Source organism: Perca fluviatilis, chromosome 7 (assembly GCF_010015445.1).
Source record: "Perca fluviatilis chromosome 7, GENO_Pfluv_1.0, whole genome shotgun sequence".
Lineage (NCBI taxonomy): Eukaryota > Metazoa > Chordata > Actinopteri > Perciformes > Percidae > Perca > Perca fluviatilis.
The window spans coordinates 22,128,878-22,199,436 of record NC_053118.1 but is presented as its reverse complement, the minus strand read 5'-3'; the positions used below and the strand labels follow the sequence as shown (position 1 = coordinate 22,199,436).

Here is a 70,559-nt window from a genome sequence, read left to right as displayed (position 1 = left end):
ACTGTCCCTACGGTGAACCAGAGGGCTGGCCTGTCTGTGTTTGCAGCCCCTCTCCCTGTCACGGTCTCTGTCCCTCTCCCGCTCCATGGAGGGCGAATGGGAGGAGTAAAAGAGGGCGTTGTAAACTGGGGAGTTGTCCCCGCTAAGGCTGTGCTGTGAGCCCAGGCAGGAGGAGAGCGGGGTGCTGGTGGGATACAGGGCGTTGGGGATGGGTGGGGGCAGAGGCTGGGCTCCAGAGGATGACAGGGGCAACTTGGGGAGCGATGCTGGAGGCAAGTTGGGCGTGGCAGGGGACGGGGACGGGGTGCTGCCATTTAAACGGTCAAGGCTTGATCCTCCCATGTGGTTGGAGTGGTTTGATCCTGGCTGGTTGCCAGTGGTGGAGGGATGGGATATACTGCCCAGGGGAAGGAGGAAGCGCTGGTCCTCATCCTCGCTTCCTCCTAGCAGCGCCAAGCTCAGAGAGGGGGGAGGCTCCATGGTCACGGCTGTGGCCACGCACCTGTCTACAGACAAACACAAAACAAGAGAAGAGAAGATCTGTAAAGAAAGACACAGGAGAAATGTAGAAAACACTGACTATAAGCAATGCAGACAGGACAGACAGAGAGCGAGTGGCTGGAGGGAGGAGTGGGGGAGCATTGTGATGGATAAAGGTTAGTTAAAACAAATGAGGATAAAGACTGAACTCAAAAAGCTGAATATGTGTGACAAAGAGGGGCAGCAGAGTGAAGAAAAGTGGCCATAATTGGGGAATATGTTATTCCTTGAGTCACATTTGAGTCAGCTGCCCAGTCAGCCTCTCTTAGCGCCCCTCTCTCTCTGTTTCCCAGTGTCCTCTTCTTCTCACATCCCACAAGGCATCCAGCAATCTATGCCATATAAAATGTCATCTGTGTTACACTGATGTTAGCCAGAAGGATGATGCAGATCCTTTACACCATGAAAATGAGATCAGAGACTAAAGGATAATAATTCCACATCAGTCAGTTTTAGTAGCAGGAGAAGTAGCCTACTTCAGTGACTGTGTGTATACCTTAGTTAACCATAAGTTGGCTTCATTCGATTGATCCAAAACAATAACCTACTTTCAGTATGATATAACCAGACACCTTCATGGCCCCCTCCTCCCTGTCGGTTTCTCTACCTACCTCCTACCTCTTCTCTCTCAGTCCCTGTCCCCCAGGTTAGTTGTGTTGAATCACTGCCTGGATGAAAATAGACCACCACACTTTTTCTTTTTCATGTTGTCCCGGCCATCCCATCATCTTTTCGCTTCGTCTCCTTTCATATAAGTCCCTCCACAGGTCCCTTGCGTATCTCTCGAAATTGTGCGTCGCTCCCCACAGATGTTGCCTCCGTCTCGGCTCCACTTGATATGATCAGTTTGTTTCTTTCTCAATCACCAGTGATCTCTCGACGGTGCCCATTTCGACCCCGTTAGTGACAATCGACTCGAGATGAAGAGAAATAATCCATAGTGACTGGATTAAATCGGTCAACCTGTAGCTGCACGTCAAAAACGTGCAGCGACACAAACCTGGAAAGATTTTTTATTTTTTTTGCAAAGCTAGACGTCAAGTAGGCTAACAGTCCTCAGATGAGCAGTGAAGTCTGTGATTTAATATATGGCTCCACCGACTTCCACTCAATCTACAGCTCACTGTCTCCCCGGATCTGTCTCTCACTCTCTCCTTCAACTTCTCTCCCTCTTTCTCCGCCTCCCAACCTGCCGTTCATTCCCATTGGACGGAATCAGAAGAGCGAAATAAGCGCTGAAAACAGGTGGCAGGGTTTGTAAGATGTAGGCGCCAAACAAATGTCTAATTTATTGTACCCGGGCTATTTGGGGGTTATTCTTTTTTTGTTTACGTTAGCGTCAGAAAACATGCGATCCATTTGTAGGCTATGCTGCATCTATAATAAGACTATAGCCTATCTGGTCGCGTATGGCACTTGTTACGCCCATGAAAGGACGGTGGAGCTGGCAACTAAATGTCAAAAACACCATCGAGATAATCATTTATGGTGTTTTATTTGTGCCAAAATTATGTCCGCCATTATGTCAACTAAACATATGACAAAACATTTGTCTGTTTAAACTATAGGCTACTTAGTTGTGAAAACTATTTTGACAATCTAATGGTCTATATCGATTGCTAAACTGACAAAACATTTGTCAATTCAAATTGAAACTTATCTTCTGTCTTCTTATTGCCAATCACAATCGTCATGGGCGGCACAAAGCCGCTGCGAAATAGCCTCGGGAAGGAACTTGTTTTGGTGGAACGTCTACATTAAAAAGTTGTTTTAGTCCTGCAACGGAAAACTCAGATTGGACAGATGGTCTAGCTAGCTGTCTCAATTTACCATTCAGAGATCTGAAGAGCAGTTAACCATAGTCCTCATAAATCCACCGGAGTTTAAAATTCCAACACAAAGAAAGCGGAAAGAAATAGGACATCTGCGAAAAGATGTGCATCCGGCGGAATTTCCTGCGGCACCGGAGCAATCCCAGAAGTGGTGTGGAACATTGACGATATAGACTAGGCTCTGAAAAAACCGTTTTTATACAGTGTGCAAAACAAATGCAACACATGATAATGACTGGACCTCACTGTTACACAAGAGTATTGGCTATGGAAGTCTTAGGGGGCTTTCACATCTGCCTTATTAAGTTAGGTTGAAACACACTAGAATTTGTTTTTTCCTCTTGGTGTCGTTCATTTGGGCAGGTGGGAATGCAGCAATCGCTCGTTTGTGGTGAGAATGTGATCCGACCTTAAACAGCACCAACTTCTGTATGTGTACTCCACAAGTCTGAGCTATACGGCTCCTGTAGTCAGATCTGCTTTTCGATGCAGCAGAACATGCAAAGTGTAGCAGCTTGCAGTGTTTCTCTCACAGAAATAGACTGTGGTCAAGCTCGTCATCCCTCGCATTTCTGTAGTCAAACCAGCCGCTACTAAAGTTGGAGACAAAAGCCTTCACAGCAGAGCGAAGTCTCGTTGACAAATGTCTGATTATTTAAATGAAATGAGCTGGACCTTCTTCCTGTGTTCACTTTCTTGCTCCCACCCCAGACACATCTGATCAATAAGCGGAGTGAACGTTCTTGCGTGGTTTGTAATGATGCATTTTGGTATGCTTGGATTTTTTCCAGGTGTGAAACGAACCCAAACCAAGGGGAAATCGCTCCAAGTTTATAAACTCATCAACTGATTCAGACCAAAACAAACGAACTATAGGTGTGAAAACACCCTTAGACACGTGCCTTTAGACATATTTTTACATGTATGTTCTTAATTATGTTTATGTTAATTACCACAAATATTATAAATGTATTAAAAATGTAAAATATTAAAATAATCTAATAAACTTAAACATTATAACTGACTTGTATGACAGCTACAGACAGGACAACATCTGGTTGACATGCACAACAACAGTCAAATGACAAGGAGTGGTTTAAAGAAATGCCAATAATCCTGAGCACGAAGTTTCTCTCCCATCCCGGAATGCTATGTGGACTAGCCAGACCCTCCTCCGCAGCGTGTGTAGGATGGTCTGGCAAAGCGAGACTATCCAGTGCCTGACGCCACCTGCTCCCGGCTATTCAAAATATGGGCAAAGTAATCTTGCATTGCCAGAGGTCTGGCCCCTCCACACATAGACACCTGGATAGGAGTAAATGGTCTGTGTTGTTTGAATTTCTTTAAACCAATCACAATTGTCTTGGGCGGAACTAAGCTCCAGTCGCTGCACGGTGGATTTGCAAAATGTTCTCGGGAAGGAACTTGTTTTGGTGGAACATTTGCACCCTGCAAAAGAAAACGCCACATACAATATTAAATGAAGTTAACTGGTCACACAAATACAATAACGTGAGCTATTTAAATTAGCTGGATACATGGTTAAACATAACTGTGTGTATTTTGTTCATAGCAAATCCCCGCCAATCGGTTCCAAAACTTCCCAGTTAGATTGTAAATGCTGTAAACATATTGTTTGTAAATCTTTATAATCATTCCCCGAAATAAACAAGCAGGCCTGCTTTGTTGCACAATCCAAATTTTCTTAAAAACTTGCCAATTTCAGTGTGTAGCTTGCTAGCTCGAAGTTTGTAGTGGTTTCCCGAAACAAACCGAGTTTTGCAAGGCGAGGGACATCCGCCTTTTTATCCAGTAAATTAACTTTCGTCGATACAGACTATGGACAAAGAGGTGGAGCATGGATGGAGCTGAGGCGGGGGAATGAAGCCTACCATCTATCTATCCTGTCTGTTGCAAACAGAGATGGTGGCTACTGTGTCTTTCCTTCTCTTAAGCTCTATCCAGTATCTTTCCTTTCACTCAATGAATACCTGTCTCTGGATTCATTTTATAAACTATTAAAATCTTGAAAATAGTGCCAGTTGCACAGCTCCACCCATGAATTACAAACACTTAAAAGGTTGAAAATGGTGTTCCAAGACATAATAAGCCATACTTTGTATCAAATTAGACCAAAACAAATAATGCGGTCTTTATTAGACAGTAAACAAACACAGTTCTACATTAATTAAACCAGACACCTACATTTTGCTGTAATTAGAGACCGCATATAATGCCATACTATACCAAACATACACACTATTATACCAAATGACACACTAATCAGAAAAAAATAGTTAATAATAACACACAATTAGTCATCATCTTACAAAATCATAGTCTAATTACAAATCAAATACAATGCCATATCAGATCCAAAATCTGCTACAGTTGGATGCAAATAGACACCACATTTAATGCTACCAACATGGGCCTATTATAGCTTAATTAGAAAACACAGGCTGTAATTAGTAGTAATTAGACAGATGTAATGGTATTTATATCCTAGCCTTTATAATAGTCAGACAAAACATTTAGAGCTCAGAGGACAATACATTTATCTGGCCTTTATTTTCGATTTCTTACAGTGTCATTTGTTGCTCATTGGAAAAAAACTACCGTAAACCAAAGTCAAGCTGCTTCAGGTCACATCTGGTCGCTTCTTCACACCCTCGTAGCCTGGATGTTCTCCGGAGTCCCGTGGAGTAAATAATCCATAGCCTATTACATGCTTCATCGATCCTCTACTCCAATACCAGTCAAGACATCAGACCATTTAATACCACGTCACAATCCAACTACAGTAATATAGGCTATGGAAGCTGCCAGGACATTGCATTCCCGGTTAGACCCTTATTATTAGGTAATTTACGACACATTACAACAGAACTGTACCATACACTAAAGTGAAATCACATATCTAAAGTTAACCCAAAACACATTTTAAAGCTGTATTGGTGTAACGACGGGTCATTGTTACTATATCTGTATTTAATAGTAAATAGTATTACTAGAAGAAAATGGCTTAATGATGCAAAGATTTGCATGTATTAGTACACAGGTTAAATAAACACATATGGTATTTTAATGTGCGTGTGATTGATTGTTTGTGTATTGCAGTTCACTGGAGTCTGGCGTTTCACAGCGGGATGCCATTACCTCTAATTAGTGTATGCCTACCGTAAAAAAAGTACGACCGGAAGTGGTGCCAGTTGCACAGCTTCACCCATGAATTACAAGCACTTAAATGGTAGAGAACATCATGCGATGGGGTCACACCAGCCGCAACGCCAAATTAGGCTAGGGCTTTGCTAGGACCACACCCATCTTCAGCCTCGCCCTTCATTTTGATGTACACACCTTTGATGTACACACCTGTAAAGTTTGTGAGTGCATATAGCACAGTTATCTGTCCAAGGGCCCTTCCTTACTTTCTACACCCCTACCCTTAGTTGGAGCACACCCATCTTCGAACTCAGAACTCAAAATCTGTGCGCAGACAGACAGACAGACAGACACCTGGCAAGCTGCCTCTTTGGTAGTTCCCACTAGAGTAGGTGTCTCCAGGACCAGGGGCATAGCACAAAATTCTGGGCCCTGTAGAAAGGCATTTTCTATGGGCTCCTCCCCGCATCCACAGCTATTCATTCTAGCATCTTTTTGGGCCCTCCTCACATGAGGGCCCTGGGTACTCAGTCCCCTTTTCCCCCCCAGTCCGACGCCCCTGTCCAGGACCACATTTTGCCATGATGACACACAATGTGAAAACAATAACATTGTCGCTGTCGCAGCTGGTAAAAATGTGGCCAGTTGCACAGCTCCACCGATTAATAATGGTACTGCCAGTCAGTGAACTGTTAGTCATATATTTCGCCAACTATTGTCACCATTTCTGCGTCACCTTTTAAATTCTTCAGGTTATAAATAACTAGGTTGCCATTTATGAGAACATCTTATAGCATAACTATAATTTTCACATTTATAGAGCTGTGTGAATAAATATGAATACATCTGTATAACAAAATATCTAAACTATAATCTACCAAAAAGAAAAAACCTAGAACACATGGCGTGGTGCGTCTCTGTGAGGCTTCAGCTGAGTATGGAAAAGACTTCACCACAGTTTTTGCGTTAGAGATTTTCTGATTTTATTCCTAGCAGACTAATACATTTATAATTCTACCTCTACTAAATCTATACACCATAATCCTGCATATTTACACTATTCTACCTGGCCTAATCGGTTTTACATCATGGTTCTCTTTGAGCATTAGTGCACCCTTAATTGGATGAAAGCTGACGCGGAATTGTGTGAGAGCGGATTAGACTGTTTCCTTATAACAGGTCAGCCTATCTTGCGATTATGCAACTTGACAGACATCAATAAAGCAAATCATATCATGTGGCGGATTATTCCACATATTTATACAACACCAACCATATGCCAATGCCTCACTCAGACAGCTAACGTGGAAAGAACACAGTGGTCCATTAATGACGTAGAAAAATATGTCCTTCAATCATATGTTTTTATCTGTTGCCAATATTATATTTATTTGTATTTTTGTTTGTTTGTTTTTGTCGTATTTTATTCCCTAAAAGCTCTACATGTGTCCCTTTTGAATTTGACAACGGATTGTTTCATCCGTTTCTTCCACATGAGGTTATATAAACACAGTAATGTGTGACTGCCCTGGGCTGATTCGTGATGGGTCAGTGATGGAGTGGCTGGTTCAACAAGCTGTAAATTCTTCATAGAAAGGCCTGGGGAAAGGTCAAAAGTCAGGTCTGCACCATCAAAGATCAAAGCCATTTATTTAGCTTCACTGTGGACAATGGGCCCAAAGACAGAAATGTATGTTTGGGAGTGTATCTTTTTCTGTATTTGTTGTACCTGATTTTATTTTTTTAATTTAAGACTCATGATTTTGGTTTAGGGAAGGCAAGTTTATGCATATAGTTTTGATGAATGTCAGGATTGACGAATGCAGAGCTGCAAACCATTTGTTGATTAATAGATTTATCAGCAATAATATTGATAACCAATTAATCTTTTAAGTAATTTTTGCAATGTAATTTCCTGACATGTTACAGATCAAATAATTTTTTTATTAATCAAAAAAATATTCAGGAGATTAATCAATGATGAAACTAATCATTTGATGCTGTCCTTTAAGGAATGAATGCAGTTTAAAAACAAGTGTGTGTGGTTGTGGAGGGTTAGCTCAGTGGTTTTGATCACACCTGCACTATTCCTCCCATTTGTGTTTCTTTTTAACTTATCTGCTGAAATAAAAAAGACTCAACCAAATTAGGTAAAATAATAGTCTTTCTTTGACAAACACGACAAAGCAGTGTAAATGGAAAAAGGGCTGTCAGAGGCCTGGGGGCACATTAGGACTGACAGAAAATAGGAATTGGAATGGTGGGAAGCCACACTGTATATATCTTTCACAAGTCTTAATATTGTCAACAGAGGTTAAGGGGCAGCAGAGAAAGATGGAGAGTTAGGAGCAATGAAAGCAGAGGGGCGTGACAGAAAGGAGTAATGATGGGCCCATTGAAGGGAAAGGTTAGTCCACAGTTCTGCCCTGCAGCATACGTCAGAGGTGTGGAGTGAGAAATATGTGAAAGTGAATAATAGAATACAATGAAGAATAATAAAGTGGGATGGCAGTTGCTATGCCAACGCTGTAGTATACAGATGAGTCCTCACTCCACCTGATCTATCGCTCTCTCGTCTCCCTCCTAGTTTAAAGCCACATAAAAGCTTGACTACAGGAAAACATATACAGGATACTGTATAAATCACATAAAACATCTGAGTGACACAACAGGTGGGAGAGAGTAATATTGTGTATTGGGTGGAAAATAAGAGATGCAGAGGAAATTTGAGAATTTGGACAAGGAGGCTCAGAAGTGAAAGGAGAGAGGGGTTGATTAGATTCTGACCAAAAGGACAAAAGAAAAGTTATCACTATATTGACATGGATGATTCCAGTAAACATCTAGTAAATTTCCAGTAAATTCTTAGTAAATTCCTGGAAAAATGTGGTTATATTCCAGAAAATTCCCTCATAAATTCCAGAAATTTCTGGGGGAAATTCCAGGTTCAAGGTTAAAGGTTTAAAAGTGACAGTCCACTATGGGTCACAGTGACGTTGACCTTTGACCACCAAAATCTGATCAGTTCATCCTTGAGTCCAAATAGACGTTTGGGGCAATTTTCTAGAAATTCATTCAAGTCGTACCTGAGAGAATGGGAAATAGGTACGTACGGACGCACAACCTGAAAAAATATAATGCCTCTGGCTGCGGCTATCACCGGCTCGGAGGCCGGAAATTAACTTATGAACCGTTACCAAGTCGCTGTGGGTCTTTTTTCCAAAAGATGAGCAACTGAAAATCAGCATCAGTGACACACACACACACACACACACACACACACACACACACACACACACACACACACACACACACACACACACACACACACACACACACACACACACACACACACACACACACACACACACACACACACAGAAATCATTATATTTTAAGTACAGTTCTTCCATTCACCATTTCTTTCAAACCTTTTCACATTTGCCATTACGTATTTGGCTCCTCTTAAGTGTAAAGTCCCCCGTAAATAACGATAATTTAAACAAATAAAGAAATAGTGGGAAACATGCATATTCTTGCTGAGACATCGATGAGAAGATGATACCACTGTTTGTACGGGAAATAAAGCTACAGCCCGTTTAGCTTAGCTTAGCACAACGACTGGAAACAGGGGGAAACAGCTAGCATGGCTTTGTTATAGGTAACAAAATCTGTATAACTATAGCAGTCAGACAAATGTAGTGGAGCAAAAAGTACAATATTTCCCTTTGAAATGTGGTAGTGTAGAAGCATAAAGTGGCATCAAATAGAAATGCCTGAGTAAATACAATGTAAAATGTATATAATGTACTGAATAACGTAACTGCTCTCTGACTGAAGTACAAGGTGAGTCAATGAAGAAAAGTAAATGGAGAAGCTGTTTTTTCTCTTTCTCAAAATCAGACACCTGTTGTTGATCAGATTTATGATACATGTCAGAGAGATGATGAGTCAGTGCATTGCATAGCTGAATGGCTCTTCTTAATAGACCACTAGACTGGCCCCACTCTATCAGAGATGCTCTAATCACTGCCCTACACCGGCTCCACTGTATCCTAATGGCTCAGATTGCATTAGGGGCCTGGAAGCTGTGCAGTCTAACCCACAGCCTAAAACCGACCACTATATGCAGATGGATCTCTGCACAGCAAACAGCACTCTGATCTGACTGCCTGAGAAGAGAGACTAATCAAATACAGAGAGCGGGAGAGACTACAGGGGGTAAAAGATACAGGGGAGGAGGGGTGTGGGGGAGCTCGCAGAAAGCTGTGGGTAATGCGTCCGCTCTCCCATTTAAGTGGCTAGCAAGCAGCGCAGAACATCTCGCCTCAAACAACTGTGCCCTTTTAATGAAAGGATTGACACACAAGCAGGCACACACACACACACACACACACACACACACACACACACACACACACACACACACACACACACACACACACACACACACACACACACACACACACACACACATACTCACAACGCCTATTGACACAGCTTTATGAGACTTAATGTCAGAAAATTGTATCAGACACCAAACAAAATGCTCACTGCTCCATGTCAGGTCTTACGATATAAGCTATTATGTGGAAGTAGAGTATGAAGAGCTAATTTTTTATGAGTGCTGCTTACACATGTCATTTTACTAATATTTGGAAGTGTGAGTGTGTGAGTTCAGAGGCTACTACAGTTTCACAGTGTCAGCATGATAGCAAAGTGTATGCTGTGGTGGTGCTGATGTACTGGATCTGTGTTTGTGTCAGCGCTCTGCTGACCAAAAGACACTAGTCAGCAGACTAGTGACACTGCCGGATTTCCACTCATATACACTTTTCCTGTCACTTTAATATTCAGGTCCCCCCCCCCGTGAGGTTTCATGGGTGGCTTTTTTTTTAGGGTGGATACTGGACAGCAATACTTGTCCTAGAGTCCCCCGAAGCCCACCAGTGCCCAGATAGATCAGCTCCTGTATCTATGTGCCAAGTGGCCCCACGCAGTTTGAAATATGCCTACTCTTTTAAACCAGGTTAGGTAATTAGCTTGGGTTTTGTTGAAGCCACCACCACATCACAGGGCCAGAGATGACGCCGAGATCATATTCCCAGTTGCCACTCACTATCCAGATGATGGCTGTGGCCGGTGCTACTTTGCCTTCAACACCCCATCTTGAACCATCTGCTCGTCCTGGTCCAGCTGCTCTGGAGCAACTTCTAGTTTGATATCCAGCCTGATGCCCTCAAGAGTGTGCAAGAGTATTTTGATGTACTGTTCTGCTGCTTCTCCAGGTTGTGTTGCCCCAGATGCCAAAAGAACCCAACAGGGATTCTCTGTGACAAAGACTGATGTTGGAGACCAACACTAGCCTGATAATCATGGTGAATTGCCATTTATATTCACTAAATCATTATAATCATTATATATACTGTTTTGCCTCTATCAATGAGTTGCAAGTGACATATCTGTCTAGATGGCGTCATTTTCAGTGGACACAGAAGCTGTGATAGTGGTGGCGAGCAGGAGTTAAACCAATCACAATTGTCTTGTCTCTCCTGTTATCTCTCTACTGTCAAATCTCTAATAAAGGCATATAAAATAACCAAAAGGCTAGTTACATTCAGAAAAATGTCAACAAGAATGTGGGAGATTAGCTCAGCTCTACAAGTTGTTGTAAGTCCACACAAAGAGATAACACCTCTTTAAGTTAAAGAAATGCAAACAACCCAGAGTTTATTTTTTTTCCTATCCCAGAATGTGTGGTGGACCCAGACCTTACTCCACAGCGCTGTGGACTGTGGAGATGGGTCTGGCAATGCAAGACTAACAGGGGAGGGAGAAATAGGGATTGACATGAAACAAAGTTCCCCAGCCAGACTCAAACCATGGATGTTGCAGTTGATGGTTGGGCCCTTAAGCCCCTAGGCCAGCTAACTAGCTGTGAAGGAAGATGCCGCACCCATTTGCGATCCCGCCTTCTAAGCTTTTGATTGGTGGATTGTTACTCTAAATGGCTGAAATAGTCATTGAGCATAACACCAGACCGATTTAAATCCCTCAACAAATCTGAGATGTGCGCAGCAATTCAAAAGATTACTCTAGGCTACCCTTACTGTTCTTCTGAACCTTACCACTGATCAACTGCAATAAACTGTGGTGGTTCCCCTAGCCAACACCAACCTCTCTTCTGTTGATAGTGATGGTATGAGAATTCTGTGGCCTCTTCTGCGTCGTCATGGTTCTGAGAGGCCCTGTCAAATTTAGGCCTCTCTTAATGTATAGGTAGCAGGGAGTCAAGGTCTCAAGCCTTTTGACAAAAGGAATGCTGTATCATATGCTATGTGTCACCCTTGATTGAAGAGGCAATCAGCTAAGTATGTCTGCAAGCGTATGCAGCTGTCCTAATACCAACATTTAAAAGTGTTCAAAAGCTAATTACAGTTCCAAAGTGTCAGCATGATAGTAAAGTTTAAGCGGGTTGATGTGTGTGTGTGACTGTGACTGCAGTCTTCCCAAACAGCTGTCTCCTATCTCTCAACTAAGTGGCATGGCCTGATTCCTGCTAGAGACACTGTATTCCTTAAATTAATACATTAATTTTACTAGATCTAATGTACTGTGCCATCATGGTGGTAACCAAATTACCATGCCACTGTATTTTCATGGTGCTACTGTACAATCATTGTAGTGTCTAGATTTCCATTCCGTAGTAGGCTACTACTAATTATTGTAGCATTACGGAAGCACTAGCTTTGTGCTACTAGGCCTATATAATACCATGTGTAAAATAACCACCATTACTGTACATGTAGTTTCCAAATGTAAGCATAACACAAACACCTTAAATGTGAAATGTCAATATGGTTAAAGTTAAATCAAAATAACCAACCATTCAAGTATTTGTTGTAGTTAAAAAGACAACATAAAAAAAACATAGAACCATTAAAAATACCAGAGAAATAAGTCGATTTCCGTAAAAGTATAAAGAGTCAAACTAAAACAAACCAGCAGCTTCTCAGTATCTTAGTCAGTGATGGAGTTCTTCCTCATTACCAAACTTGTCTCTCTGCCTTTCTGACTTCAGCCTCCACACAAGCCACTTTTCTAGTTGTGTAACTTGAGAAAGGAATACATGAAAGACACTGTAGTCCTCACACAAGAACGGATGGCATGGTTCTCATTTTGACTAGGCTACTTGTTATTATACACTTTGCATTGTACCATTCTGCTTTTGCAGTCATTGGACAGCATCCATTTACTTTGACTAATCCTAAGGGTCTGAAAAGTCAATCAGGTTAAGGGCCACACACCAATACCCAACAAGGCTACAAGTCCACAGCCAAGCTAGCAGCGCTGTGAGGCTGTATTTAGGCACAGTGCAGCGTTGAGCTAAATGCTAACCTCAGCATGCTAACAATGACAATGCTAACATAGTGATGCTAAGCAGGTGTAATGTTCACTAACTTAGTTTACCATGTTAGCATGCTCATATTTGCTACTTAGCACGAAACACAAAGTACAGCTGAGGATGATGCAAATGTCATTAGTATTGGACACATTAAAATTGTGCTCTAATGATGGTGGTATATGACAAATCAAAAGTTAACCAAATGTATTACAATTGATTCTGAGGGGACGAAGAATATTTGTATACGATTAAATGCCGAAAGTCGTTGAGGTTTACTAAAAACCACAAATGTCGACCTCATGATGGCGCCAGAGGAAAAGTCAAGAGATCTTCAAAGTCTGTAGGATACATTGTCAGGGCACCATGTGTATCTGTACCAACATTTGTGCCTATCAATCAGGTCGGTGTTGAGATTTGTTTTACAGAAAAAGTGCTGGTGGTACCACAGGAGAAGTCAGGGGATCATCAAAGTATGTAGGAGTCACCCACTTGGTATCATAAATGTGCGTACAAACTTTCATGGCAATTCATCAAATAATTGTTGAGGTTTTTCTGTCTGGACCAAAGTGGTGGACTTACCGACTAACCAACATTATTAGGTTTGTAATATTTGTGTGATACCTTTCTAAAGCATTAGGCTTCATAGTTCTAGGCAGCCCAAATCCATCTAAACAAAAGATCAAAGTAAAAGCTATTTGACTGTATAATGTGATGAAGTGATCACACCACAAGTGGTGACATTATTCATAGTTTAGCTGGTACAGCAACATGTGGTATATTGTTACACTTCCAGAGTTTATTATGAATACTTTTATTCAGAATGCATACAATTATACACATACTGTTTATATAGACGATAAGTAACATTCTATGTTTGTAATGCCATAATATCATTTAAGTACAATCCCACTATGTACCATTTATTCAATGACCAACACCACTGCAAAATTCTATTCCATATTGACACATCCTCCGACAGTGACTGTTAGATTATTGCACGATGGTAATTTTGTAAGATGGCAGTAACATTGTCAATTCTAGAGTGTCTGTGCATTACCCCTTTACATTATTTTATACCAAGGCAGTACAGCTGTTGGTGTATTCATTTTTAAACTGAATACACCAACCATTTCCCTCACAGTACCATAGTCCTTTTCTAGGGCCCCTCTTTTCCTTTCTGATGCTTCATGGACTTGAGGCTCCATCCCTCTTGTCTCACTTTTGATGACCATAATAAATTTGCACCGGACTCCACAAGTTCTCATGATCTTGTGATTTTTTTTTAGCTTAGCTTCTGAGCCATTTCTCTCCCAACTCAGCCCTTATACATTCCCTCCTTCCCCTCTCTCATTTATTTCCATTGGAGAGCATTGATTGGCTCATTTAAGCCCCACGGTCTGGACTAATATTTCCCTTTATGCAGCCCTGTTCCACTCGTCCATCCTTCAATCAATCGTGCTTTACTCCTCTCCCTCTACTATTTGTCCAACCCTCCCACCATCCAAATACTTGACATGAGAGAGTTTGAATCAAACTTGATAGTTGGGGATTCTGAATGAATCACTATTGCACACAGACCATTCGGACGACACAAATATGCATCTATATGTGTGCTCACGTTTATATAATTATTGTCAACTTAAAGGAAATCTCATTGATTGATTTCTTAGCTCCAACTGTAATTAAGTGTAGGGGTATTATCATGCACATCGGTAAAACCACAGTGTGCTATTATATTGTGATTTATCAGAAGTTGTTGGGATTCCACTGCTACACACCCTCCTCTAACGAAACGGGCAGTTTGGGGGGCATTAACGATAAAATTATTTATGACACTACACTGATTGGCTGGATCTAATGCTACACAGAGCTGATTCAGACACTGAATATCACTATTGTTCCCAGTGAGACATCACACAACAAACAACAACTCAGTGTTATTGCATTAAGACACTGTTGAAACAGTGTGGAGTATTACTATTATCTAGTATCATGATTTTACAGCACATAACAAATATCTCTGAAGAATGTATGACGAATAGACATTTTCTTCCATAATACCCTTTTTATGTTTGATCCTCATTATCATTAGCTGCTTTACATGTTTATACTGTTTTGTATATATATCTCACATCCCTGCTTACTATCACTACCCTATTGGTCTATTGTTCATTTGTTTATCTTTATATATCTCTATATAGACATTTACTGTGTGCAATGATAATAAAGTTGAATCGACTATACACTACTATACTAATTCTGACCTTTACCCAACACATGTCCTAAACTTAAACTAGTCTATAGAAGAGGTTGGTGCTGGCTAAAATGCCCTCCTCGCCTTTAAAAGGTCTATAATTAAAAGTAGAGGAATATAAAAACACTCGCACACTGCCAGAAAATGAAAGCAAAAGGACCAAAATATTGTAAGCTTGAAGAATTATGTAATTAATGTAAGGAGCCCACATAATATAATGTGCTAGTTTACGGATAAAATAAATGCCAGCACTGCACAGACCTTGAAAAGTAATCTACCCACAGATTTTGTCAAGCAGCCACAATGAATATTACCTGGGGCTGATTTCATGTAGCCTTTCTCCACATGCATTCACACATGCACACAGCCTCCTGCCATAAGGTGAGCACGTTTCCATCTGCTGATCCTTTGGAGCATTGCAATAGGCTCTGCGGCTATTTGGAGGAAACACTGGATCAAACGCCACCCTGAGGAAAAGAGCCCCTGCTGTAATAATTAGCCGCTCATACTCACGCACACTCTCAGCCTAGAAAATCTATTTCCAATCATTGTTTATGGATAAATGTAATCCAAAGATACATCTTGGATGAGGAGTCAGAAGCAGAGGCAATGCTAGACATTTTTAGTCCCCTCAACAGTAGCTCTGACACAATAAACATCTATAATCCCCCCCCCCAAAAAAATGTCAATACCAGTATAATTCAGACAACTCAACCCTCAGGTGAAGAAAGTACTACTCCTGTGAAGAAATAATTAGGTGATAAATAAATATAACGGACTTTGATAAGAAGAAAATACCAGAAACACATCACTCCACTGAAACATTGCTACTCATTTTATTTCTTAACTTTCCAAACTTCCTTGGTAAAAAACAGCATATCCCATCGCAGTTTAATTAAAACATCAGGAAAAAAAATATATAGAAAAGCAATTGTAGATGATTTACAAAATATATACATTAAACTTATACATATACATACACACAGACATATATATACAGCTTTATACTAAAACATCAATTTTTGCATACAGTGGGGTCCAAAAGTCTGAGTCCACTACCAGAACTGTACATTTTAATAATCAAAACAAATACAAATATTTTTGTAGAGTGCTGTAACTTGACAAAGGACTTTCTGTCTATTGTTTTTAAGCCAGAGTCTTAAATCTTTAAGGGTCAAACAATAGCGTACATTACTGCTGAAGACAGTAACAAAGTCCTCAATTAAAACTTGAACTTTGGGGCTGCAGTAAGACAGATAACTACACACTGACCAGAGAGAAGTGCCACGCATATCATCACTTCAAGCCAACCCTTCATTTTCGATCAAAACAAGAGCTCTGTACAATCGTCAAAGTGCACACAAAACAGTTTGAAGTATCATGGAATGCTGACTTGCATGGCTTTCCCTCTGTAGTTACCTGACCGTAACCACAATAAACATCTGGGACAGACAAAAACAGTAACATCTGATGTGCTCTTAAAAAGGTGTGCTTGGATAATGTGGATTCTTAAAAAAAATTACAAAGAAAACTAATACAATTAATGTCCCTTACTGCATTATAATAATAATACAATTTATAAAAAACAGTATGCAATATTTCGAGCAATAAAATATTTGACTTAACATTTCTGTTATAAATGTCGATAAATGAGTTTCAGGAACTGTACCCAGGCTTTTGGACCCCACTGTAACATCTGTGTGTACATGTATTTGTATATACCTGATGTATATATTGCACCAGCCATCTACATATAACCAAATCAAGAACAGAATACACACTCTACTTAGACAACAAAACTCTCCTCACTCGGCAGTCCTCAAACTGGCCATGCAAGAGAACCTAAAAGCCTTTTCATATCTAAATGTAAAAAACAAACAATATGCAGGCAGTCTGCAGACAGGACAGTTAAGACAGTCTAGGACTTGCTAGCATGGCCAGATACTGATGAACTTTTTGAAGAAAAAAAAGAGACATACGCAAAAACACACAAGCAATAACAGAAATATTGTACTTCTTGGAGGTCATGACATCAGTAATTCTATATAAAAGCCCAAAAGCACAGAGAAATGATGGGACTGACCAAAGGGTTGGTCTGACCTATGCTATGCTAATGGAAACCATGGTAGCATATGGATGGATGGACAGGTGTACAGTAAGTTTAAATTTGACTTAGAAAGGGGCCTGATCGAAGGCTTCAGGAGCTAAAGCCTCAAATGTCAAACAGTGAATGTTTGGTTAGCCACTGATCAGACTAAAATTTGGCATTGATGTTCTTCTTATGTACAGTGAAAGCTGGGACTGTGCTGACCAGGGACTAATTTCCAATTTTCATGGCATCTTTTCATGAGTGCAATTTTCCAAAATCAAGATTCCTGCTGAGAGCGTCCCATCGTTTCTGCTCGCTGTTCTTAAAGCAGCTGCTTGTATTTCCATGCAGCGTAACATAGGGAGCAGAAAATAAGCACTTCATGACAGAGGACTTCAACTCTAAATTAAAGTAATCGCAATTACAAACACTGCTGCAATGATGGGTCATATTAGGTTGAATGCCAATTAGCAGCACTTGTCAGCTACTTAAGCTCTCAAGGCAAAATTAGAAAAACAGCTTTCTAAAGAGGCCAAATCATCTGGGTCCAAAATGCAATTGCAATAGTCACAGAACCTGCAAAAATAAGTTTAAATATAAAAGTAGAACAGTGGGGGAAAAAATTACAACATATGCCAAAAATAACAATGACAAGATTAAAACTAAAATTACAACTTGAAACCAACCCACAGGTATAAAAAGATGACAAACTAATACAACCCAGAGTTGTAGCAGTGTTTACTATGGTGATTTACTGACTTCAAATCAAATTCCTTTTTCATGTAGTGTTTACATTATTCTGTACACCCCGTGGATCTAACCATAGCTCTGTCGGTCTATGTGACACCACTCATCCTTCAGGCTTTGCTCTTACACTGTTCCTCCTTTATTCTGTCCCTTTCCATCACTCTTCCTCTGCAGCCATGTTCCATCAGAAGATGAAGTTCTGCCTGCTGGCTACGCATTGTTTGATTGTCCTTTTCTTCACATCAAACTTTATCAATCTTCAACCAAGCCTTGTGCTTTCTCCCTCCATAGATTTCTATTAACCACTTAAAAAAAGATATTTTGCTGATTTAAATCCAGCTCTGTGTCATTGCAGCGTTCATCTGAACACACTGCCCACACACAGATTACAGAGCTGGTTTAAATCAGAAAAGTATCCCTTTAATAATAACAACAACAATGTACCTCTGCGCCATTCTATGCCTCCTCTTGCTTGCCGTTTCTACTGCTGCCATATCCCACAGGAACACCCGTTCCATTTTTCCCCTCCCCTGACTCAAAGCTCTTCTCTTCCAGCGGCTTGCCGATCCAGGCGCCGTAACCGTGGCTGCTGAGAGCTCGGAAGAACTGCTGCTTGGCTATCTGGAAGGACGTGGCCGACAGCTTAGCCTGAGAGTAGGAGGGCAGGCCGAGGAGGTCAACGCGGCCACACCGCTGGCACAGAGAGCGGAACAGACCGAACAGGTTGGACTTGGACACCCTGGATACACTCAGTTTGTTCCTAGAGGGGGAAGCATTAGAGGGCTGTTTAGTTAGAGTGCTCATTATACAAGGAAAAACATCACAGCCTGGCCAGCTGGCACGACACATTTCCTCTGATCATGCAGTGTTTCCTACTTAGATTACTTAACTGCCTGCTGCTGCTGTTTCGGACGATTTAATCAAACTTCAATTAAACTTGTGGTTACTTGTCAGTTTTTACTGAGTACAACAGAGCACTTGAGATTATTAAAAAGTGCTTGATTGATCTTCAAATATTTTTTCTGGAATCAAATTCCAGTGTTGTCTCTTCACAATCATATCGTGTTTGGTTAAATCAATATCTGCTCGGGAAAAGAACTGTCTTGAAGCTGTTGTGGGTTAATACACTTGTTAGCCACTAGAGAAAGACAAAAACACTGAAGAGCAGCACTACAATCCTTAAAAAAATTAAAATAAAAAGTAAAAAAAGTTGCCAATTTTACAACCAGCTTTGTGTCAAAACTCTGCCAGATGACATCTTCTGCCGTGCTGCAGTGACACAAAGCTGGTTGAAAATCAGCAAAGTAAGCCTTCAAATAATAAGTTGTTAAGTGAACAATACAAGACTATAAAAACAATCCAAAGCTATTAATAAACAATGTGTGTGTTGCCATCAGAAGTAACAAGATTTAGTTTAGATACATACCCATCCAGTTTGCCTTTGGTCCCGTCCAGTACCTCTACACTGTGCTGGTCTGGAAAGCTCCAGTTGACGCTGGACTCCTTGGTCTTGCCCGTGTGCCGCGTGGAGTCGTACACACTCACCCTGCCCACCTACAGTCCAACCAGGTGGTGAGGGGGAAGTCGAGGGGAGAGTGAGCATATTTTGTTAAATCAGGCTAATTTAGTCCGATAGTGTGAGTCAGCAATTTGAACAGAGCATGTACAATTAGTTGTGTAATGCATGGGACGATTAGGAATGGTTGATTTTTTTTCATGTGTAAATGAAAGCCAAGAAATTCTTAAAAAGGGGCTATAACAAGGAACAAGCGGAATTGTGCTCAACTGTCAGCTAGACTACTGTATTTCTTAGACATTTTGCCCGGTGGTATGAGAATGACCTACCTGCTTTTTGTTAATTGACAGATGAGCTAAGTTTAAAGACGATGAGCAATGAAGAAACAGTTGTGCAGGCACAAATAAGGCTGTTGGCAGCTTAATTAATAATATTTTTGAGAATGAGCGCAGTACTACGGGTGGAAAAAATAAATCGATTCTTAGATGCATTGCGATTCTCTACAACGATTCGATTCAGATAAGTTAATAATCCTTGTGTTGATTTTTATTTGTTGGAAATTCTTTATTAGGAATAACCTTAAAAGTTGCCGTCTCCAGACAAGTACAAATCAGAAAACAGAGTGACTGAAAGAGGATGGGATAATGGACAACAACTTAGAGATTAGGCAAGAGTGCAGAAAAAAAAAAACACAAAAATGGCCAAAAGGAAAACTTTTTTTTAAAATTTTGTGTATGTATGTATGTATGCATGTATGTACATATATATATTACCTCTGGGTGATTTAGCATGAAGGGAGGAGGGAGACTTTGGGTGAATGCTTCACCATCTCTGGCCAGCCGACAGCAAACAGCACGTGTGAGGTGCCCGTGGCTGTACAGGTAGCCTGACGGATCAAAACAAGAAAGCCACGTTGTAGAACAGATATTTGAGACAAGAAGAAACATAAAAGTTGGAACGTTAAGTCTCATGAATATATTAAAAAACAACAGTATGTTTTACCAAGCGTGATGGACTTCAGGTAGACGGGATGCAGGAAATGGGAGAGCAGTGCCCCCTGCAGACCCAACACGTTCCAACGCAGAATCTTATCACTGCAACTCATGGTTCGCAGCCTCTCACCGTGCTGGATGCCGTCCCAGGTAGGGACAATGGCACTTGACTCCACTGGGATGGTGCCCTCGCCTGGCACACAAACACATAGTCACAGGTCTTGCTTACAGACCAGCGAGTGGACTGATACAGAATTGTAAAAACAGATGTGTGTCCATCGAATCTCTCACCATTCTCCACTTTGGTGCGGAGCTTGCCCTGCTTAGCATTCTCAAACAGAGGCTGATGGCCCTCGACATCGTCCCCTGACTCACTGCATGACTTGTCAAATAGAGCACCATCCCCACAAGGTGCCGTGCTATGGATAAGAGAGTAACAGGACATAAGGTATTGATATGATACACGCAGGCTAAAAGAGGAGGAAGACAACATTGATCCAAACATGAAACACTAATGCATCCGAGTATGGACATGACCGGAATAAAAGAAGAGACCATGAGGGAGGTTAGGAACAAGGAGAAAGAAAACATCCAACACTCCCACCTGATGTAGAGGTGAAAGGTGATGTCAGATTTGATTTTCAGTTTGTCTTTCTCCGCTTGGTCAAATATACTGTCGTCTGTGCCATCACAGTGCTTGAGCAGCTCAATGTACAGAAACCTGAGACGACAGGAGACAGTGAGTTAGACTTATAAATAACGTCCTGCAGACTGGGTCTTGGGGAAGAGCAGGGTATTTTCACAATAGGGAGAGAAACATTGATAAAAGATTTTTTTCTACCGAACAAATCCCCTTCTGGAGATGATTTCAGCGTGGCAATCATTAACAGTGTCCCCTTTAAGGCTCAGTTCCTCCCCTTTAACACAGCGATTTCCTGACAGAAAAAAAACAAGACACATTCAATGTCAAAGTATACAAACATGCAACGCAGGCCTCTTGGTTCTGCAGTGACATAGTTCTGTTCCAGCTTTCTGACAGCACATGCCTCTGAGCACAGAAACCCATACAACTTCTTCACATCATGGAAAAATGCCAACATAACGCATTATGTTGCAACACAATTGCTTATACCTATGGGCGGTTATTACCAACTCCCTTTGCTTCATAGGATATGCTAAAGTTAATGGGTATACCAGTTCCCAGGCTGACAACAGTCCCCAGGCCCTCCCCCCTCCTCATGACGATGGTGGCCAGAATCTTGCGTCCCAGAAGGCTGTGCTGGATACGTGTGGTCAGGGCGTTGAAACGCTGGTGACTCAACATTGCTATCTGGTCATGCAAAGTGCTGCCACTCACTGGAAGCTAGAGAGAGGGATGTATACAGGACAGGCAAAATAGAAAAGAAAATGAGGATTATTTAACATTCTGACCAATATACATCTGATGATACAGCTCAGGAAAAAATACTATCGTAAATTATTAAGGCTTTCCAAACATATCTAAGGCTGCCTGAGAATATAATAAAACATGTGTGACCAGATAATGTGTAATGTGTGTATGCCAATACAAATTTGACTCTCATAGCTGCTAGAAAGCTTTCCAGCGAAAAGAATCGATTCAGTTACTGTGAAGCACCAAATGTGTGGAGTTATAGACTCCAATTTACTATAATTGGTTATGTTTTAACTGAGGTTACATGTTATATACATGTGCCTATGTTGTTATTTTGTCAGTGAATCAGATTAAGTTAAGTGAGATGGTTAAATCAATTATATGCAGGTGTGAACTGTAATTCCATTATGTCCTGCCTTATTCCCATGTTGAGCCAGAGAAGGCTCATGTTTTATGACAGAAAATGTGAACCATTGAAAAGTCAGTACCTCAGCTGGGATAAGCTCCCCAGTGCGGGCTGCCCTCTCGGCCTCTCCAATCAGAACCCGTAGAGCAGCATCTGCTGCTTCCTGTTTTCCCTGCTTCTTGTTGGATGCACACACTGGCGGGAACCAGCGTCCGCCCAGCTTGGCCTGGTAGGTGAACCTGAGCAGGGACAAAGAGGAATTGACAGGGTTTTCTCACTCACTTTTAGAACAAAAAGGATCCCATTGAAACCCATGGCGAGATAAAAAAACATCCATTCGAGCATTTTCTTTCGCATGTCAAGTGTTGCTAGAGAGAAATTAGTCAAAAAGGGCCTTTATTAATGTTCCAAAATCTTAAATTATTATAAAAAAAAAAAAAAGTCTTCTCCTCAGGTACACAAAGAACATATTTTTCCAAGCACATGGTAACCTGGACAGTAAGAGATTTTGTTTTATCCAGTGTGTATGTGTTAAATGTGTGCGTGTTTGTGTATTGATGCAGTTACCACATACTTAGGCTCATGTGGTGGCCCAGACTGGCCCACCAGTCGGATCTCAGCGGCAAAGCCCCGGGCTCTAGCGTACTCCAGAAGACCCGACACGGCATTGTTGTTCAGGTGGTTAATGAGGTCTCCAACCCCTGCCTCGTGTGCTGCTCGCAACTCATCTGCAGTCAGAGGAGGCAAAGAGGGACATGTAGTCCCAGAACCACTGCCATCACTATCACTGGAGGAGCCCAGGGGCAACTGGGGCTGGAAAAGAGAGAAGGGAGAAAGAGCGGAGAAAAAGAGATGTGAACAATATTGAGCCAACAGAGCAGAAAAGCCTGACAGTGGCAACAAAATAATTTCTTTCAGCCTGAGCAATCGGTTTTTCTAAAGTCATTCCACTCATGTTGGGGATATGCAAAGCCCCTCTCTTTCCTCCCAAATGAACAACTCAAGTTATTCTTTCCCATTCACTCCTCACCTTGTTGAGCTGCAGTCTCCCATCAGCCATTAATTCTTTGACGGCCTCCTCTGCTGCCAGCTGGCGGGCTGCTTTCTTGCTTGGAGCTGAGGCCTCTGCAAACAGGCTCTCTCCGACCTTCACCCTGTACATGAACCTGAACACAGTGCAGAGAAGGTTAAGAAGGGAGGAAAGAGAGAAAGGAAGAGTTATTTTTTGTGGGGGAGGGGGTTGCAACTATGATCACTGATTATGTCACACTTAGATAAATGAGAAGATGTAACAGAGTGAAGCCTATGGTGTACTAGTAACCCAGACGGAACAAAGTGACCCATAGAACACAAACGTTTTTATTGTATCTACCAGATGGCTGCCTGAAGGGTTAGATCGAGTGGAAAATAGTGAATAGACAGATGGTACTGTGTCTTTGTCAGCTGATTTAAGTACCAAGTACAGATTGAACAGAAATAGCTGATCAACTACTTTCTTGAGGAGAAACTTGCAGTGTGGGTGACCAATTCAAAGGGGCTGAAGGAGCCAGTACCTTGGGTCATGTGGTGGGCCTGCCTGCCCAGTGATGATGAATTCAATGGGGTTGCCGCTGCGCTGGCTGTACTCCATGAGGACAGACACCGGATTCTTCCCACCAGGCAGAGAGCGGGACAGTGGCTGGCGAGGTCCCTCCACTGTCCCCATCCCTTCCACACTAGTCCCAAAAAGTCCCCCCGTGCCTTCAGATGGCGCCTGGTAGACAGCAGAGGGGACATAAAATATATTTCAATTAAGGATGTTTTTTTGATGACTGTAAGTTTGAATAAAATGATTTATTCGCCGGTAGCGCTGCAAAATTATCACAAGCAAAATGTTGCTCTCCACAACCTTTAAAAAAGCGCTGACACACCAGGCCGATAATCTGACTCAAATCTGTTCGGTGTGTCCCGTGTCGTTGTCCGTCTGAGGGGCTGTCAGCGTTCATTTTGGCCGACCTGACATGTTCCGTCGGCGGCAGGGCCGTCGGGACTCACCCGGAAATGACGAGCGGAATGAGGGGACTAGAGTTTCTCAAAATCTGATGTAAATCTTTTAAATGAAATGAAGACAGATTCAGCAACTGCATGGCCTATTTCTCTCTTATAATGTTTTCAAAAAACACGTTTCAGTGAACTATTTTAGTACAATATGAGATCGTATTCTGAACGGTCGCCATGACCATAGACAGTATATAAGAGGCCATGACAGTCTGGCTTTGAATTTCCGGAGAAAACAAATCCACGTGACTCGTTCGTCCTATCAGCTGCCGGTTTTTATTTCTTGGGCAACAACACAGAGTAGCGGCCATTGGTTGTGCCTCGTACTTCACTAGCGAACCAGTGCACGAGAAAACCGGAAGTGACGATGGTAAACATACCAGATAAAGGAGGGATGTTCCGTCACCGGCTGCCGTAAATTCCCAAAGAAGAAGAAGATGTTGTGCAATTTCCGGTTTTCAATTCTTGGGCGACAATACAGAGAGCGCCGCCTGCTGTTATCAAGACGTATTACGTTTCTCAAGTTGGTGTTGGGTGAGTGTGTCCCGCGGCAGTTTTTTGGACCTCGGGGACGCGACTGATCATATCGACGGGGTTTTCTGTCAACGGTCGGCCATCGGCTAAATGTGTCTACACCTTAACTTGACTGATGTATATTGACTTTGCTGTTTACAGTGTCTGCTCTGATGCATTAAATGTAGTGCTTTCTTTTTGTCATGTTAAGTGCCAATCTCAGGTGTTTAAAGCTAAATTTGGCAGTCTCTAGATGGCTGCTGGGGGCTTATTTCCAAACATTCATACAAAAACTTACACTGTTGTCTGGGAGTAGATCCATCACTTGGTCCACACCGGCAGTATTACCCTCGTTCCCCGTGCTTGACCCTCCCTGCATTTCTGCGATGAGAATACGGAGGGTGCCCGCAGCAGCGTCTTTTTTTGCAACCTTCTTACTAGAAGCTTCTGCGACAGGAAACAGCCTCCCGTTGAGCATTACCTGCATACGAAATCTGACAAAAGGAGAGAAAATATACGGATGAGACGCCGTGATCTGTCAATAAATGATTAAGTGAGCAGCTACAATTTCCCAAAACTACAGTGTTGCATAACAAGCAACGCAACTGTCATTCTTAATTAGCAGCATCATGTGTTTTCATTAAGGCCGATTTATTTCTCACAGACTTTGAATCAATAAGTTTGTCAAGGGTGCTTTACAGAAGGTAAAAAATGTGGATGGATAAACAAATGATGTACATAAATTACATAATGAAAAAGCACGTAGCACTTCAATAACCCAAGTCTTGTTATATTTAGGAAGGCACAGATACAACTTACATACCTCAACTGAGAGGTACTGCTGATACAGATTACTGCTCTCATATCAGTACCCTCTTTTTCCCAAATTTAAAGTGTCCATGAAACTAATCAAGTGAATTTAACAAGAGATTCTTGTGGTACCATATATGGAGTCTGTGGCCCACCGTGACTTAATGAATGTAACTGATATAGCCTAAATACACTGACAAAGATACGGTATTTAATGTGGATTGGTCAATACCTGATCCACATTGTAAGGTCAGTATTGGCCCTGGTGCATCGCTAGCTAGGTTTCAACATTACAGAATAAACACACAGACAATCGCAGACTAATTTACCCAATAAAACTTTACAGTGACAAATTTAGCTTATGTGACGAACCTCGGGTCATGAGAGGGTCCAGACTGGTCGAGGAGCAGGAACTCACAGTTCTGGCCCAGATACTGGGCATACTCCATGAGGCCGCTGACGGGGTTCTTCAGCCTCACCTCCTGCAATTTGGCCCACAGGTTCTGGGGAGGTGGAGCAGCCAGCGACACAGCTATAGTTCCCACAGAGTTCACCTTCTCTGCTGCCAGTTTCCCAGCATCTGTCTCTTTGCGAATGGCATTGAGGAATTCTGGGATGTCGTCATTGGCCCACTGTCCTTCGTTGGTCTCTTCATCTTTGCATGAGGTAAGGAAGGCGGGCAGGAGGGAGGATTGGGACTTAAAGGGAAAAATGGGCAAAGGGTTAAAATCAGGGTAGAACGCCAAGGCTGGTAACCTTTGCTGAATACATCAAGTAAAAAAAAAAAAAAAAGACACTTCACATCTTCCAGGGACAATGCAGATTTTTTTCTCTCAAAAGGAGTCGTTCGACAATTTGCATGCAAACCCTCACACGTCTGACCTGTAAACATAAGGCTACTGCCTGTCCTGTTAACTTAACATAAAAACTGCAATTAAGTGTACTTCCCAAAAAGTCGAACTATTCCTATTATCTTTGTAGAGGCTGTGCTGTATTATTCTGTGGGAAACATTTTGATTACCTAGAAATAGTTGGCAGCCACTAAACTTGAAATTATTCTGTTTTGTTATTTATAGTTATGTTTTAAAACATAATTCACATTTATGTATTTAATGTAATCACCTTAATACCATTAAATAAAACACACACAAAGCACAGAAATGTTACCAACCGCTTCACTATGACTTTGCTCTGGCATCCAACCCTCTGGGAGTGGCAGTGGCTCAAGGCCTGGTATTGGTGGTAGTGGAGGCGATGGCAGAAAGACAGACCCTCCTCCCTTCTCATCTCTGGGTTCCTCCTTCATCCAATTCCCCTCAGCACGGTTGCTCTTTGCGGCTTTAATGCTCCTTTCCATCCTCTCTCTGCGGTGGGTGGAGAGTTCCCAGGTGGGGGGGTGAGCTTCACTATTCTTAATAACTTCACCTTGCTTCTCCAGCGAGTAAAGGGTGGGATTAACCTGCTTTGCACTCCTAAGACCCAGATTCTTGGCTATTACAAGAGATGTTGCCTCCCCCGATGCCAGAAGGTACTGCAGAACTAGCTCCTTTTGTTCCGCCATTGTGGGAAGCGCAAGTTCTGGATCTGGGGAGCTGGTAGTGCTGGGATGTTGCGTCTCCTGGAGCTGACCTTTCGCTGGTGATTGGGATTCTTCAGAGTCAGATGACTCTGAAGAGGAGCAGTGAGATGAACTGGATTCTGTGTCAGAGTCCTCTTCTTTGCCTTGTCCCCTGCTTTCTGCTGTTTCTGTTTTTAGCTCAACCTTGGCTTCAGGAACTGGAGGGTGTCCTGAGCTGACACACAGATGGGAAGGTGGAATTTGTACTTTAGAGTTTTGATCTCCCTCGCCTCCGAGAGGTTCTCTGTAAAGACTCCACTCGGGAGGGTGTAGTCCTTGCTTGGAGGCTTTCTGGGAGCGCTCCAAAGAGTAGAGAGCCTTGTTGACTATCGTTTTAGGCAGACGCAGTTTTTTGGCTAAGAATTTTGCACAGATACTCTCACTTGGTTTCAAAGCAGCCAAAGCCCTGTGAACCTGGTCCTGGATGTCAGAAGTGAGAGTGATGTTAACTTTAGTAAAGCTCGAATTTGCAGAGCTGCTGGATGCAGAATGTCTGCCAAACCTTTCTCTTACTCTGTTGGGCCTGTCTCGATGAAGGGACAAACTCTGAAAATTGTCACTCAGAGAGTCTGTTTGCACACGCCGTTGTCTGTTGGAGCTGTGGTTTGTACCTTGTAACTGGTTGTGATTTAGGTGTCGAGGACCTGGGGTGCCTTGCGTGGCTCCTGAGTATACAAAACTCTGATCTTGACTAGGACCCCCTCTACCCCTTGGGCTGCTGTCAGGGTATGGATATCTATTGTACCCTGACTGGGGCTGGTAAGAGGAACTAGCCTGCCTGTCAGGTACCGCTCCCACTCCCCCTCCGCGTAAACTGGCTATGAACTGTGGTGCCTCAGAGCGATGTCCTCTCAGGAACTCAACCTGTTGGTACTGAAAGGAATTGGGACCAGGATAAGGACCGTGATTCTGATTATGCGAATTGTAAAGGGCCTCTGGTTTAGAAACCACTTTATTGTGCTTTGGTATGGGTGGAGCAGAGGGGGTGAGAGAAGGAGCTGGGGGCAGCTGTATGGGCACTACAGGACGGGCAGGGCTGTTGTAGTAACTTGGATATGGACTCTGCTGTGGGCCAGCTCTAGGATAGAGTGAGGGTGGGCCAGGTCTATAGTAATTCTCCTTGGCCTGGAAATCAGGTGGTGGATGTCTGTGGTAGTGTTCTTTGTAAGGCCCTCCTCTACCTCTGCTCATAGCGCAGGGGTTGAGCCTGAAGGGGGCCGGGGAAGCTTGATGTGCAGCTTCTGTATAAGTGTACGTCGTCTTGCACAAACAGCAGACCCTGATGGAAAGTCAGGGCACGCCAATTGCAGCGGAGGACCTGAAATAAAAAAAAAAAAAAAAAAGGACAGTGTCAGGAGAATATTAATAAGGAAAAATAAATGAGAGTAAGATAATCGAATGGTGTAAAAATGAGCAACAGCATGGAGGGCAAGAGAAACTGTTGTTCCAGCCAGTAACAAGTTTGGACCGTGCTGGAAAATCACCAATCTTCTTAAGTGTCCTTGTTTAAGTCAATGAAACTATACCAGCTTCAAGGATGTGATCCTAAACTTTTGTCTTCTTGAAATTTTATATACAATGGACAAAGAAATATCTGGAAATTATAGGGGGGAAAAATTAAGATTATGTGAAGAGGATGAACTCTAATATACACCAACACGGTCAACGTTGCTATGTATATCTTCAGATTTTACCCTAGCCAGTCTACAAGGATACTGCAGGGTGACATACTGTCTCTCGCAGTCACACTGAAACTTAATCCCAAGGTAAAAGGATGGTGATTAATAATTCAGACCTTCTTATGACGATTCTGTTTTATTTCTGGCCTTACAAATTATTGCTGGATCTGGATCCATGGCAGAGAGGAAAAGTGAGACACCGATGCATAAGAAAAGGACAGTTCCAAGGACACAAGAACATAAAGGGCTGCCTGTCAGGGATAAGCTGTAGACAGAAAATCATGCAACTTTGCTCACCGACAGTCCTGACTATAGCTACGTTTATTCCTCTCTCCAAAAACCAAAAACACACATGAAACATTTAAATGTAGATTCTGAACTGCATAATCAAGAATTCATATATACTTTTTTTTTTTTTTTTTTTTTTTTTAAATGGTACAACAAACATTGATTCAGCCTCAAGTGTCATATCTGACAACACTCAATAATGTCTATAGCAGTGAGACCAACAACAAGGAGATACTCAATACTGAGTCAGGTTTCATCCCCTCTGGCCCAGTCAGCAACACTGGTCTGTCACATAGAGCTGAGCAGGCCCGAACACCGCCACATTAATAGAGAACACCATAGTGTTGGTTCATCACAGTAATAGGGACCGACAGAACCGGCGGCCCAGGGGCCAAACAGGGCTGGAGCTGACTCATCTTGACCCTGATGCAAGGCAACAGTTGACAGCCAAAATAACAACTCACTGTCATTATGCTCCTCTCTGTTTTGAACCTGGGAAAAAAAACGTTATTTCCCCATAGGGGATCAATAAAGGAGTATGAATTAAATCAATAAATTAAGCATTGGCAAGACAACTGATTAATCAACTATTTTGCACACTTCCTGCTGTTCTATCAAGACACAGCTAAATACCACCAATGCACAGACGGAAGTTCAAGTGACCCTGTTCCATCACTGAGACCTGTGTCCATTGTCAACTGAGCAGTGCTGAAAACTCGGCTCGCATATCTTCACGTGCATGCAACACACCACATTTAACTGGTACCCCAAGCCCAGTGCGCTCACAAAGTATTGTTGATCTCACCTACAGTAGCTGAAATGAAAGTGGCTGCGGTGAATAAAGTGGGAGGTTTTAACGTCGCTAACGTTACTCCTGTGGCCTCCCAATGATCACATGGCTTGAACCGAGACTTTAAAAAGAATAACAACGTTCAATACACAAATCATAAAGTAAACGCGTAAAGTAAGCACGGAACCGGTTGTAGATTAGAAATAGTAGAGATGGAGTTGTCAAGAAATGCTCTCCAAGGCGCAGGGTCTTCCGCTTTGGATGAGCTAGGTCCTTTTCTCTAGCTTCCACAATGAAAACAAAAGTGATGTCGCTACTTATAAATGCTGTGGGCAGTGCTGTAAAAACTCGTTGCTAACTATTGCACCACGAAAGCTGAGGGAAAATCCACCTCGTGTATGTAAAAAAAAAAAAGAAAAGAAACAGAGGCCGTCAGACATGAATTAAGTTTCGATTTCATTTCTGACGAGGAGTTAGGTTTCCATTGTTAGTCACGTGACTGGCAGATGGCCACGAGGACAGACTGATGCACAGACACGAAGATCAGCAGAAGTGTCTATAAAGTATAACAAAATAAGAAAAAGCTCTTCTGTGGCTGTCGGTGCATGCTTTAAGAGGTCGCTCTTCGGTCCCCCTTAAAAGCAACCAATGTGCCTGTGTTACTGTGGAGCTACAAGGACATCCTCTCTTGAATGCATGCTGTGTGCTCAGATCAGATTCTCACATTAAAATAAAACGGGAAGAAAGAATAGACGGAGAATGAAAGTAATGTAATACACTATTTTTGGGAGATAAAATATCACAGCAACACGTTGAGATCTTGTTCCAGGATTGTGCAATGATGAAAACTAAATCGACGTAGAGTACTGGTAAAGGTCACTATCAAAAACAAAGATCTAGCACGGACACTTGTTGTGCCCACAATAACAATATAGCCTCCTTTCACCAACATTGATGTATACACTCATACACTAAAATGCAGTTTAACCTAGAAGGCAGTGCAGCGGGGAGGAGTGCACTCATACAAAGATATGACTACATCCAAGTCAAACTTCACCATCGGTGTGAGTGATTTCCCACCATTTATATAGATTTCAGTAAATGCACTAAATCTTCTATAATCTATAGCATATTCCATAATTAATACGTCAATTTAAATAGGCTAAATAAAACATGTCCTCAATTCTCAGTACAAATTTACCTAGCTGTATTACTCATTACACTGGATACATATAGAAAATATTGCGAACATGATTTAGCCATGTAGCGTTAGGAACAGTCTACACACAGTTTCCCATTTGTGTATCATCGTCAACTTAATGCAGGTCAACACAAACTCATGCCATCAGTTGTCCCTTGCTTTTGCTTGTCGTATTCTTTGAATGAACATGAAGCTAACGTTATAACTCCAAAAGCTAGCTACAGGTTAGACGAGTTACTTAAATTTAATTTAAACCACAGAGAAACCTGTGTTCAGACATTTAACTCTCTGCATGTGTTACGTTAAAGCCATATTCGAGGCGTTAGCAGATAACAACAGCCAAGTGAACATCGTTTCTCCTCCAGCTAACGTTAGCCTGCTAGCTTATCACGGGCAGCAGCACCCTACACCGCACTGGCACTGCACCATTTCCGACTGTCGCCTGCAGCACAGCTATGTCTGCCAATGCGAGACTACAACACAGTCAATTCACTGCTTGCTAACGCAAAACATTCAAACTACACTTAACCCAAACCATACAACTGATTTAAAGAACCCAGGTGGCTTTAATCGATTACCTGAACTCGTGTATCGCCTCAGTGGGCTCGTGTTGATGTGCAATATTTTAATTCGGTGATACAAACAATCAAAGAACTGGTGCGCGATAAAGTGACGTTTATCGCTTGCGACTCATGTGGCTGCTTGCAACCTACACGTCGCATGTAGATGACGCAGCCACATCGGCAAGGTTCGAATATTTTCCAGATGTGCCCTCCGCATGCTTTAATATTTTGGGTTTGAAATCTTTACAGAGAAACATGTCCTACTCAGATTTTAACGTTCACAGTGACCAAAATCACATATGTCGCTCGAGCAGGTTACTCTTCTCTGTGTAGGCTACTTAAATTCCAATTTGCTTCTTTGGCTTGACTTTACATTTTGCCAAAGCAGGTTGTAGGACATTCAAGGTTAACATGTTATACCTTCTTCCATTGCAATGTCATTTTTCTCACAAGTACATAGCCTACTGAATTAGGTTTAAGTCATTTTTATTTGTAACACCTTTGAAAAACTTAGGCAAAGTAGGCTACAAAACAAATAATAAGTAGTATAGATAAACACATCAAACAGCAACAACATGAATAAAGCACATTTAAAGTATGAATAAATACATAAATAGGGGGCAATAAATACAAATTATGACAAAAAGGCCAAACTCCTGTATCCAAATAGCATTACAAGTTTTTAAACAAAACTTTAAAATATTAACGGAATCAGCATCCTAATATAAACTCTGTCCTCTGTCCCCTTTAGATTTGAGTTCATTTAGAGGGTTATCAGTTGTCTCTGGGTTACCAGGTGTGTCTGTATCCACTTTTTTCAATGGTTGTGGTCACTCAGTCTGTATTTAGAAAATGTCTTGCTCAATTTTTGTCTGATTGTTGTCTTTTTGTCATCAGCAAACATTTAACTTCCCTTCATGTACATTTTAAGGAATTTCTCTTTCAAGCCATTTTCATTCATAGTTGGATGTGAGTGGCAATACATTGCTGTTATACTGAGGCAGAGACCTGTCTACATCTTCAGAAAATAGTATTGCTATTCTAAACCAATCTAATTTGTCATCGCATATACACACTCAACAGATAAATCCCATTCTAAATCTATTCTGTATGTTGTTTTTAAATGAAGTTATTTATATATATATATATATATATATATATATATATATATATATATATATATATATATATATAGTAATTAAAAATCAGTTTGCTGTTTGCTGAGAGAGAGAGAGAGATAGAGAGAGAGAGAGAGAGAGAGAGAGAGAAAGAGAGGGTCTATTGAGTTAAATTCTGATCATTTGATGACGAGACTTCCTCTACCATCCTCTTTGGTAAAAACAAGTCAAGGAATGTTTGTATAACTTAGCTTTAATATAGTGAGCTTTTAGGAGACCACAGATTATATCTGGCAAGATAAATGTTGTACTTTGCTAACATATCCAGTGGGTGTCAGCATTACTCTTTGAATTTACTGATGTCCGATTTAGTTAAAAAGCAAAGCAGCTTTTGAATATTGCTGGCTGGTGTAAATTAGAAAATTACAGACTATAATAACTTTAAACTGTTGTTTGACTGATTTAAATTTTTTTCCTTGTAAGTCACTAGAGTATTTACACAGACATTGGTATTTTGCTCCCTTTATTTCCTTCCCAAGCTTTGAGTTAAAGAAACCTATACTGCTGCAATATAATCCCATGAATTAGATTCATAGACACCCAGACAAAAAATGCAGAGTCCCCCTTGAGCTGTTGGTTGGGGTATTCCCAGCTCTCAGTATCTGACTGACTCCGATGCACAGCATCTCCCTCTTCAGAGGAATATTCGTTTTACTGCATCTCTCACTCACTCTTTCTCTCCTGCTCTCTATTCCTCTCTTCCCCCTCCTTCCCTTCTCTGCCACTGCTGCATCACACTCTCTCCACTTGTTTTCTACAACCTTTCTTCCCTTTCAGACGCCGCTCTCAATCTCAATCTTCTCCCTCTTCCACTCTTTCTCTGTTTATACAGAGGAATGCAGTATGTGGAAGTCTGTGGCTCTTTGGCTGTTGATACTTGCGACTCTGCTCCGGGGTGAGTGGCTTTCATTGGTGCTTTGAGTGATACTGTGCTCGAACAAGTGTGTGTTTTCTGCATGTGCTGCATGTAGGTTACTGTATGTGCTCTTGCATGTGTTGTGCCACCGAGAACTCTGTTCCTAATAATTATGCACTCAGCAGCTCATTTCAACACCAGGAGAGAGAGTGAGTCTGTTGATGTGCAGCCAGACAGAGAAAAAAAGGATTTATTTTTCTAATGGACAAGCAACAGGATGAAATGCAATCATCTTTACTGCAGATCACATAGAGATAGATAGAGAGACAGAAAGAAAGACAGTGAGAGAGAGAGAAAGAAGAGAGAGATAGAAGAGAGAGAGAAAAAAAAAAAAAAAAAAAAAAAAAAAAAAAAAAATATATATATATATATATATATATATATATATATATATATATATAGAGAGAGAGAGAGAGAGAGAGAGAGAGAGAGAGGTGATTATGAGGCCACTTGTGATGGGGATTTACCATATGGCTGGAAATTATGGACACTATAGGGACTATTAATCTGAATACCATCTGTGGAGTCATATTGATATTAATTAAGGTCTAGTAAATGAATATAGATTTGACACCATATGGTAAGTGCATACGGTAGGTGCATTAATCTTAGACCATTTAGCACTCCTGTATAGTTACTGTTTGCCTGCAGAACAGGCATTGTACAGCTATTCAAAGTGTGTATTAGTTTTTTTTTTACTTATTTAGTGTTCCTCCAATGAAAGGTCCCTCCACATCAAAGTGATTGCCTCATGGAGATTGAATCAAAAGTGAATCAAAGCATTTGGTGAAGTTACAGGGCGAAAAGAGGGACAGTTCCCTGCTCTCATTGTCGTGAGTGCTGTGTGTGTCTGTCTTGGGTGTTTTAGTGTTTAATGGCCTCACTATTTCCTGCATGAAATGAAACTGACATTTTCACAGTGTTGGGAAGTACTCTGACTGTCTGTGGTGATCAATCAGGGATATAATTGATTAGGAGGAACAGGACTTTTTCGCTCTGGTCTTCTGCCTTCATTCCTCTCTTTCTCACATTTTTATTCTGTGTTCTCTTCTCGTGTCCTGTGTAAGCCGCTCTTCTATTTATCACTGTGCTCCAACATAACCCTTTCCCTTATCCCTAAAAGCCCACCCTTTGTTTTACCTCAATTGGAGTATGTCTACTCTCCCTCTGTTGGTTTGTTTCTCCTTCTCCTTCAATTTCTACACCACTTTTCCCTAAATCTATCTATCAATCATTGTAATTGCACAATTTTTCTGCTATTCTGCTCCGTCTTTAGTGCTTTCACCTTGTCTTCCCTGACACAGCTTTCACTTTGTAACTGTCACTTTTTGTCTTGCTCCTCTTTTGTGATTCCATTGAACTCCCTCCCCCTCCCATATCCAGTATCAGTGCAGGGTCCTCACCAGCGGTTTCTGCTCAGGGAGCTGCTCAGGGACTACAACCCCATGGAGAGGCCGGTGGCCAACGACTCCCAGACTCTCACTGTTCAGTTCTCCTTTACTCTGATGCAGGTCATGGATGTGGTACGCATGGCATAAATGCATCATAAACATAATTATACACCCATACAATACATTTAAACAAGACTCGTAATATATCTCAATTCACTACTCACATGCCTACATGTACATTTAAAGAGTTCTTGGCCACTGTAATTGTTCTTCCTCTGTGTACTGGCTGTGAAACGATCTCCTCCAAATGCAATTCCAATGTAGAAATGCATTCTGAAGTTCAGCTGAAGCTAATATGAGACTTCATCAGTCTGAATCAAATAGTCAAATCGAATGGTTATCTCCCAAACTTGAAGAAGTAATTTCAGGATGTGTCTCAATGGACAGTGTGTCCTTGTTGAGCTGCAGCAGAGGGATAATACAATGAGGGAATTTTATGCTGGAAAGACTGTTACTTTGGAAGATACTGACTTGATTTTTCAGACTGTTGAAGGCTTATGTTAGCTATAGTTAATATGTATATTTTTGCACAGATTGAGGAATGCGGATTTTGTCCCCCATCACTTAAATTGGAATCACATTAGAAAGGGATCTCTCTCTCTCTCTCTCAAACATGCATGAATGTAAATGTTACATTATTGCCAAACCTAAATTAGATATTTTGAATAATTTCACATAAGAGAAAAAAATAGATAATCACAAGATGAACCTTTCCTTAAATCATTAAATCACCTATTCTCGTATATGTTTTGTTATGCAAGGATGAAAAGAACCAGATCCTCACCACGAATGCCTGGCTGCAGATGGTGAGTATAATGAATAACATTAAATGTGATATTGATCTGCGTAGTAATAATCCTTGTGTACCCCCCTCCCGCCCACAATCTTCCTGGTGCCAACAGAACAGAAAGCATACATATCTTCTGTCGCAGACTGAAAACTCACCTGTTCACACTGCATCTTAGCCCATAAATTTATAAAAAAAATGTCTCTATCTCTATCTCTTGTTCTTAAAATGTAGCACTTGAAGCAGTTTTGCTTGTGTAAGGACTGTTATGTCCTTGCATGATTCCTGCAATTTTTGGGTATTATCTCCATGGTTGAGAGCACTTATTGTAAATCACTTTGGATGAAAGCATCAGCTAAATAAATGTAATGTCATGTAATGCAAAATATGTTGTGTTTAGCGTAGACTGAAATTACAATAAAATCACAATATGGAAAGTCAGAATGACAGTTCGTGTCTTGTCTATGTATATCTTCATGTTTTTGTTCATATGTAAAACCAGTGTTGTTCTTGTGTCTCCCAGCAGTGGTACGACCACTACCTCCAGTGGAACCAGTCAGAGTATCCTGGAGTTAAAAACCTCCGTTTCACTTCTGACCAGGTCTGGACACCTGACATATTGCTTTACAACAGGTATGTGTGGTATATACACACACACACACACACACACACACACACACACACACACACACACACACACACACACACACACACACACACACACACACACACACACACACACACTTGCTGCTGCTGAGCTCTAATCTATCTCATCTGTGTGTTACTATCCTCCAGTGCTCATGATAAGTTTGATGCCACGTTTAAGACCAACGTGCTGGTTAACTCCAGTGGCTTCTGTGAGTATCTGCCTCCAGGTAAGTTTTTATTAATGTAATCAGCATCTTGTCTTCAAAACCAAATTACATTTTCAATCATTCTGCAAACATACAGTACTACTCATGCTGCATCAAATTAATCCTAAGAATGTTTATTGCAATCTTCACCTAATTCCAAATGGCTGCACCAAACAAAACTTTTTTACTAGTTTCTTTTTGCCTCATTACATCTTGGGACAATTTTACTTGACTTTGCTATTTACTTTCCGTTCACTGTAAACTATTTCCCCTGCTTTTTTTTCTTCCAAGGAATATTTCTCAGCACATGTAACGTGGATGTGCGATGGTTTCCATTCGACATCCAGCGTTGTGAACTGAAGTTTGGCTCATGGACATTTGATGGTTGGCTGCTGGACATCCAGATGAAGGAGGCAGATGTGTCAGGATACATGACCAATGGAGAGTGGGACCTAGTTGGTAAGACAGGCTGCAGAGTCCCTGGAAGACAAACAGTGTTGCTTAGTAACAGTGCTTACATTTCTGCCACGTATAGTCCTGTATGTGTAATTAGATTTTAGTAAGTTGGAGTATACCTTATGGACATTTTATTGAATTAAAATACAATGCAACAATTTAGATCTATATACTACACCTGTCATCCTTGATTTTCATAGTGAGATCTTTCCCTCTACATTCTATCTCTGCTGTGTTCATTCAGTTTTATGATGTGCTTCTCATTTCACACCCTCACTTGTGTTTTCTGCATTATAATGCCATCTCTGCTTCACCTGCGTCTGTCTCTGTCCCCTCAGAGGTCCCTGGAGGGCGTCATGAAGTTTTCTATGACTGCTGTGCAGAGCCCTACCCTGATGTTACCTTTGTGGTGACGTTACGAAGAAGGACCTTGTTTTACGCTCTCAACCTCCTCATCCCCTGTGTGCTCCTCTCCACCATGACCCTGGTGGTCTTCCTGCTCCCCGCCAACTCAGGGGAGAAGATCAGCCTGGGTGAGGAACAATAAGAGTAGGGTGGAGAAGAGAAGAACAGGGGTCGGGGGTGATGTTATAATAAGAAAGGTTTAGAAAATATGAGATTTGGAAAACAAGAGGTGCATCTGCTATGAGACAACATATGTCTTGCTGCATATTCTTTACTCCTTCCTTGTGAAACGATGGGCTTATTTCACTCTTTTAGAGTTTCTCTTACACTCTTCTGTTTCTTTTTCAACATTACATGACTTTCAATCAGCTATGCCAAACTTTTGTAATGTGTCATGGGGCTTAAACATGGGGCTGAGTTGGAGGGAGGGAGAGACTGAGAAAAGGCAAAGACAGAAGGGAAGATAAGAAAGACTAAAATCAAATGAGTTTTCCTAGGGGTGTCAGAAAAACAGATAATGAGGGCGAGAAGTCAAGTGCACCATACCAAATATACTGTTCCACTAAGGATTCTCTTTTCTTTTGTAATTGCAAATTGTAACTGGTGTCCTGTGTCTGCCTCCAGGCATCACGGTTCTGCTTTCTCTGACGGTCTTCATGCTAATGGTTGCAGAGATTATGCCTGCCACTTCAGATTCTGTACCTCTGATAGGTCAGTTTCTTTTTGTGTGTATGCACGTGTGTATCTGTTTGTGTTTCTTTGGGGTTTTTTTGAGGCGGGGGTGGGGACTGACATAGTTCTCAGCATACAGAGTGTCAGCAACCTTATAAGTAAAATGTGCTCCCCCGTCTGTCTCAGGGCAGTACTTTGCCAGCACCATGGTGATCGTCGGGATGTCAGTAGTGGCCACAGTCATCGTCCTTCAGTTCCATCACCACAGCCCCAACAGTGGACACATGCCACGTTGGGTGAGTTTAAATAATTATAGTATAATAATAAACTTTATTAATGGAGCACCTTTCTAAACAATATTCAAAATACTTTACAACAAAACCAAAAAAAACACTAGTACAATAAATGCTAAATAAAACAAGAAAAGACAGACTTACAGTACTCATATTATGCTTTTGGGCTTTTCCCTTTCCTTTATTGTGTTATACATCTTTTTGTTCACGTTGTAGGTTTACAAAGTGAAAAAGCCCAAAGTCCTCCCCAAAGGGACTTACCATCTCCAACAGAAAACACTGTTCACAAACTGCTCCAAACAGCTCTATTGTAGTCCAGCCTTTACTTCCGCGATGAATGTGCGTCACTTTGTAACGTTATAATCGCTCTAGCTTGCTGCGCGGCCCTGTACGCCACTGCGTCTGGACTGGCTGGTAGTTCTGACCTAGGTACTGAGCATGTGCGACTCCCAACAAAGATGGAACAGAAGTGGGATGCCTCACTCTGTAGCTAAAACAGAGAGCTCAACACACAGGGTGAAAAGAGGAGCTGCAGCAATGTGCAGTACAACAAATATATGATGTTTTTTGAAAATTAAACCACATAAATTCTGGTACAACCTCTAAATACAATTTTGAACCTGAAAATGAGTATAATATGAGCACTTTAAAACAAACTGGATATAAGGGATAAAATAAGAGGAAGCCAAAAATCAGGGTAAGCTATACAATAAAAGTGATTTGAGAGGTGGTTTAAAAGAGGGCTCACATTCAGCTAAGCAGATCTTCTCAGGCTGATTTTTTCCAGAGTCTCAGGGCCTTAACGAAAAGCTTGAACACCACTGGTCTTTATCTTTGACTCTTGGATGGCCAAGACGCCACCACTTGAGGACTTGACAGTTCAGCAATAAAGCTACTGGTCATGCACTGCTTAGAAAGTTAATAGTAAATTGTATTTAATCAATTATAAAGCAAACAGAAAGCCAGTGTAGAGTAGCAAAGACTAAACAAAGATAAAATAGTATCCCAGATTAAATAGTATCCCATCTCTCAGTTATATCTGAAAGCCTTGGGGCTGAGTTTTACATAGCCTGATAGTTGATCAAGGCAGGTGAAAAGTGCACTGCAATAATGTGAAGATGTGACAAAATTAAGGCTTGTATGAGATTTTCAGTGTCTTTAAAACCAGATCTTTGCAATGTTCCAACAAGTTTAGTAACAGGGTGATTCAAATTTCAGCTAGAATAAAATGTTATACCAAGACTTAAAACTAGAGAGTTAATGTGCCACGATGATAATACTACATGTGGTTGAACCTGATTAGCAGTATTTTGAAGGCTAATAAAGACCATAAAGAATCCTTTATGCTCCTCTGGCGTGTGTTTATGTGTATCTGTGTTCTTTAATTTTCTTATTAGTGTTTGTGTCCTTGTGTGTCAGGTGCACTTGGTTCTGCTGCAGTGGGTTCCATGGTTCCTGCGGATGAAGCGTCCAGGCGAGGGAGTGGAGCCGCCTCTTTCCAACTGCCAGACAGACCCTCAGAGCAGAACCCTGTCCTCTCCTACCACCACCACCACTACCACCACCATCCCCACACCAGTGCCCCCCATCCACCCTCAGAGCCTCAACTCCCTGCAGGCTAGCCTGGCTCAGCTCAACCACCCCCTGTCACACCCACCGCCCCACCGGCCCAACTCTCAGGCTGTCATCCTCCCTAATCCCATCCACAGAGATCTCAGCCCCAATCCACATCCACAGCCCAACGGCCATCTGCTTTACATGGGCTTCCAGACCTTCCAGACCACTGCAGAACTGGAGCCAGTTCCGTGGAGCAGAACCACAAGTCACGGGAGGGGTAACAGTGGACTAGGTGGAGGGGAAGTAGAGGGAGCAGCAGGCAGACCAGCTGGAGATACACCTATCCATCACCACCTCCAATCTTCCAAGTTTGGGAGCCCCCCGCATGAAACTCCACTATCCCCAGACCCTGACCCATCAGGCACATCCTCTGGACCCTGCGGCGTAGAGGCTGGGCCCGGAGCAGGGACATCAGCCGCTATACTTACCCACAGCGGTGGGATTCGATCTGTGGCAGTAGAAAACCAGCTGCAGGCTCTTCTGGTGGAGGTGCAGTTTTTAGTCGAACGCGTTAAGGAGCAGGACCGGCAGCTCAGTTTGGCAGAGCAGTGGCAGTTTGCTGCAGCTGTCATCGACCGTCTGTGCCTGATGGGATTCAGTGTTTTCAACATTATCTGTACCATTGCTATTCTCATGGCTGCACCCAACTTTGGGGAAGCACTATCAAAAGACTTCATCTGACAGACCAAAAACAGAGAGAGTGGGAGACTTTAAGGCATAATGCAGATAAGTATTTGTTGGAAGCACAATTGCTGTTAATGACAATGGTACATAAAACAAATATTAAATATTTCCTATTCATTAAGCTGTGGTGGATTGTGGCACATGTGGAGTGGACTTCAGAAATGTTATGACACAATTTTTGTGTGTGCCATTTTTCATGATAGAATATCCACGGAAGAGGATTAGGAACACATGTTAAAAAAAAGTTTTGAATTCTGAGTTTAAAGTCAGAATTTTGACTTTATTCTCAGAATACTGACTTTAAACTCAGAACTCAAATAATCTTTTTCACATGTGGCCCTGATCCTCTTCCGTAAATATCACATTTACTGTTCACACATTCTTTTGGCAATGGTTTATATGGAAGTTTGATTGATGTGTTTCTACTATTAGTGGCACTCTAGTCCAAGTGAAAAAATTTGTTTCATGCATTGATAATTTTAGTGATTTTTATTTCCAACTATTGGACTATCAACTGAAATCTCCAACAAAGCATCACATGTTTTATTGGAATATGGATGATGGTTTGTGGATTTTGATTCTTTTAAAAAAAAAGTTTGACAGTTAAATAAGAAATACATAGTTTTTGGGAATAGTTTTGTGAATGAGGATCCTAAAGAAAACGAATGAGGATCCTAAAGAAAACCGATCCCAGAATTTAGGTGAAAACTGGGAAGCATGATTTTGCTAAATTTGTTTTAAAGTATTTGTACTGCTGTCATTGGATGCTACATGAAGCTGCTCAGTAGAGAAACTGGACAATGATGTGCTGCATGTAAACCTGAATTTTCTGACAATACAGACCAGAGTTTCTGTGTGCTCTTTTGTTACACGTTTCCCCAAACACTATTTATACTGCGGTACACACATTTTGTTACCACTGATGGGTTTCTTTGCAGAAAACTTTTTATTTATTTATTTCAATTCAATTCAAGTTTTTTTTTTCCAATGTTTCCTTTTTAATAGGAGGTCATTGGGATCAGTATGTTTCCACATGAATATACTCTTTATCACAATAATACGGCCTGAACATCATGCATGTAATGGGATGATGACATTGGTGATTCAGTTCCACCTTTAACAATCACATTAGCCTCACGGTACACTGTAGTGGTCTCTCTTGTTTCTGAATATGGGACACACTTTGACAGTAACAGCTAGAACAAATATTTCAAATATTTATTCAAAATGTGGAACAATGTTGTCCTTCAGTGCAAACATAGACAATTCAGATTGCAACATGTGAAAGAAAGAAGGGATGGCACACACACACACACACACACACACACACACACACACACACACACACACACACACACACACACACACACACACACACACACACACACACACAGTGTATGCATAAAAATATAATCTCTATGACCCTGGCTTTGAATGCCAATCATTAACATTCATTTCACAGAACACTTTGAATGCCAATATGTTGTGACAGCGAGCTGTAAATATTGTAAAATAAACAGCCTTGTCTTTTGTACTTTCTAGACATGCATCAAATGTTCTATTCTTTGGCTCCCCTCCCTCCGATCGAAGTTTGAAAAAGATGCAGAAACAGAGGACAGGAGGAGTTAGAAGGTGAGGGGCTATGAGAGGAAAAAGAGCCAGAGAGAGGAAGGCAAGATGGAGGTAATGATGTGCAGCAATGAAGAGGGCAAAAGTAGAAAGCGACAGAAAGAGAGATGGAACACAGGGCTATGCAGAGGAACAGAGATGGAGAGGATGCAGAATGACAGAGAGTAGATAAAGCACAATGTGCTTGCATGGTTGATAGAAACAGAGTAGGGAGGGAAAACAATGTGCTGAGAAAGCAAACAGGAGTCAATAAAGTTTTTACTGATTGCTCATTTATAAGAGAGGGAGAGGAGGAAGGGGGAGAAGAGAGGAAGTGGAGAGGAGTGAATCCCTCCCCCTCTCTTCTGGGATGCTGCTGCTAAACTGTACTTAATAAGGGGTGACTGGACATATATTCAGAATTGGCAAAGAATGTCTATAAAGGATGTTGGCTCATGTAAAATGATTGAATATGAAATAATGCACACTTTACGATGATTGAATCTGGCTAATTGCTGTTTTGGCATGGCTGTACTCAAACCATCAGTCGAGGCTATTAATCAAGCTTTAAACGTTTTCATTGTAAGTACAGTATGCGCAGGCAGGGCAGTTTGGAGCAATTCAATGTGCATTTTAATGACCTACTGAGCCCTTTTTGTCTGTGTGACTGCCGGGGCTGCAGCGTTATAACACAGCTGAGAGATGCAATACAGCACAGGTAATAAATCTAAGATACTCCCCTCCTCCGGTGACTCGGTCATCCACATGCTCTGTGTCGACAGATCACGCAGAGCTGTTTGTTCAGAGGAGAAGCAAACCGACTCGTACAAAACTGGAGCATGATGCAGTGAGCAGGAGAGTGGGATGCAGAAATGTTTGGTTTCAAGGGGCCACTGCAATGTGTGGCCGCAGTTGTCGCACCAATTTGCACCCACATCCACATGAAGCAGAGCAACTGCAAACCTACTCACCCATCAAGCGGTGAAAGTAAGGACCCTGCTGCTAATGCAGTAACCACACATACTCTGAAAGCTCTCTTTGTTTCTCTCACACACACACACACACACACACACACACACACACACACACACACACACACACACACACACACACACACACACACACACACACACACAAAGTTCACTTTCACTGCTGCTTGTGCAGTGCTGTCAGTTCAGCTCTGTGTTTGCCCATGTGGGAAAAATAAAGAGAGGGAGAGAATATAAAAGAAGGGAGTGTGATAGCTGATATATTCTGTATTTTAATAGTTAAATCAAACTATTGGAATGCAAGAGAGCTATGACTAGGCAATAATGCAATATTTTCTTAGTTTTAGTGAAGATGATGAATGGGAACATCCCAGATAGAGAAACAATCAGAAACAGAGACAATCCCAGTCTTACTGACTTGCACCATGTACAGGGAGAACATGCAAATACCACACAGGGTAAACCAACTGAGCCATCCTTAATCTTAATATTTCAGTTCTCCAATGTTCCATTTTGAAATATCGAAATCTCAATTTAAGATACACGTCGGCAACAAAATCTTTAATTGTTTTGGTTTATTTTTTTAAATTTAATTATCCTTCAAAGCTACACATCTTTATCTTCCTCTTCCCCAAAATTCAGATGTCCCAAAATAAAATCCCAGACCAACAACAGTCAATAGATATTAATTACTGGGTGCAGGCATTCGATGCAGGTCGATATGGAACTGACATTTCATTGCCTGTTGGGTAATTGTCTCCCAGATCTCATTACAAGATGGAGATGGGGAAAGAAGGGAACACAAAGTGAGAGTGTAAAATTATCTCCAGAGGATAAATCTCACTCTGCTTGTGTGTAACTTCATGTTTTTGGCAGTCCTTGACTCTCAACTCACACCCACACACACACACACACAAACAAACAAACAAAAATAACTTTGCATCAATAAATCAGTTTATTTAAAAGAATATGTTACAATTTATTACAGTAAGCGACGTAACCAAACACTTAGTCTTTTTACATTTCAACATGTCAAAGAATCTGCAGGTTGTCAATCTCCATCCTCTTCTTAGCGTTACTCTTTGAAAGCCAAACCATATCAGGTGAAAAAAACTTAACAAAGATGCTGAATTTAACATAGTATCTTACTGAAATAAATAATACCAGTGACACTAAACTTTAGACCAGTGGTTCTCAACCTTTTCGAGTCACAACCCCCCAGAATAGTAAGGTTGGTGTTCACGACCCCTGACCCCCCAGAGCTGCAAAGTGGTGTAAACAGCTGTTTCTACAAACATCCCCCTGAGTGATTTTTGTGAATGTTCTGATTAATACATGTAAACAAATAATGCTTTGCTTTAAAACTTTAGTACGTAACCTTTTGATATTAATGAACATTCAAGCCATTGCCAAATGCTACAAAGCTAATTTCTGGCGTTTTTCCATTACATGGTACGTGCTCGCCTCGCCTCGAGTCTACTCGCCTTTTTTGGTTTTCCATTACGAAAAAAAGTCCCTGGTACCTGCTAACAGGTACTTTTTTTAGTATCACCTCCGTCGAGGTTCCAAGCGAGCTGAAGTGACACCAAAAGGTGATGTGAAAACCTGCAGACTCCTGATTGGTCAGAGAGAATCGTCACTAATCATTGCGTCCATCATTGCTAGCGACAGATGGGGGTGTCCTGAACAAACACGCCATTTTTAAATAGTTTAGCCAGTTTTTTGTTTTGAAACAAAATTTGTCTTCTGGCCGTGGCAACAGCCACATACCGAGAGTCAAAAACAACACACCTTCGACGTTCTGTGTGTGTGTCGCGTTAGGTCATGGCAGTTTCCTGCGGCGTCGCTATGACAACCAGCCACGCTTGCCTCAGGCATGAGGCGTTACTAAATCTGCAACGGAAAATGGAAGACGGGGCACCGCGGCCGAGTCGAGCTGAGTAGAGTAGAGTAGAGCTGGTACTAGCAGAGCGCCACAAGACTATCAGCTCCACACAACTCAGTGTTTCAGTATGACAGAAGAATGGGTCGACCTGTGACTTTCCCGCCCAGAAGCTCAATTGAAGATAATGACCTCTTCTGAAGAGTCCATCATGTTTTTTTAATCCTCCGTGTCCTCCTCGGCTACTAGCAACTGCGTGGTGGAGGAGGAGGAGGAGGATGTGGTGCGGCGGTGCGTGGTCAAGGAAGGCTTGTATCATGTGGACGTGCCGACAGTTTTGTTGTCATTACTTAGAATTCCTCATGGGGGAGACAGAAACTATGCACTATAGCTTTAATGACAATTTAGTTTTATCAGCTTGCACCTAGCCTTGTCCAATGTGCATCAGGCTCTGTGGACTTGGGATGCGTTTGTGGCTTTTTCTCTCCCCCTGACCCGCCTTCAGACCCCTTTCTGTGTTCCAGGACCTCCTGATTTATAAATGAAGCTCTGAATATAACACATGAAATGTACCAAACTCGCACAGTAATGTAAAAACCATTCCCCAGTCTAGAATGGTATTTCATGTTTTTCTCTCCAAACATCTGGCGACCCCCAGAAATGATCTCGCAACCCCCTTGGGGGTCCCGACCCCCAGGTTGAGAACCACTGCTTTAGTCAGGATGAGAGAGAGAGAGAGAGAGAGAGAGAGAGAGAGAGAGAGAGAGAGAGAGAGAGAGAAAGAGCTGAGCGCAGGTGGGGAGATCAGACAATCGACCACTTCAGACACGGTCCAGTAAACAGACAAGAATCTTGGGAAATGCATTCAGCTTTAAGGATTGCAATTCTCTCAATTCAAGGGTCAACACATTCAATTAAGCCTCCTTTTACACACTCACTAAGGTCTGTTGAAGCTCATTAATCACCCAAAAATGGCTTCTGTGAAGAGCACCATCATTATTACAAGCACTCTTAGCAAAGAGCCACTGATGTATATGACTCTTTACTTGCCTGATAATAAAGAATACTGTTGATATTCTCATTACGAGCTAAATAGGAGTTAGGGCTGGTGCATCTCAGGTAATACATGACAGTGGAACACAGGTCTTTGCTTTGAGCATCATTATCTTACATGTGTTTTTGCAGAAATTAGCCATATTATGATATACTGCTATATATTGATTTTGGAAAATATTCTTATTACTATTATGATGATAATCAACCATCACTAATAAAAGGGCTCATTCTGTAAAACCTAGAAGCAACTGACCATGTATTATGTTTCGGATAAAGTAAGAAATTCAGAAATGTCCTTCTAAATGAGTTATAATGCAATTAAGCTATTTAGATTTAATGAATAAGGTAATAACATCAGAATATTGCACTGAACAATGATTAATATTTAATGCCAGCATGTAGTTAATGATGGAATAACCTGTTTATTTGTCAGCCTGAAGTCACTATTGCGTCATCAGATAATCATGTTATACCTTATTACATTATTCTAGGAATGAGAACTTTAACTGGGCTCATTTAAAGGGACATTGCAGAATTACATTACACTGCAGCTCTGTGATCAGTTGCTACAGAGTCTTTATTGAAAATGCACACAGTTATCTCCATATGTTGATGAAGTGTGCAAGCTGCCGTTTTTCCCCTAAGAAATCCTCTTCCGAATTAACCTGAATATAGAGTGCATGAGTGGTTCAACAGTACAGCGAAGTACCAGCTACAGAGATAAATAGTGCAGCCAAGTGGAAAGGCCTTTGGAATTACAGGCCTATTATAAATCCTCTGGGAGCTCTCAGAAACAAAGTAATCAGGGCCTGCAAGAGAGCAGAAAGGAGGAGAAGGACCCCTGCTGTCTCTTATGGGTAATGCATGGTAAAAATACTGTGTGCTCCACATCACTGCTGCTCTACAATGGCCCTCAAAACATTTGCATGGAGTGTTCACATAATACTATAAATACATATAAGTTTGCATGGCTTTGCACGCGGCACATGCCATTTGATGATGCAGTACATAATCACACTCAAAAATGAATGTAAACTAGGCACAGGCTAGCTCCAGTATTATGCCCAATATGTTCTTCTTAAGTTACATTGCCCACATTTGGAGGAGTTAATACTGTTGGATAAAGTGCAACAGTAGTCTAAAGTTTAACATTGTTTCCGGCTCGTGTCAAATCATCACAGCGGTGTCTCTGAATGACAAAAAGTATCTAACAATCCTACAAAATCTCCGCTTTCCCTTCTCTCAGAGGCAACGCTACAATGTTACTAGTTTTCTTTAATCAATGCAAATTGATCGGCAAACAGATGGAAATTCATGTATGTGACGCAATCCAGCTGTGACTTACATTCTGAGGGCCTCACTCTGGTTGGCCCCTTGAATTTTGCACACATAGTTAACATGCACAAACACACTTGCACGCTAACAACGGGCCAAAAAGACAAAGAAGACACTACTGCTCTGATCCGTAAATGGAGAAACTAATTGTCTTCCTGTGGTCAACCTTCAGTATCACTGATCAGTGTTATCTGTGTTCCCCATTACGAGCACTAACAGCTTCCTCTTCCCTTTGTTAGTCCAGCAGTATTTCCTTTTAGACTTCAGCTTTCTCTTCCCAGTAGGACTACTCCCGAGGCTCAAAACTTCCTCATGTACAAGTCACATTCCATTTCAAGTCCCTGCCAATAAGAAGAAGGCTTGCAATAATCCATGACTTGACAGAGCTCTGCTTAATGAATGATTATGGTGCGCTGGATTCAAGAGTTCTGGTTTATGTGTTTGTAGCTTGTTATGCTTCGATTTATTCGAGTTGGTTTGCATGTATCGGGGGGTGGGGGTAGCTTCTCAGGTTGTAGCTGATGGAGTGTAAATGATGACCATGTAGTTAGTAGCTGAGTGTTGCTGGGTCTGGGGCTAGATGAGGGCCGAACTGAGCTGAGTCGGTGACGACTGTGTCTAGTTAAGAGGTAACAATCTCCCTTCCTAGGTGCCTCCATCCCTTCTGTGCCTCAGCAGCTGGAAAATATTCTGAAACAGACACAGCAATCAGGAGGAAGACACACAAATTCCGAGACAGAAAACAGAGTAATTTACCCAGGCTATTACTTAATCATAGACCGGACAGAGGCAGGCAAAGCCTTACCTTGCCACACATACCATCTTTACTGCAGTTCTTATTGTCCTTGTCTGTAGCCTCTTCTTCCACCTGTAGAAACACAGATATTGTAGGTATAAGTGAAGGATGCAAATAATTGGCTTGTAACAGAGCAGGTTAGTCTGTTCGTAAGTGGTAGTCCATACCTCCTTCCTCCACTTCAGCTCACAGAAGACTCTCTCGAAGCACTCGTGCATGTAGTTAAACTGAACATTGGCCATGCACAGCAAATACAAAGAGAGAAACAGAGACTTAGATTTCAAAAGACAAATAAGATTGATGTTGATAAGGTTTACATATTTTCCTCATAAGGAATAGTTTGATATTTTGCAAAAATATGTTATTTGCTTTCTGTTAAGAAAATACCAGCACCTGCCGAGCTCACTGATTAACATGTTATATCTACATTTAATCTGCACAAAAACGGAAGCGCAAAAAGGAAATTTGCAGTTTTAGGGGGAGTTATCTGCCAGATTATTTCTGGGCTGGAACCTTGAACTTCCTGAAGTCTCCACTGGTTGCCTGGCAACTGCTCACAGCCAAGAAATAGTGTAACCACCCAACATTTTGTTTTTTGTATGGATAAAACAATCACTTCTACTTTAACAATTTGGTATGCTCTTCTAAAGTTGTGTCTTACAACTCTGTGCTGCATAGTTTGTGTCTGTCTTGTCATATCACCATTCTAACTTGTACTGCATCTTTTAACATTTTATCAAGATCTCCAACATGATTGTTGCATTTTATTTATGTCTCATTGCTTATTGCTGCTCTGCATGTTTGCATGTGTGAAAAATTTCTATAATCAGAATTGCTTGGCTGTTTTATTGCTTCGTATTGCCTGCTATCACGGCTACATGTACTGCATGTGGCTATTGTTGATGTACTGTATTACTGTACTAATATTTTGCTGCTTCCTGTTGCTCTCTATGGCTTCTGCACGGTCTTGTTTATTTTGTTGCTGTTGTTTATATGTCTGTCTATACATTTCAACCCGTACTAATGTCTTGCTGTTTCCTTTTGCTCGGGTCTGAAAACATCTCGCCAAAGGACAACAAAGTTGAATATTAGCCAGATGGCTAAGACTGGCACATTTACAGTGATGTTGATTAATGTGCGTTGTCCAGTCAAAATGCTAAGCTACGTTAGCCGTCTGCTCGCCATAGCTTCATATTTACTATACAGACATGAGGGTGGTAATGAATTCATACCTGACTCTCCGTACAAAGCGAATAAGCATGTTTCCCAAATCGTCAAACTATTCCTTTAAATTATAGTTTATATTTAATCAAGACATTTGTATTCTTCTTAATTACAAAGTAAGGCAGGTTCTGAAGGCATGCTACAGGAATTTAAATACTGTACAAGCTGTTATGAATGATGCAGGTGAGAAAGATAGTCAGGAAACTGCTTATCTAAGTCGTTATTCTCTAAAACGTTGAACAGGGGATGACCTACATTTCATTTAGATAATCATATTTTCCCCATGAGTAATAGTTCCAAAATTCCAAAACTTCAGGGGTTTTTTTGCATGTAGGGGCTATATTTTTACTAGACTACTTTGGGTACATGTGTAATAATGTGTGTGTGATACTCACATAGGGTGTAAATATCTTGACCCATCGTGGTTTCTTCTCTCCTCGTGCATATTCAAAGCAAAAGGCCATGCCCTCTTCATCCGTGTCCCACCTCTGCATCTCGCCCCAGTCAAATGCAATCACCTGGTTCTGGAACAACACTGAGGCTTTAGTTCACTCACTCCATTATACATACAACATATGTTTATACACACACTAACAAACATTTGCCCTTGCCTCGAGCATCCCTTCCTCGGTGCAGGCGTGCAGCTTGAAGTGGTGAATGCTGATGGCTGTGATGACGTGGCCTTTACGTCGGGAGTCGCAGGAACAATGGGGGAATATGATCTCATTGTAGCCCTCACAACCCCTTAACAAACTCAGATACTAAGAAAGAAGAGGCAGAGGAGACAAGATAGTGCTTTTTACCATATTACAGCATGTAGTTCTGCAACTGACTGAAGTTTAGATGCAGGATACACCTTCTGATGTTTAACTCTATCCAAGCTGTATTTGCCAAAAATCTGAGAACAGTCAGAATTTTAGGTATTCTCAGCAGCCCAACTGATCTGAAAATAGGGTGCGAATTTATTTATTAGGGCGTAGTAAAAAGAGTATTCATAATATATTGTTTTTCTATCATCATCGCAATATACACATCGCGAAGGGCAGCAACATATCGCGAAGACACTCAGAGATTTTTTGTGTTAGTTGAAAGAAAATATCAGTAGCAAACTGCACTTTTTTTTTCCAAGATAATTTTTTGGGCATTTAGGCCTTTATTGTGACAGCTTAGATCCGTGACAGCTTAGACCCGTGACTTCTGCGTCGAGGACTGAGCCTCTATATATGGGCGCTCGCTCTACCACTAGGCCACCCAGGCACTGCAAACTGCACTTTTAAATGTAACTGTCATTCTTTTTTTAGTGGTGCTTTTTATTCAATTCAATGTTCAATGTGTTCAATAAAACAATGTTGGACATTATTTCCTTTTAGAATACTGAAAGCAGAAGAAATGCAGAACTGAGTACACTTTAATATCTGTTTATCTATCGCAAGTAATATTGTTATCATGTAACGCATATTTTCTTCATATCGTGCAGCCTTAATATTTACCTGATGGGGCAGGTATCATTTCTCTAAAAAGGGGCTAATGTATTTATGTTTTCAGACAGTGGAAAAACTCACTTGCTTTGTCTATTCCTCTCCAGTCAGAGCTACACTCTCATGCTGTACCTATCCACCTGGTTATATCACACACAGTTAAGGGAGACTGAACAGGTGGGAGAGTTAGGGGATGACATAAGCCACACTGTACTGTATTGATTAACTCTATATGTCTCTTTCTGTGTAAGTTATTCAGGAACAGTAGTAGAGTAGTCTGTCCATATGTGAGAGACTGACCATGGACATCTTCTTCTGCTCAGCCAGCTTCTGCAGCTGGTAGGACTTTTGCTCTGCTTTAATGAAGCCTTTTTTCACATCATCCACAGCCTGCAAAGACAGGGCCAAATAAGGGACACTGTTAAAAAACACAAAAAAAAAACACATTCATAAACACACCACAAAGAAACAGAGAGACATATGCACACACCTGGTGAAAGAAGTAGTTGACAGCAAGCTGGTTGTCATTGAGCAGAATCTCCTCTTCTGTAGTAAAGAGCCACTTCCGCAGGGTGAGGCAGGTTCCTGGGATGGCTGAGGTATAGTTCTGTACATACAGTTTGTGGGGGAACTCGTTGGGGGCAAGCTTACGCACTAAAGAAGAAAGAGAGAAAAAAGGGAAAGAAGTTGAGTGATATACCATTCTTTTGTGGCAAGAAAAGAATGTTCAAAAAGTGTTGCTCTGTCTTTGTTTGTTTAAAGCTGAAATCTATTATCTTTCTGCATGTTAAACCCTCAGGAAAGATAACAGAGCATTTAGTGTCAAATATGTTAGATACTAGATGTTCTGCTTGATAGGGGTGCACGATTCAGATATTAAAATATATTCGATATTGATTTTTAGGCTCAAGATTCGATTCAAAATCGATTTTCGATTCAAAAAACGATTCACAGTATGTAAATGTAGTTACTTTTCCCATGTGATTGCAGTAGACATACAATAAAAAATATATATATATTATGAATCGATTTTTGGAATTCTATGAATCGATTTTGAATCGGTAGAGCTTGAATCGCGATTTTAATATTAATCGGTTTTTTTGCACACCCCTACTGCTTGATGCTCTCATCTTGTTGCAGTAAAAAAAGAAAAGAAAATCAACTGACTAACTGATAACTAGTATTGCAACCATTTTATCTACTGACTCTTGTCTCCAAACAGGATCAACATTTCTTTTACATCAATTGTAAATATTACAAGTTTCATGGTGCCCAGAGGATGAATACTACTGACTTTGATGATACCTTGACTTTTCCTCTAGCAACACCAGCAGGTCTAAATATGTTTTGTATTTGTCCAATACTTTGGCTTTTGACCATCTACCTGTTAAACTAATGACATTCCCATCAGCCTCAGCTGTAGTTCATGTTTAATGCTAATTACAAAATGCTAGCATGCTTACACAAAACTATGATGTGTTAGCACAGAGGTGCTAGCATGGCTGTAGACTCTCAGTCTTGTTAAATTCCGCTTTGCCGCTAAAGCTTTTTTTAAATTTAAAATTGAGATACTGACAAGCAAGAGGTGAGAACAGAGGTTTTATAGTGAAAGCAAGACACAACACCAAGAGGTGATCTAACAGATGACAGGATTCAGCTTCTCAGGCAGACTAAAGTCCAATAGTGTTGACATAACCAAAGGGCAAATTGATCTACACCTTAAAGCAGCCAACAGATGTGTATCTGACATACCCTTGTACCACACTAGCCCTGAGAAAGTGAGGACCAGTTGAAGTGACTCATGCACAAGGGCGCTCATGTATTTATTTTAGATTACTTTAAAAAAGGTTGGCTGTTGAGGAACCGTAACACTCATTAGGCAATACTGGCTACACATAAATAATCAGTGGTTTAAAGAAAGATGGGAACCATTTTCAGTGTAGAAAAGTAGGATACACACAAAAATGTAAAGCTCAATTACATGTTCTGACTAACCAAAGGTGTGGTTGATGACCTCAAACAGAGCAAAGTAGCTGGCTGTTACACTATCCATCCCTAGTTTCATAACCACAGCCTGAAAGAGAAAAAGAGACGAATGAGAGAGGGTAAAAAAAGGAAATAGAAAGAGTAAAACATTGCGGGATGACTGAAATGAGGTTATGGTTATAATGGTTATTCAGGACTGTGTATGTGTTTACCTGGTAGACCTGGTCTGTAGTAGAGTTTTTGCGAACTCTGACGGTGAGCGTGGTTTTGTCGGGCATGGCTATTCTCAACTCCACATCTGACACGCCATTGTAGTTCTAGGTCGCGAGAAGGAGAGACAAACGGCACGGTGAGTCACAGGCAGACGACCACAAAAAGAAGCAATCATGTATGTTTTTATTTTGTTTGACCTCATCTGATTCAGAAAGGAACTCCTGCATGATGTCACTTTCTCCAATTACCCGTACAGAGCACACTGCGGACAAGAGACAAAATATGCAATACAATAGACGGTATAGTTATGTACTCTGGAGTGGACAGTATTTCTCCCAGATCTTTCTACGTGCTTTCCCCCATTACTTTACTTTACAAATCCCAGAGATGATTACTATCATTACAACATTCTGACTTCACAAAACGTTTTTTTTAGAAATCCTACATCTCCTTCTTTCTCCCTCACCTTTTTCCAGGTATTCTTCCAAGCCTCTGCGTCGTGCATCCAGCTGCTGCTCCGACAGGGAAAAGGGCCATTTCCCAGGTAGCTTGGGGAAGGTAAAGTTGGCAAACTCCCGCTTCAGGTTTTGGTGTAGGATTACAAACTCACGGTAACGCTTGGAGCACAGCTGCCTGCCTGCCATGTACACATTAAATACCTAAGGAGGGAGAGTGCAGAGAATAATGAAAATAAATGTCCTAACCCAATGAATGGAGTTAAAAATCCTATCCTCCATGCCTCCAAATTCAAACTCATCATCTCAATTAGCCATCTATGATTTCATCCACAAGTGCACCCACCACAAACTTTTCTTGATTGAGCTCAGTGTGTTTGTAACTTGGCACAGAGATGGGGACGGCCTGCTTGTCGGAGTAGTCATAGCAGGACTGGGCTGAAATGTCGTCTCCAGGATCCAGGCAGTCGGCCTCCTGGGGCGGGACGGACAGCACGGCCAGCACTAGCTCCCTCTCTCCAGCCCGGATCAGGTCCACCACCTGCTTGTGGGTCGCTCCCTCTACATTTACACCATTACTATTGAGAACATGGAGGACGAGATGTAGATAGTTGTTGAGTTTATTTTTTATTCATGCAGAGCATTTTCTTATATACTACAATAAATACTATCTTGCTTAGTCTATTTATTTTTCTAAGAGTTCTACTTGCATTGTTTGTCAATGGCACATTCTGTACTGGACTTAATTATCCTAAAAGGTTTTACATATCCAGGAGTAAAAATACAAGAAATATCTCACAACATAAATCAATCAAATATATCAAATATTAATACAAACTACAGCTTCAAAAATAAACATAGACTTGTTATAAAGTGAGTCAGGTGAAACAGCTTCTGTTCATGTGTGGCAGCGTGACAGAGGCATTGTCATCACTCTGGGCTCACATCTTTTCCATCAGGAATAAGACCTTTGGTTTATGTAATTAGCACAGCTGAGCATGAGCAGCACTGGGTGTGTGCCCTTTGGCTGGCATGTGTCAGAGGCATGACACAGTGCTGATGACAGCGCTGATGCGTCCTGACCTATAGTTAACTTTACTCACAACAGCCACAGAATCTCTTCTTAAAGCTCTCAGCATTGCCTCTAGCTGTTTCTGACGCTATTAATAACAAAAAAAACAAATAAAAGCATGATTTATAAACCATGTCAGAATGAAATTCAGGCTTTGTGCTTATGTAATGGACTTTTGCAATTTAAATAGTTAAAAATATGAGCATGGAAGCATAAGTTGGCCTCACTTCTACTTGAACATTTACCAAAAACAGAAACAGACAGACGATAGAACTGCCTCAAATGTCACTTGTTTTGTCTTTTACATAGCCAGAATGCAACCCAGTCAATACCTTGGGGAATATCTTGATCACTATTTGTGTGGCAGTAAAAGCTGGCTATGATCTTCTAATACTATGGAGTTTTGCAGAATAGGTTGATGTTAAAATTAGAATATGTTAAATTATACTTTTTTTATACTTCTCAGACTGCCTAACCATGACCAGAAATGGCCAACATTCCTTAATAGCATTTAGGGGTGTAACTGTATGCAAAAGGTTTGTTTGCTAATCCTACTTTTAAAATGATCTTTCAAGCATTCCCATTTTGTATACAAACATGCCTAACTCATATCTAGAGAGGCCAACAAACGTGTTGTCATCTCTTCCTCATGAGACCTACGGAGGCGGTCAATGTTCAATGAACCCAATTGGCAGTGGCAAGAGATAGGAAGCCAGTGAGGGATCACATTCATGTCACTGGTGAAATCAGCCGGCAAAAACCTTATTCTTCAGAAGTATCATGTGTTACTACTGCCTCCCCAGGTCAACGGTGAAGTTAGCACTGTCACAAGGACAACAGTGCATAGGTGAATGGAAAGGTAGAAAATTAGGAAACTGAGGAAATACGAACTGTAATCTTGATAATACACATACTCAAAACAAGGCACTTCATCACATTGATGCAGAATTGCTGTAAATCCAATACTGCCATTAATTTGCACAACGTTTATATGCAACATAGAACTTGTGACTTACAGCTGATCTGTTATGTCAACCATCGTGTCATGCCATGGCTTACGTTGACAGGGTGACACACAGCTAAAGCTCTCTAATACCTAATAATTCAATGTTAGACACATGAACGTGCAAGCGAGTCAAGGAAGGCCATCGGAGCTGGGGCGCACATAGCAAATCTGAACGATCATTATGTAGGTAGGTAGAAATAAACAAAGACTGATAGGGGAGACAAGTAAGAACAAATGTCTCCTACAACACAAAATACAGACTAAGCATTTTGGCAGCGCTTTCATTCTAGCAGCTTTATGACTATATAATAAGCACATGATGTAGTGGGCCTTTGCACTTGCACCAGAAGCACTTCTAAGCATCATAAATAGTTTTAAGAGACATTTCCCAGTGTGTCATATCTTCAGTTCTTCTGTCGTTATGATTCAAGGTGATTTGAGCTGCAAAGATGAATTGATTAATCAATAAGTTGTCAACTATTAAATTAATCGTCAACTATTTTGATAATTGATTAGGCCTAATCAGTTTGAGTCATTTTTATGAGAAAAAAAAAGAAAAAAAAAAAAGGTAAAAATTATCTTATTTTCTGTTTCTTAAATTTTCAACTAAATATCTTTGAGTCATGGACAAAACAAGCCATTTGCAGACGTCGTCTTGGTTTTTGGAAAACACAGATCGACATTTTTCACCATTTTATAGAATAAACAGCTATTCGATTAACCGAGAAAATAATCAACAGATTACTCGACAATGAAAAATAATCGTTAGTTGCAGCCTAAAGGTAATAGTTTATTTATTTTGCTGCTGAAGAGTAGTTTTCTATTTTGTACTCTATGCATGAACACTTACACTTATGCACAAGCAAAGATGCAGCCATACACACTCTAAAACTCAAAGCTAAATCTGCCACAATAACATACATAGTTGTACATTGTCCATATTTAATGCTGGTCTCTAGACTTTATCCTTGCACTATTGGACCTATTTGCACTACCACCATGACACACACTCTCATAGAGCACCTTACCATACATACTGAGTCACAGGGTCAGTCCCTGCAAGCGTCTCATGCGTATACATCCCTTAGTACATTCATGTGGATTTTTTATTTTATTTTTATTTAATATATTTTATTTTATTGTCCATGCTATTCATGTGGATTTTATTTTTTATCATCCTGTTTGTGAGGTATGTGAATGTTGTGTGTGATGTCTGTAAGCTACTGGGACCTTGAATTTCCCCTTGGGAATCAATAAAGTATCTATCTATCTATCTATCTTATCTATCTATCTATCTATCTATCTATCTATCTATCTATCTATCTACACTGCACAGCTTAAAGAGAGAAGTGTTCAGTGTTTAAGATTATACATAGCCTTTATCATCAAGCAGGAGGCTGAAAATAATGTGTAGCATGATAGATTATTCTGCATCAAAGGCTCAGAAACAGGAGTTGTTTGTACATGTGCAAAGAAGTATTGATTGCATAGAGAATAGCAGAGGCTATATACCACTGCAGCTAGTATGCAGGCACTTCACTGTGTGCATACTTCATTATTGTGTCCATACTGTGCCTTGACAGGAAGTCAAAAAGGCTCCATGCACCAAAATCAAATATTCAGTTATCCAACAATAATTGTGTAAAGATCTAGTCATAATTAGTCTTATCTCCTGCATGGGAGACACTGAATAATAAAAGCATTATTAGTTGAACACTGAGGCAGCTTACATTAGTGCAAAGGGTAGGCATTGACATGAACACAAATATGAAATTAATCACAAAGAATAAAGCCAATAATCAGAGGACTATATTGACCAAAGTAACTGATACATTGGTGAAATAAATGGGTTAGCAGGCCGTCCTTTTTGTATACAATATACAAAAATGCACATACATACATACATCCACATGCTTGCACACAATCACATAGAAAAATTGGGGTCAACAAACTGCCAGGTTACTGCAGGCCATCCATTAAGAAAGCAGTGTGCAAAAGCCAGCCAATGAGATCCTGAATTTTAAGAGAGCTAAGCCAATCAGAATTGAACTGGAAGCATCCCTCACTTTCTGCATCACCTTTTTCCACACAAACAGACACACTGAAGCGCCAGTACTGATGCTGAGCTGTGTGCCGCTGCGTGTTCCTCGCCATAGCAACAGAGCCTAACATCAGCAAGCAATCTCCACGCATACTAACGTGCCAGTGAGGACAACCACCTCTATCCTACATGCAGCAGCACACTGATGGTAACATCAAAGCCATGTGTGGTTAACTGACCAAATTCAATTATGCTGATGATAACGATTTGCCTTGTTTTAACCTTCAATAGATACCAGTGTGCCATAGAGAAATAGTAGGTTACACACTTAATCTGGCTCCAATGATATGAATGTGTACTAGGGGTGATTTGAGACATGGTGTGGATGAGTGGAATAGGCTCCCACGTGACGGGAATTCCTAATAATCCCTGGCTCTTTTCTCTCTGACACACAGACACTCCTTTCATTAGGATGAAGAGATATTCTGCCCAGCCAAACCACTATTATAGTGCACGCACACACAGACTTCTTGGTGGCCAACACTGGTCCCAGTAAAAAGACAGTGAATCATGCTCAAAGGTCCTGCTTGCCTCAATTTCCATTGACAATCACTATGAGATGAAAGACTCATTTGAATTTTAATCATAATATGCTTTTGGTTAAGCTAAGACAGTAACCACTTACACCTCAAGAATCCTGTCCCCTTTCGAAATACCGGCTCTGTCGGCGGCACCTCCCGGTAGGACAGCACTAACGTGCTGCAGGGGAGCGTACAGTTCTCCGTTAATGCTCCGTAGTTGCCCGCCTTCACTAACTTGTCCCCGAACATTGAAACCATAGCCCGAGTCAGACTTCACTATTCGAACTAGCCGTGGGCCTGAAGTAACGGTGGTTGTCGTCTGGCAGCTGCCGCCGGTGACCGGTGTAACGTTACTGCTACCGGAGCCGTTACGAGAAGAAGGGTGAGGCAACGGAGGGACCGATGAACAAATTCCTTGTCCCTCGATGTCCGACATTTTTCTATACACTTTGTATCATCCACTCCAATTCAGCTAACAATAACTATCCTGCAAACATTAGCTTGTAGTAGCAGGCTAATCAGCTTGGCTAGCTAACTGACCGAGATCATCGGAAAAAGCCGACAGAGTCCGATGATTCGCGAGACCGCCACAGGATGCGTTCCATGTGGGTCACTTCAGACTCCTTTTTTGAGGGTGTGTCGGTGAGTATGCTGGGTAGGCCCTGTTTATGGGTAGGCCACATAATTGTATCCAGACAAGTTGTGAGTCAGTTAGTGTTATTTCCAGGCTAAAATAGCAGTGTACCGTAATAAACAAGTCTGACTGTAGCCAGTGGTTCCCAATCTGTAGATCCCAATCTGTAGATCCCTCATGGACCCACATAAAAGTCTCAGGGGTTTAACTTTTCACTAATTATTTTTTATAATTAATAATTAATATAATTATAAGTTTTCGATAGTTTAACATATTCGGTTTTCTAAACGTCCTTTAAATGAAAGGACAGAATCTTTGTTTGGACTATACTCACAACTCATAAAACCATAATCTGTGATTATGGGTCATTAGTAGGCTAGGCATGATGATGAGTAGACCATTCTTATTGCCAAGGGATAGAGACTGGACTGGAAGCAATATTACTAAAGCTAATCTACTTGTCTTGATCAACAGAAAATTAATCACATATTTTGATAATTTTATGTAATTGTTTTATGATATATTACCATAAATGTCAAACATGTTTTTTAAGTCCAGCTTTTAGTTCATGAAATATATAAAAGGCAGACTATGTTTTTAAAGATTATTTTAAGGCATTTCTGCCTGTGGAGAGAGGGTCATCTGCCTGAGTTTGCACAATATCTGTATTTAATTTAGGAACAGACACAAAATCATAAAACGTGACAACATTTATTTTTGTTTCTTTATTAGTCACCAATTATGTAATTAACATCAGTGAAAACACACTCAAAGTCAGCATCTTTCAAGTCCCTTAAGCCAACATAATAACCCATCTTTGATTTATCTGTGTTTAACCAAGTTTTCCTTTTCTGAACATGTGATAATGACATGTACTGTACATTTTATAGATGTGACTGTAATAAGTTGGATTACTCAGTTTTTTTTATTTGGGACAAATTGAAGAAGGCACCGAAGTTCTGAGGCAATGTGGCCAATACTTATTTCGAAGTGCTTATCACAGTGATGGCTGCTACAAAAGTGACATACTCCTCGAAAGAAACAACGCCATCACCGTCATTATCCAACATGCCGAAGAATTTGTCCATTTCAACTTTGCTTTGTGGCTAAAGAAAGAGAAACAGTAGGAGTTATAAGTAAACGTATAAAAAAAATATGTCAAACAGGCATTCACAGCTCTCTGTTGCAATAGTGCTATATCTTTATATGTACTTACTCCTGCCCCAGAAAACTCTATGCGGAGCAGTTCAGCAAGTTCTTTCTTGGTCAAAGTGTCTTTGTCTCCTTCTTTTCCAGCGTACTTGTCGAAGATAGCCCTGAGGAGATCCATTGCCTGCATGAGCTGTGACATGGTGGCTGGAACGAGAACATATTGTTGACTGTGTAGTTCAATGTTTATTTATTTATTAATGTATTAAATTTACATGGCTGGCAATATGTGGTAACGTTTCATGCCACATTTAAACACATGGGTCGGACTCCACTGCGTTAAAACATCAAATTAAGAGGAGTTGGATGAGCAGCTTGTTAAAACCATGAATGTTAATTCCAAAGACACACTTCCACATTTGTCTCATGAATATAACTGATTTTTTTTTAAGAAAAAAGTCAGTTCAAGCTGTTATTCTGATTTTCCTTTTTTCCTAAATCTTGCTCTGCTGTTGCCTTGTCGTCTTTTTCAATCCATAAGGGGAAAAAAAAACTTCATTTCTAGTGACCATTGGTTTTAAACAAGATACATGATCAAGTATGGGTGGTGAAACAGAAAAGCAAATTGGCAATGGTGTGACAGGCAAGTCTCTGAACGTTTTTAAAACAATTCAAGGCATCAAAAATGCTATGCTGACTTCCAGCATAGTCTTCATGCCAACTCACTTAACTGGCAGTTTCTTCTCAACAGCTTTGGCTCGATACTGCCATACTTTGTCCTCACTCACAAATTTTCTATCTATATATTCCTCTCAGTTTTCCTACCCTACTGCATGTCTGTAGAACTTTTAAAACAACTTTTCATTGTTTTTCCCAGAATTCTTGGTAACTTGAATTTACTGAATTCCCACTAACGATTGTCGCTATTATAATAGTCAAATTATATAATTGTTATAATCTTTCCATAGATTTACATGTAAGTCCTATTCAGACATAGCACTCCACACAGTACACCGACCACACCCAGAAGCTTACTCATGCATCTCATGCCACATCATATCAAGTATCAACTATTTAGATAAACTAAATGCTAAATCACTAATGCTGTATTTCAAAAAAAGATAAAACATATTTCCACTTACCAAATTTGTATGAGAACTTGCGTAGGTAGATAGGGTGCAAGAGAGGGGTTTGAGAAGAGAGCACGGACACAAATGTATTTAAATAGAGGTTGACACACCCTCTTTCCAAGCCTTGCCCCTCTTAATATCTTTTTTTCTTTTTTCCTTTTTTCTTCGCTCCAGAAAAACAAGCAACAGCGCTGGGGTGTACTTTTTCTTGCTTTCCCTCTGAAAAAAGCCTCCTTTCATACCAATAATACTAGTTTGGGAAAGGTACAAGTCATATTTGAATATTAGGATGCAAATAGATGCATGTCGTGTAGTAAGTAATGGTGGTCAATATAATCTCCTTCAGTCCGCAGGATAAGTCAACATCAAATCCTCCATTCATAACCTGCAAGGACAGGTAATGCCCAGGTATAGTAACATTTAATTCACAACAAGGCTCCTCGAGTTATTGAAGTAACACCAACTTGAAAAGGAAAATACCAATTGGAAAAGGAATCCCCCTTTATTTTCTTGTTTAAATCTGTACTCTTAAGTTGTAAATGTAGTCTTTTATTTTAGGGGAGAATGACATGCAGCAAAGGGCCGCAGGGCGGAGTCAAACCTGTGGCTGCTGCGTCAAGGAGTAAACCTCTATATATGGGCGCCTGCTCTACCAGGTGAGCTACCCAGGCGCCCATTTAGATCTATTTCAATTAATGTATGCGTTGTTTGTTTTGATTATCTATTTTCCAGTCAAATGTCACTTACTGAATTACTTTTCAACTATATGAAGACCTCCATGCAAGAGCCTCACTAACACATTTATGTGCCAATAATTAAACACTAAATGGGACCATTGTAATTTTGGTATACTTGTATTACATGTATGAAGTATGAAAGTAGGCCTACATTTACTTGTTATGGAGTAGGCTATTCTTCCTAACCTGACGATTTGTTGTCGTTAGGTGCCCTTAATAGGTTAGTCCAGCAAAGACTCCTGTTTTGTCCTTCTTCAGCTGTGAGCTGACAGCTGTGAGGCCATCTTTTTGTAGATTTTTCACAGGCTGAATTAATGCATAAAGTCCTTCCCCTTTGGTAAATACTGTTCATCTGGCATAGACACTTCAGGGTAAACTATCTAAACACAAGGTGCACGGTGCTGCATAAGCATCTGACGAACGAACAAGTGCAGGAAGATTACATAGTATCTTAGTTTTATTGAGATGGAATGAGCTGCTTATAAGGTTAGGAGATGTATTTTAAACAGACTATGTAAGCTACTACTGTCTTCAAGTCATACTTAAAGCCTTTTACGAATCACATACAACTGTTTGCCTCTCCCTCATTGTTTTTTTCTGTTCTTTCTGTAAAGCGCCCAAACATGTAACACATAATAGTGTACGTGGGATGGGTCCCTGAATGAGGAGCTAGGAGACATTTTAGTTCACGTTATATAAAAAGCCAGATTATGTTCTTAAAGATAATTTTTAAGACATTTCTGCTGTAGATGCGGAGAGAGGGTCATTAGCCTGAGTTTGCACAATATCTATGTTTTATTTAGGAACACACACACAATGTGTATTTTTGGTTTCTTTATTGTTACTTATGACATTAAAAAAATCTGTGAAACACACTCAAAGTCAGCAACTTTCAAGTCCCTTCAGCCAACAACCCATCTATGATCTGTGTGTATTTAACCAAGTTTTCCTTTTCAGAACATGTGATAATGGCATGCATATTTTACAGATGTGACTGTAATAAATTGGATTACACATTAGTTTTTATTTAGTGCACATTAAGTATGACACCAAAGTTCTAAGGCAATGTTCAAATACTTATTTCTAAGAGGAAAGCATCACAGTGATGGCTGCCACAAAAGTGACATACTCCTCGAAAGAAATAACACCATCACCGTCATTATCCAGCATGCCGAAGAATTTGTCCACTTCAGCTTTGCTTTGGGACTAAAGAAAGAGAAACAGGAGTTGTAAATAGATTGTAAAACAAAAAAAAATATGCCAAAGAGCCATTCACAGCTCTCTGTTGCAATAGTGCTAGATCTTTTCGACTTACTTTTGGCTCACCAAGCTCTGTGCGGAGCAGTTCAGCAAGTTCTTTCTTGGTCAAGGTGTCTTTGTCTCCTTCTTTTCCAGCATACTTGTCGAAGATAGCCCTGAGGACATCCATTGCCTGCATAAGCTGTGACATGGTGGCTGGGACGAGAACATATTGTTGACTGTGTAGTTCAATGTTTATTTATTTATTTATTAACGTGTTCATTTTACATGGCTGGCAATATGTGGTAACGTTTCATGCCACATTTAAACACATGGTTCAGACTCTACTGCGTTAGAACATCAAATTAAGAGGAGTTGGATGAGCAGCTTGTTAAGACCATGAATGTTACTGCCAAAGACACACTTGCTCATTTATCTCATAAATAGAAGTGACTACAATTCAAATTTTCCTTTTCGCATAAGTCTTGCTCTATTTTTGCCTTGTCAACTTTTCTCTCCCTGAGAGCTACATTTCTAGTGACTATTGGTTTTACACAAGAGACACGATCAAGTATAGGTGGTGCTAGGGCTGGGCGATATATCGATATAAGATATATATCGATATATTTTTAAATGCGATACGGAATTAGACCATATCGCATATATCGATATAGTTCAAATTTGATCTTTGCTCCAAGCAAGCTGCTGACCTGGAGCTCTCTGCACTGCTCCCCGCGCCCCCGCCCCCGCCCCTCCTTTTGGATTGGCCTATTTATATTATAGGCTATTTTTATTTAAGATATATTTTTATTTAAATATGCACCTTATGGAGCTTTGATTTAAAAAGGTACTTCTGTTATACAGTATTTATGTTTACATTTTATTGTTATTTGAACAGCTGAGCATTTAATCATGAACCAGGTGAAGAAACCTGTTTATTATTTATTCATTTGATTTTGCAACTGTTTCTATAAAACTACTTGTGACATGTCATATTTGGCTTTGACTTTGACTGAACATTTGCTCTCACTTTGTGGAAAACAATATCAGGATATATATCGTATATCGATATTCAGCCTAGATATATCGGGATATGACTTTTGGGTGGTGCAAAAGAAAAGCAAATCGGCAGTTTGGTGCAAGGTTATTATAGTTTTGAATTTTCAAATAGTTTTTATTTTATTTTAGTTTTGACTTTTCAAATTCAGTTTAGTTTTAGGTAGTTATTTTTTGTTTTACAGTAGTTTCAGTTTGTTTTTGTAAGGGACAGGTATAATGTCTCAGTGTCCGATGTGAAGCACAGCAGCATGTCCTGGAATGTCAATATTAAGTCTGTTTAAGTTCTGTAAGAAAAACTAAAACTGCATTCATTTTTATTCTATTTTTATTATTTTTTAAACCTGGCAATATACAGTAGTTTCATTTAGTTTATATAAGGTTTTATTTTTTATTTAGTTTCAGTTTGCTAAAAATATTTTTAACTGCTTATCTTTGTTTAAGTTAAGGTTATCCTGGTTTGGTGTGACAAGCAAGTCTGTAAAAAAACAATTCAAGGCATCTAAAACCTGTAGAGACAGAGCACATTTAAGTCCTGCCCACACCGGAGGGGAAAACAATTAATTTCTCTCCATTGACTTTGTATCGTATGAAGGGGCCTCTCTGTCAATTCCATCTGCTAGCAAACAACAGCAAAAATGGCTTAACCCTTGTAATGTGTTAGAAAGCTGCAAAAAATGTTTGTGTTAGTGGTATGTATTAAGAGTTTAGATTCTCTGGCCGAGCCCGAACTTGACCCGGGTCGGGCCGATATTTCCCACCTCTATCCTTGTGCCGGGCTGGGCCGCGGCCCTTGATTAAGCATTTGTGTTTTTTAATCATTACTTTATTAGCCTAATTGGGTGGGGAGAAAGCTATCCCATTATCAAAAATATTATATATATTTTTAGGCCTAAGTAACAAATGTGTACAAAGTTGCACAAGTTAGGCTACAAAGTTACAAAACGCAACACGCGTCAAGCGCAGCGTCTATCCACTCTATCCATAGACAGTTAAAACAATGGACAAAGCGACGCCGTACCGTTCCACGGAAACCAGTAAAGTCTATTAGAAGCACCTTTTGGGTGTTGGCTGAGCGTTACTGCGCAGCCTCAAAGTGAGCTTGAAGACGTAGATGTGACGTGAGCAACGTGTATGAAAGTTGTAAGTCTTCTGGTAGCTGTGCCAAGAGAAATCTCAATCATTCCCAATCTTGCAGAGACGGAGGTATATGTAAGGAGATAACATAGGCACAGGCTAATTATTGCTAACTAAAATGCTAGTTAACATTAGTAATTAAACCTAAACAGCTAATGCAAGTCGAAACTGCCTGCGAGCTTCTCCTGACTATACGGTAATTTGTCTACTGTGCGACAGAAAGTCACGTGGTTATGACCCAATCGTTAGCCTATTTTTACAAAAACGCCTTCTACGGAGCCATAACGTGAGATACATGGTAATGGAGCCTTTTATACATAGTCGTGTTTCTTCTTGGTAACTTTAATTTACTGAATTTCCACCAATTGTATTGGTCACGATTATAATAGTTAAATTATAATTGTTATAATCTTTCTATAGATTAAAATATAAATCTTATTTAAACGTAGCACTAAGCACAGTAGGCTACACCCCACACGGAAGCTCATTCATGCTCATTCATGCACCACATCATGCTACGTATCAGGTATTAGCTATTGAGATAAAATGAATGCAAAATGATTAATGCTGTATTTCAGATAGGATTTTTAAAACATATTTCCACATGCCACATCATATCAGGTATCAACTATTTAGATAAACTAAATGCTAAATCACTAATGCTGTATTTCAAAAAAAGATAAAACATATTTCCACCTACCAAATTTGTATGAGAACTTGTGTAGGTATGGAAGAGAGGACACAAATGTATTTAAATAGAGGTTGACACACCCTCTTTCCAAGCCTCACCCCTCTTCAAATCTTTTCTTTCTTTCTTTCTTTCTTTCTTTCTTTACTACAGAAAAGAAACTTTCAAAATGACAATGATGCGGTGTACTCTTTTTTGCTTTCCCTCTGACAAGAGCGCCTTTCAAACCAGTATTATTTAAGAACATGTGATAATGACACATGTGACTGTAATACTGGTTCATGTTGGATTACTCAGTTTTCTCAGGGGGGGGGGGAGTTTGTTAGTGTGGTCTTTAAACTTTTGAACTGTGTGTGTGTGTGTGTGTGTGTGTGTGTGTGTGTGTGTGTGTGTGTGTGTGTGTGTGTGTGTGTGTGTGTGTGTGTGTTTGGACTGAAAAAGGTGGCACAAGATCTTTGTAAGCAATTTGACAACAATGTAGTAAATAATTTCCCGAGCATCAAAATGCGTGCAGACAAGCTAATCCAGCAAAAAAAAAGAGCATAAAAAGTCACCAAAATTAAGTATTTGAACCTCATAATTACATACAAAATGAGGGAAAAACTGCTAAAAGGTCCACTTTTTGATTAAAAGAACTCTTCCACTATGCTGGCTACGGGCATGCTCCTGTAAAGTTATAACACCGTCACCGTCATTATCCAACATGCCAAAGAACACTTCCACTTCAGCTTTGCTTTGGGCTAAAGAAAGATTAACACTAGCAGTTGTAAGTAAATTGTAAAACATTAAAAGAGACATTTCAAAGAGGCATCCACAGCTATAGTGCAATAGTGCTACATATTTTTTACTAACTAATAGCATCGGAAGCTATGTGGAGCAGTTCAGTAAGTTCTTTCTTGGTCAAAGTGTCTTTGTCGCCTTCTTTTCCAGCGTACTTGTCGAAGGTAACCCTGAGAAGTGCCATTGTGTGAGCTTTGACATGACATTTAAACACATGGGTCGGACTTTACTGCGTTAAAACATCAAATTAAAAGACTGGGAGGAGTTGGATGAGCAGCTTGTTAAGATCAGAAATGTTACTGCCCAACACACTTTGTTTGCCTTATGCATATATCTAATTATGAATGATTCATGCTAAATTTTAACCAATAGATTGGACTCTATAGCTTTAAGTCTTGCTCTGTTGTTGCCTCATCATCTTTTCTCTGTCCCTGACCATTGGAACAAAAGACACGATCAAGTATGGGTGATGTAACAGAAAAGAAAATGGGCAGTTTGGTGTGACAGGCAAGTTTCTAAAACAATTCAAGGCATCCAAATGCTGCTTGCTCACTCACTTTGGTTGTTTGTTCTGAACAGCTTTGGTTCGGCACTGTCATTAATACATTTTCAATTGCTCTCAGGCCTAGTCCACACAGACACAGGTATTTTTTTTAAAAGCGTAGATTTTTCTGTGCGATTTGGCCTAAAGACTCTACACTTCAGAGTCTACATAATGCTTTTTTTCCTTGGCATCTATTATGTTTTTTTCCAAATATTGTACAGATTTTTAGGCATTTCATTATCTTAGTGTAATGGAATAACTTCGAATGACGACCGAAAACACTTGTCTTTTACTGTGAACATTTATTGTTCACTATGTTGCAGTTTTACAAACAAGAAAGAAAAGCTTAGGGCTGTCGGACACATTTTGCATCATTGACATATATAAAAGTTTTGCATCTAGCATCTCACGTTCAACCGTAAGCTAGAAAGAGTACACAACAAACTTCCGTGTAGGCTACTTCAAAATAAAAGCACTTCCTGTGACAGTCTGCAGTGAAACTGAATTACTGTAAAACAAATAAGGTTGTGTACCTTTTCACATATCAGCTGTATCAATCAAGTACTGTAAATGTAAACAGTGAGTTTCAATCACACTATAATTTACCATATCCTTTAGACCGTTTTAAACTAATAAACATGAATTTCTTATTCAAGTGCTTCAAACAAACATTTCACAACACTTAGAGCTACCCAGGTGCCCTGGTATTGCTAATTTTAGATAAAAGAATAGGGTATTATTTCCAACACTACTAGCAAACTGTGGAAATAATTTTGTCCGACTAACATTACACCAAACAATAAGCTTTACTGAGTCACTACAGCAACATGGAACAGCAAGTCTGCACAACTCTTATCTCAATTGTTTCTACTCCATGTCAGCCCAACTTTGTGTCTTTATGACTGTGAATACAGCCCTAGTATGCAGCAATGTGTCAGAGGAGAAGAATACACACTTTTATGATGGCAACAAGCACAAGAGACTACAGCCTCCAGGCTGCGGTGTTTGGAATGAGACTCTCAACAATCAAAAAGTCTTTCTCTGCATGCACAGACAATATGTTGCAACTGTGGGTTGACAATATCATAAGACTTGTTTTCGCTGTGCGGTAAAACATTTGATGTTTCGAGTTTCCAGAACAGACAAGAAGAAGACAGCAGAGAATAGGCGTGGTCAATGATTCACTGTTTGCAGACAGACACTGTCCTCCCTTCACAAACACACCAACATCTTCTAAAAAAAAAAGTACTCAGTACATCAGCCATTAAAAGTGGTGTAATGATTTCAGAGCTATTGTGATAATGAACCATGTCCTTGTCAGGATTTGTTGAAGTATAATGAACCCCAGAGACTAAGTGTGGCTGCAGACCTTTTGGTCTTGTTAATATATTTTTTAAACCTCCATCTGAAAACTGGAAAATGCTTTGACTTAAGTGTGACAGAGAGCATGTTTGTGCAGATGTTATAATAAAAATCTACCTTTATAATATTACATGTATGTATAATATTAGAGCATGGGGCTCTCTGTTTTTGTCAAAACAGGCTGCTGTTGTGTGCTGTGTAGTCTCTGCCTCTCTCAAAACACCACACAAAAATTTCCACTACAACCCAGTGGTTGATTGTGTGTGTGTGTGTGTGTGTGTGTGTGTGTGTGTGTGTGTGTGTGTGTGTGTGTGTGTGTGTGTGTGTGTGTGTGTGTGTGTGTGTGCATGCAAGAAAGCTTGTTTACCTCAAGCAGAGGATTTTAAAGAGGAAGTAGCTAAATTGCTCTTCATTCTTTCTCCGCCCTGTTTTCATCTTTTAGTCAAAGTTTCTCTCTTTAGTTTAAACAGAAGAACATTCCCAAGTTATGTGATGTGAACAAATCATTTACTTCCTGATTCTTGTAAACCAACAAACAGCATATGCGTTCAATTATTGTTGTTTGATCAAAAAAAGCTTGTAGCCGCTCCAGCAGCTACAGTGTGACACAACCCTATTGAGTTCATTGTAGTTTATGAGCTATGATTTGGCTGAATGTATCCATGGAAATGAATGATGGATTAAAACTGGAGCTTAGTTCTCTTACAGTTGTGTGGTTTGAGCAAGAATAATGCTGATGCTACCACGCAGCTCGTTTTACAATGAGTCAAACATTGGACTGCAGGCAATGTGAGACCCACAGACACAATGGAATCCAAGTTTGCTGTTTGTATAACTCTCATCCTCTATCTTTCTTTCTTTCTTTCTTTCTTTCTTTCTTTCTTTCTTTCTTTCTTTCTTTCTTTCTTTCTTTCTTTCTTTCTTTATTTCATTGGCTCTGATTTCCATTGTTTCTGTGCTTTGTTAGTTTGTATTACAAACTACTGCTTATGCTGAAGCGGTTATTGACAATATTAATTGTCTGGGCATGTCTTCACAGCAGTCAGAATGAAAGAAAAAGGGTGTGGGAGAAGAAATCTGCAAATGTGTCTTCAGAATCTGTGGCTAGCCTCCCCACCCACCACCACATTTTCTCATGTTGGATATATTACTGTTTATATGGATTTTAATGTTATTGTTTTTATTGAGACAGAACAGGGACACAATGAATTTCACTGCACATTGCACTGT

General features: G+C 40.6%; 6 protein-coding genes across 10 annotated transcripts in view; 1 reads left to right on the top strand and 5 right to left on the bottom strand.

Moving 5' to 3' along the window:
• The window catches only part of kcnn3 (potassium intermediate/small conductance calcium-activated channel, subfamily N, member 3), a 50,816-nt gene extending 49,091 nt beyond the window's left edge, over positions 1-1,725 (bottom strand). The window contains 2 exon segments of the mRNA XM_039805206.1: positions 1-506; positions 1,152-1,725. The exon segment at positions 1-506 is cut by the window's left edge and continues 81 nt beyond it. Coding sequence (XP_039661140.1) covers positions 1-480 — 480 coding nt within the window. The 5' untranslated portion in view covers positions 481-506; positions 1,152-1,725.
• Positions 1,726-16,008: 14,283 nt separating this feature from the next.
• adar (adenosine deaminase RNA specific) lies at positions 16,009-31,972 on the bottom strand. 2 transcript variants are annotated; one of them, XM_039805203.1, is made up of 16 exons: positions 31,854-31,972; positions 26,871-28,635; positions 26,072-26,397; positions 25,188-25,383; positions 23,893-24,092; positions 23,370-23,505; positions 22,914-23,152; positions 22,422-22,578; positions 21,735-21,903; positions 21,382-21,475; positions 21,145-21,261; positions 20,832-20,959; positions 20,551-20,733; positions 20,322-20,434; positions 19,459-19,586; positions 16,009-18,792 (listed from the first exon to the last, which is right to left on the bottom strand). In XM_039805203.1, the coding sequence occupies exons 2-16, from the start codon at positions 28,506-28,508 to the stop codon at positions 18,489-18,491; spliced, it is 4,128 nt and encodes a 1,375-aa protein (XP_039661137.1). In that variant the 5' UTR covers positions 28,509-28,635; positions 31,854-31,972; the 3' UTR covers positions 16,009-18,488. The 2 variants fall into 2 exon arrangements, with proteins under 2 accessions (XP_039661137.1, XP_039661138.1); XM_039805204.1 differs by lacking the exon at positions 31,854-31,972 and adding an exon at positions 30,090-30,483.
• A 1,670-nt stretch (positions 31,973-33,642) lies between these two features.
• Positions 33,643-42,692, top strand: LOC120561626 (neuronal acetylcholine receptor subunit alpha-7-like). 3 transcript variants are annotated; one of them, XM_039804785.1, is made up of 10 exons: positions 33,643-33,911; positions 35,316-35,455; positions 36,145-36,189; positions 36,697-36,803; positions 36,966-37,045; positions 37,316-37,483; positions 37,819-38,013; positions 38,510-38,596; positions 38,744-38,853; positions 40,270-42,692. In XM_039804785.1, the coding sequence occupies exons 1-10, from the start codon at positions 33,860-33,862 to the stop codon at positions 41,146-41,148; spliced, it is 1,863 nt and encodes a 620-aa protein (XP_039660719.1). In that variant the 5' UTR covers positions 33,643-33,859; the 3' UTR covers positions 41,149-42,692. The 3 variants fall into 3 exon arrangements, with proteins under 3 accessions (XP_039660719.1, XP_039660718.1, XP_039660720.1); XM_039804784.1 differs by having other exon boundaries at positions 36,694-36,803; XM_039804786.1 differs by lacking the exon at positions 35,316-35,455 and having other exon boundaries at positions 33,867-33,911; positions 36,694-36,803.
• Positions 42,693-45,503: 2,811 nt separating this feature from the next.
• snx27b (sorting nexin 27b) lies at positions 45,504-59,657 on the bottom strand. Of its 2 annotated transcripts, none has more exons than XM_039806904.1 (13): positions 58,978-59,657; positions 54,520-54,751; positions 54,185-54,377; positions 53,916-53,980; positions 53,718-53,822; positions 53,515-53,593; positions 52,010-52,173; positions 51,820-51,909; positions 50,653-50,802; positions 50,437-50,565; positions 48,985-49,044; positions 48,827-48,889; positions 45,504-48,711 (listed from the first exon to the last, which is right to left on the bottom strand). In XM_039806904.1, exons 1-13 carry the CDS (start codon positions 59,307-59,309, stop codon positions 48,667-48,669), a joined length of 1,707 nt encoding a protein of 568 aa, XP_039662838.1. In that variant the 5' UTR covers positions 59,310-59,657; the 3' UTR covers positions 45,504-48,666. The 2 variants fall into 2 exon arrangements, with proteins under 2 accessions (XP_039662838.1, XP_039662837.1); XM_039806903.1 differs by having other exon boundaries at positions 48,841-48,889; positions 58,978-59,309.
• A 556-nt stretch (positions 59,658-60,213) lies between these two features.
• Positions 60,214-61,890, bottom strand: LOC120561537 (ictacalcin-like). The gene is made up of 3 exons (XM_039804664.1): positions 61,799-61,890; positions 60,724-60,863; positions 60,214-60,613 (listed from the first exon to the last, which is right to left on the bottom strand). Exons 2-3 carry the CDS (start codon positions 60,856-60,858, stop codon positions 60,488-60,490), a joined length of 261 nt encoding a protein of 86 aa, XP_039660598.1. The 5' UTR covers positions 60,859-60,863; positions 61,799-61,890; the 3' UTR covers positions 60,214-60,487.
• Positions 61,891-63,342: 1,452 nt separating this feature from the next.
• On the bottom strand, positions 63,343-66,722 carry LOC120561539 (ictacalcin-like). The gene is made up of 3 exons (XM_039804665.1): positions 66,656-66,722; positions 63,839-63,978; positions 63,343-63,729 (listed from the first exon to the last, which is right to left on the bottom strand). The coding sequence occupies exons 2-3, from the start codon at positions 63,971-63,973 to the stop codon at positions 63,607-63,609; spliced, it is 258 nt and encodes an 85-aa protein (XP_039660599.1). The 5' UTR covers positions 63,974-63,978; positions 66,656-66,722; the 3' UTR covers positions 63,343-63,606.
• Positions 66,723-70,559: the final 3,837 nt, after the last annotated feature.

Coding starts and splice junctions, on each gene's coding strand:
- adar (XM_039805203.1), bottom strand. CDS start 28,508: ATGAGCAGAGGTAGAGGAGGGCCTTACAAAGAACACTACCACAGACAT. Junction 25,384..26,071: donor GGACCCTCTCATGACCCGAG/GTTCGTCACATA, acceptor TCCTTTTGTCAG/ATTTCGTATGCAGGTAATGC. Junction 24,093..25,187: donor ATCTACTCCCAGACAACAGT/GTAAGTTTTTGT, acceptor GCTGTCTACCAG/GCGCCATCTGAAGGCACGGG.
- LOC120561626 (XM_039804784.1), top strand. CDS start 33,860: ATGTGGAAGTCTGTGGCTCTTTGGCTGTTGATACTTGCGACTCTGCTC. Junction 36,804..36,965: donor GACATATTGCTTTACAACAG/GTATGTGTGGTA, acceptor ACTATCCTCCAG/TGCTCATGATAAGTTTGATG. Junction 37,484..37,818: donor TGGAGAGTGGGACCTAGTTG/GTAAGACAGGCT, acceptor CTGTCCCCTCAG/AGGTCCCTGGAGGGCGTCAT.
- snx27b (XM_039806903.1), bottom strand. CDS start 59,309: ATGTCGGACATCGAGGGACAAGGAATTTGTTCATCGGTCCCTCCGTTG. Junction 50,566..50,652: donor CCGAGGAAGGGATGCTCGAG/GCAAGGGCAAAT, acceptor GTGTTGTTCCAG/AACCAGGTGATTGCATTTGA. Junction 49,045..50,436: donor TCAAGATATTTACACCCTAT/GTGAGTATCACA, acceptor GCCAATGTTCAG/TTTAACTACATGCACGAGTG.
- LOC120561537 (XM_039804664.1), bottom strand. CDS start 60,858: ATGTCACAGCTCATGCAGGCAATGGATCTCCTCAGGGCTATCTTCGAC. Junction 60,614..60,723: donor TAGAGTTTTCTGGGGCAGGA/GTAAGTACATAT, acceptor CTCTTTCTTTAG/CCACAAAGCAAAGTTGAAAT.
- LOC120561539 (XM_039804665.1), bottom strand. CDS start 63,973: ATGTCACAGCTTATGCAGGCAATGGATGTCCTCAGGGCTATCTTCGAC. Junction 63,730..63,838: donor CAGAGCTTGGTGAGCCAAAA/GTAAGTCGAAAA, acceptor CTCTTTCTTTAG/TCCCAAAGCAAAGCTGAAGT.